General features: G+C 38.7%; 3 protein-coding genes and 1 long non-coding RNA gene across 7 annotated transcripts; 1 reads left to right on the forward strand and 3 right to left on the reverse strand.

The window, feature by feature from the left end:
• Window positions 1-8,365: 8,365 nt before the first annotated feature.
• On the reverse strand, window positions 8,366-11,142 carry LOC133718762 (uncharacterized). 4 transcript variants are annotated; one of them, XR_009850562.1, is made up of 3 exons: window positions 10,910-11,137; window positions 8,821-10,398; window positions 8,366-8,609 (listed from the first exon to the last, which is right to left on the reverse strand). It is a non-coding gene; the product is annotated as an uncharacterized LOC133718762 (long non-coding RNA). The 4 variants fall into 4 exon arrangements; XR_009850565.1 differs by lacking the exon at window positions 8,366-8,609 and having other exon boundaries at window positions 8,820-9,334; window positions 10,292-10,398; window positions 10,910-11,134; XR_009850560.1 differs by lacking the exon at window positions 8,366-8,609 and having other exon boundaries at window positions 8,820-10,398; window positions 10,910-11,142.
• An 835-nt stretch (window positions 11,143-11,977) lies between these two features.
• Window positions 11,978-14,510, forward strand: LOC133734347 (uncharacterized). Its single transcript, XM_062161980.1, has 8 exons — window positions 11,978-12,110; window positions 12,533-12,606; window positions 12,698-12,752; window positions 12,883-13,012; window positions 13,100-13,154; window positions 13,264-13,361; window positions 13,720-13,898; window positions 14,031-14,510. The coding sequence occupies exons 1-8, from the start codon at window positions 12,080-12,082 to the stop codon at window positions 14,369-14,371; spliced, it is 963 nt and encodes a 320-aa protein (XP_062017964.1). The 5' UTR covers window positions 11,978-12,079; the 3' UTR covers window positions 14,372-14,510.
• A 26,141-nt stretch (window positions 14,511-40,651) lies between these two features.
• On the reverse strand, window positions 40,652-42,489 carry LOC133727297 (anthocyanidin 3-O-glucosyltransferase 5-like). The gene is made up of 2 exons (XM_062154892.1): window positions 41,382-42,489; window positions 40,652-41,274 (listed from the first exon to the last, which is right to left on the reverse strand). The coding sequence occupies exons 1-2, from the start codon at window positions 42,349-42,351 to the stop codon at window positions 40,796-40,798; spliced, it is 1,449 nt and encodes a 482-aa protein (XP_062010876.1). The 5' UTR covers window positions 42,352-42,489; the 3' UTR covers window positions 40,652-40,795.
• Window positions 42,490-51,631: 9,142 nt separating this feature from the next.
• Window positions 51,632-52,477, reverse strand: LOC133746177 (uncharacterized). Its single transcript, XM_062174371.1, has one exon. The coding sequence runs from the start codon at window positions 52,475-52,477 to the stop codon at window positions 51,632-51,634; it is 846 nt and encodes a 281-aa protein (XP_062030355.1).
• Window positions 52,478-59,238: the final 6,761 nt, after the last annotated feature.

A 59,238-nucleotide genomic window follows, 5' to 3' on the forward strand; every position in this document is an offset into this window, starting at 1 on the left:
AGACTGAAAGATTACCCGATCGAGGTAGACGATTCGAGTTCTGCAATTCTTCGAATCCCTAAAATTTGGGGCTTTTCTGTGAAGTAGTTTTGCGTCGGCGCTGCTTCACCGTTGAGCAAAACAGTCGTCGGAGAATGTATGTGTCTCAGAATGTGGCCGCCGGAGATGAAGATGAGACGGAGTAGGTTTGAGCGGTTTTGGAACTTTGAAATTCGGAATTATAATTTGGAGAAGATAAACAGTTGGGAAATTTGCAGTTAACTGGTAATGAAACTGACGGTGGCAGGTTTTGTAATTAAGTTGAACTCTAGTGGTAGGTTGTGAACAGGTGACCTTAATTATCATGGGGACATTTGTGGTGTTTAAATTATAATAAGGCACTTCAAAATGACATTTTTTATCATTTCCCCAAGAATTAATAGCTGATATTTTTTTCGTCACCTAATTAAATTCATTAATGTAATTGATTCACCCTCTAACATCTAAAAGGATATGTAAAAGGGTAAAGTTGGTCTTGCAATAGTATGATGTGGCAAGATATATTATGTAGAATTAAAAATAAAATTTGTATTTACTTACATGGCATGACACTTAGGATTTGAGGCCACAAATCTTAGGCCTCATTGAGGCCCGATATCATTGCCCATTGAATTTGACCTACTACAACTCATAGTTTGACATTATAAGACGAGTAATTGTAAAGACGTCAGAAAAGGTGCATGTAAATCCGTTACAAAAAAAAAATAATAATAATAATAATAAATAAATAAATAAATAAAAGGGTAAGTCTAGAAGATTGACCCTACCATGAACCAATTATAATTAGGAATCATGCCTGAACCCTAGTCTACTAGAAAAGGGTTTCTTGGGAGATTTCCAATATACCTAGAAGGCTAGAAAACAAACCTCTATACATTTAGGCGCCCTGTCTCTCTGAAGAGGGTCAATTGTGTTGTAAATTACTGCTTTTTTAATTAGCATCACAAACTGAATTGGGAATGGGGAATTTATATGAGGAATTGTGGGCGGAGATTTTTAGTAGATTATCAACGGAGAAAGACTTGGTGACATGCATGAAGGTGTCGAAGTCATGGCACCGAATATCATCTGATGTTTGGGCGCGGAGATTTTGGGCGCAATCGGCTCCTTTGGGTCTATACTTCCGCACCGTCCAGACTCCGTTGAGTCCTGACATGCGTAGCCCCACGGACAAGGAGCCATCTTATTTGCCTCGCATGAATTATATCTCTCTATATAATTATCATGTCATGGAAGATAACCTTGAAAGCACACGCACTGATGTCTCTACTTTCTTTAATGATTCAACTGGCGCTTTTAGGAGATCAAAGAGGAAGTGGCAGATATATAGATATTATGAATGGGATGATGATGAAGATGATCTTGATGAGTATCTAGATTGTTGCAATGGATTACTTCTGTTATTGAAGTCGGGAACTTATCAGTTCTATGTGTGCAACCCCATCACCACACAACAAGTCCCCGTACCTAAAGCCTGTGTCCACCAAAACCATGAGCATTTTTGTGCTGCCTTGGCTTTTGACCCTTCGGAATCTCCTCATCACTATAGAGTTGTGAGGATTGATTACTCTGAATCCGTTTCATCAAACTCAAACTCAGCCCTGCTTGATATCTTTTGGTCTGAATACGGACAGTGGGTTAGACATAGGTTGCAACTTGACCCAGGTTTTACTGAGGGGTTTGAGAAGGTGAAGTTGTGCAGGCAATTTGTTTACATGCGGGGCAAGTTATACAGCATAGCCATGTCATGGAAGCTTTTATGCATTGACCTCAAAACTGTTGAAGCTTCGACCCTTGAACTTCCTCTTCATGATGCCGATAAGACCGGAGCAATGGGATGTCTCGGTGTGTCGATGGACCTTCTATGCTATATAAAGCGTATGCATGATACTTCTGATGATCTGCACGATCTGGTAGTTTGGTACTACGATGATCGTTGTGAATCTGGTGAATGGATTCTTAGATATAGTGTTTCTTGCTGCTTGTTGGGATGTGCAATTAAGTATCAAGGGTTTAAGTATGATGATACCGTGGAGCCTTATGCTATAAGTTCAAGTTCTGATGTCTTGTTCTTTGGCACTTCCAATTTGATTTGTTGCTACCATCTCAAAAGCGAAAAGATCAAATTCGTGTGTCATGCCGGTTGCTGTACAATAGATACACCTGGTAATTTCTGGATATTGCGTGCTTTCTTCGTACCTTTCTTCCAGTTCCGAAAGAGAAATAGCGGTTCTACTCTCTTGTAAGTTCAAATATCCCTCTCCCTTTCTGGCTCTTTTATTGTTAATTTTTCCATAAACCTGTTATATGTGTCAAGAGATGGTCAAAGTCAACAGAGATAATAGTCAAAGTTAGTATAAATAGGGACTCTTTTCCTCTACTGATTCTCATCCTTTACTGTAAGCAATTAGGGCCTTTCGTAAAAAGTAACTCTCAGATATTTCTTTGCTTCCTCTGTTTTCTCTTCATCTTCATAGTTTCACCATCTTCATCAAAAACTCAACAATATGGTCTTTGGTTCTTTTACTTTTCTACCAAAGCCTGCCTTGAGTTTTGCAACTTAATTAATTACCCCTCATTGGTTACAAGTTTTAAAAGATTAAACATACCAATCGATTAAGAAACTGGCCATTTAGATAAGGGACTCCCCAAATGACTAACATGTATATATAAGTTCTCTGGAATTAATTGAAAAACTGAAACTAACATGTTGTAATTTGCACTCTTGACCTTTGTTCATATTTTTCCTATTAAACAGACCAATGGTTTCAGAGGACACAGAGATTTTGACTGCGGGAACAGTATGTGAAGAAATGAATAAAGATGATGAATATGTTGAAGTGATAAACGTTAATTTATGTGATCGTCATGAAGAGCCATTGCCGCCGTTGATTTATCCTAGTGAAATTACTGAAATGCATGTGGAGTTTAGTCATCCGGAGACTTCAAGTTCCGATGAAGAATGAAATGCTTTATGATCGAGTACATGCATTAGTTGTGGAGGTGTTTCTAGTTGGCACAGTCCAAGTACTTGACATTCTGATCTACTTTCAAATTGACATTCTGATCGAATACTTGGACTGTGCCAACTAGCTATGTCCGCTCAGAATGTCAATTTGAAAGTTTGCAACAATATATATTCTTGTAGAATTGTTGGATTGATGAACAGAATTTTATTTGCACCTACGTACCTTGATGAAGACATCTTCATTCAGCTCGACCATGGAGATGGTATATATGCATTTCTGATCAATTGGCCGGCCTCTTATGATGCTATGAGATTCCAGGGGGTGATATATGTTATGTATTTCTTTCATCCCTTGTCAAATTCTGGTGGTCCGTTTAGGATTCGGGGGTGGAGCTCCCATTTCTTGCAATTTGGGGTTTTTGTTTGTTGACAAGATTATCCATCTGCTCCTTCTTAACCGTGCATGGCCGTGGACCTTACACTCGCAATTACTTTTTTCTTTTTCCTCCTAGTTTAGAAGTGAATGAAAAGATAAATTTTAAATACACACCCTCAATTACTCAATACACATCCCTTATATTTTTTGTCTCATTGTTTCATCAAACTTCCATCTATGCCCCTCCTCATTAAATAAGTAAATGAGAAAAAACTTTTTTAATTAGTGAATCTGTCATTAAACTTTTTTAATTAGTGAATTTGTCGAACCAGAACCTGTCATTGTTTCATCAAACTTCCATCTATGTCCCTCCTCATTAAAAGTGAATCTGTCGAACCGGAACCGTTCGTATTCATTGTTGTAAATTGCAGTTTTGAATGCCTTAAAGATCACCAATTTGGCTAAAATTTTGCAGAGATGATCTATACATTAGGACCTAAAAACTGAATGGTTAAGATGTAAATGTGTGATCAGAAAGTGGGGAAACAATGAAAATCCATACCTTTTGCTTAGGTACGGACGTCCGCACCCAAGAAGCTCTATATATATATATATATATATATATATATATATATATATATTGACTATCTAAATTGAAATTGGGCTAAATATTGGTTACTACCCTATAGTTTAGGTCTGAAATCAATTCAGTCCTGAACTTTCAATTTCATCAAAAACACCCCTACGTTATCAAATCTCATCTAATAGGTCATTCCGTCAATCATCCGTCACTTGCAGCTGTTAACTCGCTGACGAGGCATGCTATGTCAGATCATGTGGGCCCCACCTATCAGGCAAAATTTCAAAATTGCTCCTACCTCTATTCTAACCCAGAAACCCAATTACACCTCCCATTTAATGATGTTATCCTGTAACACAATCCCAAATTGAGAAAAATTGAAACCTAATCCTCTTGCTTTGAACAAGGGCAGAAAAGAATTAGATGTGACCGCTGGGCTACTCCTCAAGATGTTCGGCGGCCGCTAGTGATGAATCGGAGAATTCAAAATTTCTGAGCGGATGAAGATGACCCAGTTTCACTGGGAGTCAGCGAAGATGAGGGAGAGACACATATGGTTTTTGGACTGTCACCGGTTGTTGGAACTGAAAATCGCTTAGTGGTTCAGCAAGGGGAGAAGAATTAATTGCGTGCTATCCGACAGAAAAGAGTTGGATCCGCTGAGGAAGGAGGAGAGGTGTCCGCTCTGCTTCGAAGAAGAAGATCCCTGGTGCCCAGATCAAATTTTTGGGTGCCTGGAATTAATATATATATATATATATATATATATATATATATATATATATATAACTTTGCTCAGGTGCCGATATCCGCACCTAAGAAAAAATGTACGGATTTCCAGTTTTGACCCACTTTTCGATCATATTTTCACATCTTAACCGTTCAGTTTTTAGGTCCTAATGTGTAGATCATCTCTGCAAAATTTCAGCCAAATTTGTGATCGTTAAGGCATCCAAAACTGCAATTTACACGAACGAACCGAATCTGCCGAACCGGAACCGTTCGTGTACATTGTTGTAAATTGCAGTTTTGGATGCCTTAACGATCACCAATTTGGCTGAAATTTTGCAGAGGTGATCTATACATTAGGACCTAAAAACTGAACAGTTAAGATGTGAAAATATGATCGAAAAGTGGGTCAAAACCTAAAATCCGAACCTAAGAAAAACTGCGGACGTCCGCAGTGGAGAAACGCTTATATATATATATATATATAGCCGTTCAGAAGCAGACGTCCGCAACCCAGAAAAAGTGTGGACGTCGCTCCTCCGGGCTGCATCAAGCGCCGACAGGCAGCGCTGCTCGTGCCGGAAGGAACCGGGCCACGATGTCGACCCTCTTCTTGCTACTAGACTCGTCGATGAAGGGTTCGAAGTCTACCTTGATGGTGCCTCCATGGTTTCAGGCGAGCTTGCCGCGCATCACTGAGAATCCAATCGCCTTCGCCTTCTTGTTGATGACTATGTCGTTCGAGATGTCCAGAGCCTTCGTCCGGCAACAGAAACACCGCCATCAACGCCTGATCGAGGGTGGAGGAGCGACGTCAGCACTTTTTTTGGGTTGCGGACGTCCGCTTCTGATTGGTCCTATATGTGTGTGTGCTCACCTTCTAGTATTTATAGAATTAAAGGGATTCAAAGCTGGTTATGGTTTGAGTCGGGTTTTAGTATTTGTTTCTGGTTTAGGGATTCTAGCCTGGAATGATTGGAAGAAATACTTCGTCTTGAAGAAGAAGAATTCAAAGTAGGTTCTGGGTTTTGAGAATCCATGGCAGAACTAGTAGAGTAGGATTCAAAGCTTTGTTTTTAGAATTGTGTGTGGGCTTAAGCTAAACACTAAACTGGGTGGCTTTATTATCCAATTCAATTAGAAGGAGGATGTGATAATTAGCCAATTTTAAGTTATGTGGTGAAATTGAGTTGGAGGCTTGGTGATATGTTCTGAGGTGATTAGTGGCGAAGAGGAGTGATGGAGCTAAGCTGGATAATTGGACTGTTGTGATGGAATGATAATATGTTATTTTCTATCAAATCGATGACTAGTTATTGAATGACAGTTTCAATTTTTCTTGATTTGGGATTGTGTTACGGGATAATGTCGTGAAATGGGAAGTGTAATTGGGTTTATGGGTTAGAATAGGGGCATGCGCAATTTTAGAATTTTGCCTGATAGGTGGGGCCCACATGATCTGACGTGGCATGCCTCAACAACGAGTTAACGACTCCAATTGACGGATGGTTGACGGAATGATTTATTAGACAAGATTTGATAACACATGGGTGTTTTTGATGAAATTGAAAGTTCAGGGACTGAATTGATTTCAGACCTCAACTACAGGGTAGTAACCAGTATTTAACCCATTGAAATTTACGGTATAATTTGGAAATGTAATACTGAAATTCAAAGACACAGGGGGTTTACGTTGGAGGAGAAGGTTTTCTCCAAGTTGAAGACTACGTACTACTGTTCGTGAAGGTAAGAAGATTTTTGGGGGAACTTTTGTGTCCGTGTTAGTAAGACATGAGTTGACGAAGTCAACTATAACTTAAAAAAAAAATAATCTAAATGTCAATTTTAGAGGTATGAATGACCTTCCCTTTACAATTTGGATGACTAAGTAAAAAACCGAGCATCTGATTGTGTTACGTAACTATGTAAATGATTAGAGTAGTTTATTTTTCATTTAAAACTACAATGTAGTCATGAATATATTATGAATGCAATTTGCAATCCCATTTTGTTCGGATAAACACTGAGTTGAGGTTTTTCAAATTTTAAAGACGTCTGAAGTCCAAGATCATTTAATGCGTAAGAAATGTGATCTATGGTAAAGAAAACAATGGTAACTTTACCAAAATAAAACTACACGTGTGCCGACCCAATTTGGATGCGGACCCGGACCAAAAAAGTAACCCGACCCGATCGTGAGGCTTTATAAACCTCCCTCCTCATTTTCAAAATCGAGCCAAACAGTAAAGCCAGAGCCAAAACACTCCTCTCTCTCCCTCTCGCCGTGATTTGAAATTCGGTTTTTTTTTTTTCTCAGTGAGCTCAGTTCTAGAAGCAAGATTCACAATGGAAGTCGAAAATTCACAGATTTTAAGTATGTTTTCTCGATTTCGAAATTATGATTTGTGCCTCTGTTTTTGATTGTGGTGCATGTAGATCGTTCATTCAATCAAATTGTGAATTGAAACGTTTGAAACTTGGATCAATTTATGATTTCTTTATTTTTGTTCGATTTCGAGGAATTTACAGTTGAAGTGTGCTTTGGATCTCAATTTTGCTTCATAATCTATAGTGTGATTTCATGTTTAATTGGAATTTGTTGCTTTGAGATCTAGTAAATTCGTAGTGTTTCTGGATAGTTCTGGTTTATATTTACGGGCGGTTCACGAAATCCATAATTTGAGATCAATGATTTTCTATTTAGCTGAGAAGAAGCACTTGAATTTATCAGGTCTATGTTGGTGAATTGGTACATTTGTTCATAATTTGAATATTTCACACTTATTTGCTACTGCTTTGCGTAGATCTCCCTGCTGAAATCAAATGTCTAGAGTCTGATGTAGTAATTCACAGCTACCAAATGTCTACAGTGGATGAGGTAATTAACTCCTTAATCATCATATACTTGCTAATGACATCCATTGTTATTAAATGGTTTTATGGATTCTTTTGGTAATTTTGGATGCAGAATGTATACTCTAGGTTCAGTTCCGAGTTCCGACTACGATTTGGACACCGAAGAATATCTTGGTAATCAAATTACAATTTAGTTTGGTTTCGAAAACTTTGTTTGAAATTACTTCGTAAGATTAAACTGAGGCTTACTATTTCCACTTCTATTCATTTTAAGGAAGTGGAGCAAATGGAGTTGTAGTTTGCTGCAAAAACCGGTTGGATGAAAAAACGTATGCTATAAAGAAAATCTCAGTATTCGTTGATGAGGATTTCCCATTTGATGAACTCATGAGGTACTAAACTTAAGCCTAAGATTCGTTTGTAATATGAATATTTCTGATTTGTATTCAGTGATATTTACATAAATTGCTTAATTTTTTTAGGGAGGCTGTCATTTTATCCAAGTTCAATAACCCTGCAATTGTCCGATACCATTCGGTATGGATTGAGCCTACTTTTGTTGGCATAACTGGAGATCCTCAAAAACCAACGGAAGAGCATCCAGTTGAGACAGACCAACCATGCCTGTACATTCAGCAGGAGCTATGTGACTGGTAATTATCACTCCTCAGTTAAAGCAACAGATTCATATCTAACACTCATTTACTAATCTATTCTGCACATTTATCATTGATACATTTTTCATCTAAGCAACAAGTAACTTTGGTTTTATCAGAAAATGAATTCCACTGATAACTTTCAATCACCTTACAACGAATAGGATAGCAATGGGCCTTGTCAAAACATTGCTCGGTAATTCCGAGTTAGAGGCGAAAAGAGTACCCCATCGTAAAAACTTTGAAAATGAAACTACACTATCCTCCATTTTTCCCTACCACTCTAAGAGAAAGGAGGGAGAGAATGATATCATTTCAAGCAACTAATTCCTAAAACCTTTTTGCACCCAAGATAACTTACTACTTTAGTCTACAGACAAACGATTTTGACTTGGTCTTTTGTTCCTGCAAGCAAAATAATGCAGTTATTAGACAAATAAAAAAATTGCATGAGATTCACATTATTGTGAGTAATAGCATAGTTCAATTGAAGGTGCAATTGCCTGCACTGGTAACCTTTTATCTTGAAATTTACATAAATTTATGGAGTTAACACTCTGCTGTTGTTGTGCTAATGAAGCACGGTAGAGCAAAAGATGAAGGCTGGAGCACTTACGCTGGAAGAATGTGCACACATTTTCTTGGAAACCGCAAAAGGCCTGAAACACATTCATGGTCACAATATCATGCATGGAGACATTAAGAAGGCAAATATATTCTTCAGCAACGGCCTGCTGAAAATTGGAGATTTTGGCCTCGGTGAGTTCACTTTTGGTTTTACATTGAATAGAACCAAGACTTAACTAGAGATGCCAGGTATCATTGGGACCTAATTAACACTTCTACTACTTAATGTTCTGCAGCCCAGGAAATAGGCGATGGTACAAATGAGATTAAAACCAGACCTCCATACTCAGCACCTGATGAACTGGTTAATGCAAAAGCTGATGTGTTTAGTTTGGGTATTCTGCTGGTTGAGATGCTACTTAACAGTACTGGAGGACATAAAGCATCTGAGGTAATTCGTATGCTGACAAAACGAGGAAAAGCAGAGCTTCCTGACAGCTGGCCTGATGGCTTACTAAAGACATGGGTGATGAGGATGCTAAAAAAGGAACCATCACAGAGACCTTCATCATCAAGGATAAGGAAGAAGAAAGTAGAAATAGAGGATGCTATTCTCAAGTTTCATCTGAAAAAGAAGCAGAAGGTACATGCTACTGCCAAAAAGCAGATTGAAGGTATGCAGCGCAAACACAGGAAGCCTAAGAATGTCAAAGGTAAAGTTCAAAGACACAGAAGGCATAGTCTACTGTAATTGTCAGTTGCAGTCATTCTTCTTCAGCAAAAACATACGGTAAAAGTTCAAAGTACTTGATAGGGTAAACATCAAATGATTTAACAGTTTTCATGCACGAGGGTTTCTATGGACAAGATCTAAGTACTGGAGAACTTTAAATACAATCGATAATGAACACAAATGGAGGATGTACTGATGTAGGGGAATCAAGAAATTATGTTAGACAATATGTTGGTTTATTACAATGTAAGCTTTGAATTCTGACTGCCTTTATTCTAATTTTCAAATATTGGTATATATCCTATAGGTATATTCACTCTATTGACATAATGGTGTATGTGGAATCCGAAGTTTTACTGTTAAGACTCATTATATTCTTATTTTCCGAGTAACAATGATGACTACATATTAAGCTTTTCGCTCTCATGTTTTGTCTCCTCCTTTTCTTTCCCTAACAGTGGTTTAACCGTTTTAAGATACAATGTGAGCATCCTAATAGGTTGTGCTACCACAGATTTTATCAACTGATTATTCTGAACTCTGAAATGCTTTAAGCTAACATGACATATGGCATAATAACTTGAGCTAACAACAAAACATGCAATCTATTTCAGTTCTTTTAGTCAGGACAATGGAAATTAAATATAGAAAGTATGTGGTTACCTACTCTAGAGAGCCATACCATTGCTTAAATGTAAATTTTCAATTTGTTGACAAAATTTCTTTATCACTAAGTAGAGTGGAGGAGCTAATTTATCAATATAATGGGAAAGAAGAAATCACTTACCATCCGAAAGAGCTTCAACGACCTCATCTCTTGCTACATTCAGTGCTCTTAACAGTATACCTATGTTTGTGACTTCTTTGGGTTTGATCCATGAGCAGCAGAGTAAGCTGGCTTCATCCACAAAATAAGGCAGAGCAATCCGCTATGTTATCTACATGTTTCGGATAATATTTTCATCTAAGCTACGAGGCACAATTCTAATTTGCAGTTTGGAACTCAAAAGTACTCTGATTTGCAATTTAAAGAGATCTTGGGATATCTAGAAGCTTGTAGTCTTTCCCTACAAGCTAAAAAGTGTTGGAGGATTATACAAAGTTATTTGGCTCTTTTTGGGTCCAAGCTTCGACAGTATAGCTAAACAGCGTAACAAGATTGATTCATTTACAAAAAGGGATCAAATTTTCTTTGGAGATAACTGACTTATGATCTGCCCAGTTTGCTAAATTTATTTAAAAACAATTAACCCCATATGCAATGAATATGAAGAAACAGTAGAACACTTGCAGATTCTTTGTGCTTGGGTGGGTTATAAAGTTATAAAAAGAAAACATCACTGCAAATGAAAAGTGGGATTTACTGAGATTCCATTTATATAATGAATAAGGAGAAAATAGTTACCTCTATTAGACTGGTTATGGTTGGCTGCCGATCTGAAGCTGGAAAAGTGGAACCCATCATCTTGGAGAGTCAATCGTCAAGAGAGTTTTTGGTGCTCATCAAAGAATAGGGTCTTCAAGCGATGCCTCTTCTCTGAGCAAGGAGTTTACTGGGCCTTCCCTATGGGCTATCTAAACCGTATTATTTGTCCAATTCTTCATGTTTCACTGCAAAAATGAAGAATTGTTGTTCAATTTTTAAGTCAATTATGAAGGCATTAATTATGCACCATTCTAGTCCTCAATACCTTTATGTGATGTTAGGGAAGGACTAGATTAGTTACCAAAAAGGGGAAGTGCCAAATTTGGCAATTTTCTTAACATTATAAACACGACCACGATGATTAAGATGAGTATATACACAGTTGCAGTAGGTTATTTCTGCAATCGTTTAAAAATGACATTGTAAACAAGTTTGGGAGCAGACACAAGCCACAAATAACTTGATACTAGAGCTAAGGTAGAACAAATTATAATATGTACCACACCAACAATTAGTCCAAAAGTAGGATAATAAGGATAAGATACAGAAAGTCGCAAATAGTCTTAGAATTGTTATAGCAATTGACCCAATTTCGTCAAAATAAACAAGTCGTTTTATTGTACTTAGTTTGGCCACACATAAAGAGCGCAACGCCAACAAATTAGAGAGAGATTTGATCCATTAAAAAATTAGAGTTAATATAAAATTATTTTGGTTACAAATGATTCAGTCGGAGCTTCAGTTTATTAATGTGCAAAAATATAAGACCTATCATTAGTTTTGAATCTTTCGATTAAGGGAAAAAAAAAAAAAAAAGGAAGAGTAAAACGAAAAATGTTGTGTGGTAAAGAAAAAGGTAAGAAGAAGACAGTTTAATTATTGATGAAGTAGAAAAATGTTCAAATTTTAATAAACAAAACCAATTATAAATAAATAAATAAAACTAAAGACCCGTGCGGACCCGCACCGAGAAAGGAACCCGACCCGAGCGTCAGCCTTTATATACCTCCTCCGCATTTTCAAAACCAGAGCCAAAGAGCCAAACAGACTCAATCGCTCCCTCCCTCCTCTCTCTCTCTCTCTCTCTCTCTCTCTGGTTTGAATTAGGTTTTCTTCAGGAGCTCAGTGGAAGAATCGGAGCAAGCCACAATGGAAGTCGCGAATCCTATTCAAATTCCACGTATGTTCACCGATCTCAATTTCTCGTTTGCTTGCTTTACTTGTTGTTGCTCCCTTGTAAATCGATTCCTACGATCAAATTCTGCTTCAAAATGCTTTGATAATTTGATAAAATGATCTGATATTGCTTTCCTTTAGTTCGATTTTGAGGATTCCTGAGTTTCTCTGTGATTTGGATCCTAATTGAGCTGAAGACTATGCAGTGTGGTTTACTGCTTATTTGAATTTCGTTTGCTTGAGATGTAGTGAATTCGCTGTGCTTCTGGACACTTGTGTGTTAGATTTGGAGGTTTTTCATGAAATGCAACATTTGAGATTAGCGATTCAACTTGAAAAACAAATAATAAAAAAATCTCTAACGATTGGTTTGGCTCTAGAGGAAGTGATATAGTGTAGTAATTGTATTTGCTAATGCTTGTTTAGATGTGCCGCCGGGAATTATATGTCCTGACACTGGAGTCACTATCCAGACCTACCAGGTGTCTAATGTTGATAAGGTAAGAAAGTATTAAAATCATTTAGTTGCTATTTACATAATTTTGTTGTTGTTTTCTGTACTTATTTTGATTTTTGGTACTTTGGATGTAGAGAACCTACTCCAAGTTTCGCTCTGAGTATGATGTGGCAGCAGAAGAGTGTATTGGTAATAAATTGAAATTAAGTTTTTGTTTTCGGATTACCTCTTATAAAACTGAATTTATTCACACACTCTCACACTAAGTTTATTCATAGTTTCATACTATTTGCTTATTTATACTGTTATACATTTCAAGGGGCTGGCGCATTCGGCGTTGTCGTTCGATGCAAGAACCTGATAGACAACCAAACTTATGCCATAAAGAAAATATCAATTGGTAACAGGGGCAATACTGATGAATATGGCAACTATAGAGACCTATTAAGGTAGCAAGGTTAAGCTACAATTTTAGTTACTCTGTCATTCTGTGTGTTTTGTATATATAAATCATCTAAGTACATACTTGAGTGCAGGGAGTCTATCATTTTAGCCACATTTGATCATCCTGCTGTTGTTCGGTATCACTCGGTAATTTGCAACATCTGACCCTTCCGTATTTTGCCTATTGTATTTTGTCTTCTTGATTTATCAAGACTAACATCTATTATCTCTTATTCTTTTCCTTTTTCTGGGTTAGACCTGGATGGAGTGCACTTTTGTTGGCACTACTGGAGGTGAACCTGATATTGTGAAAACCAATCCATGTCTTTACATACAACAGCAACTATGTGAGAGGTAATCGTCACTCCTCATTAGAAGCAAGAGATTCATATATCCTTAAAATGCATACATGAGTTACTTATCTACTCTGCATGTTTATAACACTCTTCATTTAAAGCAACAAGTTCTTGTAACCTCTTTGCATACAAGATTCACTATTAGCATTCCATGATTCTTGTTCTAGTCTTTGTTTCCTGCAAGTAAAGTCACACACTCATTAGATTGAATGATTGATAAGGAAATGCATGGAATTCACTATAGAAACTAGTAATAGACGGTTCGATCTGAAGTTGCAATTGACTGCATTCGCAACATTTTATCTTGAAATTTAAATATTAATATTGAGTTAACACTACTGTTGTCTTTTTTACAGCACGTTGGAGCAAAAGATGAGGAGTGCCGAACTTTCAAAGGAAGAATGTGCAGATATTTTCTCACAGGTGGCACACGGCCTAGCACACATCCACAGTCACAACATAATGCATGGTGATCTTGGCAGAGGAAATATATTCTTGTGCAAGAACCAAGTAAAGATTGCAGACTTTGGACTTTGTAAGTCAACTTTTGGAATTGCAATCTAGAACTAAGAGTTACTGTAACGTGAACTAGTAGTTTAAAACTTGACTAGAGAATGCGAAGTCTGTTAAGAGTCCTGACTGGCGCTTCTCTTTTTATGGTCTGCAGCCCGGATCATAGGTGAAGGTGATGATGTAATTCATTTAGGAAATCCCCCACCTCAATACGCCCCACCTGATAAATGTGTCAATGCAACTGCGGACGTGTACAGTCTGGGGATTCTGCTGGTGCAGATGCTTCTCAACATCAGAACAGATTCAGAAGCATTAACGGTGTTTCGTGACCTGAAAAAAGAAGAACCAGTGTTTCCTGCCTCCTGGCCTAACGGCGTGCTGAAGACTTGGGTGACGAACATGCTAAAAAGAAATCCATCAGACAGACCTTCATCAGCAGATATCGTGGAGAATCTAGACAAGATAGGTGATGCTATTCGGGAGTTTGTTTTTTAAAGCAACAGCAGGTATTGGGCATCTGAGACATTCTAGGAGATATTTTTCAATGCTAAGAACAGATCATTTCAGCTATAATAACTGTAAATCTCAATTTCATTCCTATAACGCAACTAATCGGCTTTGTATGGTATGCCGTGGGCGGTGGGCATGTGATACATGGTATTCTGGTAGACATGAAATATTGATCAATAGAGAGCTATGATTGAACTCCGAAATGAAAGCAGTAGCAATTTCTGATGATCATTTGCAGTAGTTTGTAGTTTATAAGTAAGGTTTGTCAGTATCCTTGTGGTATCACTAGCATGTTTTCATCTCCTAAGTTCAACCAACTAGTTCTAGCTTTCTGTGCCCAATAAACTTCCAGTAAAATCAGAGAAGACGATGTTTTATAGAGTTATTTCAGCTAAATGTACATTTATGTCCTTCGGATTTTATTTGCAAAGAGCTTTGGGTTTGGACTATAATATCCTCGACTTCCTGAATGTGATTCATCTACGGGGGAAAAGGTTCAGTCTAACAAGTAATGAATGAATAGGTTGATCCAGATAAATTACAAGTCCCATGCAAAAGTGGGATGAATTTCCTTCTTTTTTTTTCTGAATTTTTATTTATATTTATATTTTACTATTTACCATAACACCTCTCATATATTAAAAAATATTTTAAATTAACTTATAGTCTAAATGATATTTACTTAAATTCACACCCACTTTGGCTAACAAAGTGAGTTCTCTTAATAATAACTAGACTCCAAACACACCCTATGGGTGTAGATAATTACGTGTGAAGTTATTCCACAGAATGTGGAGAAAATTACTGCACATATTTTATTTTTTATTTTTGTTTGTTAATTTTCTTTTGTTTTTCTTTTATTTGTGAATTAACCATTTTGTCTTTCTCAAATATTTCAGTTCAAATGTTTTTAATATTTAAGGGATATTGTGATAAAAAAAATTCTGTTTTGGCTGACAAACTCTCTTCTAATAATAATAATAATCATAATATCGGATTTTGTTTGGAGAATACTCATTAGTACTCTGCCCATTTTGCAAAGGGAGCTTCTATTCATACCTCCAAGATTGGTACTTGGACCTCTCTCTTTTTCTAATTAATAGTTGACTTCGTCAACTCATATCAAATTACCAACAAGGATACAAAAGATGGGAGGAAAAAAAAAAGTCTTCAACTTGGAGAAAACTTTCTCCTCCAACATTAACCCTAAAATCATTAGCGATAGTTATTCTCTATCTCTCAAATGTCAATCGTGGTGGTGAGATTCTACTCCCCGAGTCAGAGGTGAGACAGAATCTATCAAGCTTAATTTACTTATATGGACGCGTGGAGGCTTGGAATTTAGTGTTGTAAGCTAAGTACATGTGAACTTGAAACTATTGCAGTTGAAGAGCAAGGCTGAGTCTGGAGGTGGAAATAGTACATAGCAGCATCTTGAAACTAACCAAAGGAAACGCAATTCTATTTTTCAATCTCCATCCTAATGCATCTCCCAACAAGAGCAGTTTCCATACCATTGTATCATACTTATCCTACTTGCGTCGTGCATCATTGACAGGACCTGCCCCAAATTTCACCCTGAAATCTGAAGTGGCCCTGCGGGGCCCACCTTAGAAGAAATTCTACCAAAAAATTTGGCGGAACTTCCCCTAAAAATGGACTACCCAAAACCTGTAGAAAAAAAACATTTACACTTCTAAACCATCCATCCTTATTCTCCTGGAGCCACCCTGCTCCCCAAATCACAACATTCTCCGATTCACATTACACAATTCCCAACTTAACAACATTAATTCCACGGTTATCAGAGCAATTTTAAAATAAAAGGTATAACAGAATGAAAAGTAAAGAGGGTAAGGGATCAATAAATCCTACAATGCGGAAGCAGTGACAACTATGCCTCAACTCCATGTACGCCCGACCTCAACTAATCTAGCCTGCAAACTGGGCATTTGAAACCGAAGGGCCCAGAGGGAAAGCATTTAAAAACGCGTTCGAGTGAGTGGACAAAAAAAAAATAATCAAGATAATTTAAATGAAACAAACTTGAATACTTTCCCACGTATTTAAACGTATAAAACCTCGATGCATACAACGTTTATAAAACATAATTCTTTAAACTTTGAAATCTCATGAAAACATACCAGCCCCGCTGGTTAAGGGAAAACGGACTAGCCCCGCTAGTCAAAATAAATAATAGGATATGGGGAAGAAAAAATCACCATACGGGTAAAGGAGCCCCTTAGGCTCTACCTACCCTCGACTGCCACTCACACATAGATTATGTAAGGAGGAGAATTAATAATCTCGACTGCCACTCACAAACACAAAGTAAGTGAGGAGGAGACACAATCCGAACGACCTGAGTATGGTGAGGAAAACAATCGAAAACCGGTAAATCAATAAATCCATAAACTTTCCCCAATATCTCACGAGAAAACAATAAGTATATTCCAATGACGTGGCCCCGCACGCCAAAATATTCTCAAAATCATAACAAATAGGCTAGATCAAATTATAAATTGTAACTCAGAAAAAAAAACTAAATCCACAATCAACAATAAGACATTCCCAATGCCAAAACCGAAAGTCGATGTATAAATAAGAAAAATATCTCCATCGAAATCCCATTTCGAAAATCTTTTAAAAAATCTCAAATCGACGAATAGAAATATATTTAATTCCGGAAACCACCTCGGAAAATAATTCGTCGAAAATCATTACTAAAATCGTAAATCATACTTTATTTCGAAATTCGCAATATCCTTTTTAAGACGTAGAGCCAAAATCATTCTGAAATTATAACCGAGATAAATCATAATCAAATTCAAAATCCGAAACTAATTAATATGCTCAAAGAATAATATTATAAACAAGTAAAGCCTTAATTAGAGAAATGAATGCATGCATCATTATTTAAAACAAAAGTCCACTCACAATACTATATAGGCGACCACACATACGAGTTTCCTTCGTTGAGCAGTAACTTGGTATAGCGCCCAGTACACAATTATATTCCGTGAATAACAATTCGGTAATTAAATACGATTCCCAAAATCAATCCTCTTAAGCCAAAATCTCTATTTCCTTCTCCGATTCAACCCAAACTTTACCACCAACACCATTTCATTAATTTACAAGTTCTAGGGCAGATTCGAGAGAAATCCGACGGTCAGATTCTCATAAATCATTAACCGAAATTCTAAATTTCCAGGAATTTATAATCGATTCAAAACTTCCCCAATTTTCACTAAACTTCACATATAAGCTCTACAACATTTATAGGATTTAATAGGATAAAAATTGAATTTAAAAAGCTGCCCTACGCTCCTCCACGCGCGACATACAGTGGCGGCGCGTGGGGTTCACGCGCCACCTGAAACCACTTCCGATGGCCACCAAATTTCAGCCACAACATCTACTCAACAAGCCTAACACATTTCTCAACTACAACAAGTTCCAATTTTACCTTGAAGTGCTCGAATTTGGCCGGTGAAAAAATTCCAGAAATTTCAAAACCCTAGAATCGGGTTTTTGCTTGATTCTCCCTCCACACTGCAAATTGATGCATGAAAATTTAGGGGGAAAATAAATGGCCCGAGGCGCTCCTATTGGACTTGGTTTGGTGGCCGAAGATGGCCGGAAATGCCGAACTGCTACAGTAATCTTCTTGGCTTGAATTCGAGCTTCTCCGGCCAAATCGCGACGACCCACAACCACAGGGGTATAGGAGAGGAGGAGAGGAGTCGACCGCCACCTGGGGCTCGCCGATTGGTGGCCGGACGGCGGCAAAACGAAGGGAAGAAGGAGAGAGGCCGACGCGGGGGAAAGAGGGAGAGGAAGAGAGAGAAAGTCGGGGTAGGTTTCCAGAAAACCTACCACAGTAACTTTCTATATATAGAGAAAGTTACCGTGAACAGTAACTTCCACATTTTAGGCCATAACTTTCGCATACGAACTTCGATTTTTACATACCATATATGCACGGGTTCGATTTAACGTCCTCTACGACTTCCATGAAGGAAACTTTCTGAAATTTTGACCCGAACAAAAAGTCAACTTTTAGGGCCACTAAAAGTATCGAAACAGAGTAAAAAGTGAAAGTAATTGTCGTTTACCGTCCAAATGACTAGTAAACCGATAAATTTAGGTTCGAGACGTAACAATCATATTTTCTAGCATAAAGGATTATCTTGATCATGAAAGAAACAATCAAGGAAGAGAGTCCTATCAAGGAATTATAGAGAGAAAAAGACTTGCAAATGCACAAGGAGGTAAATTATTGAAATTATCAACTCTGAAATTTATCATTCTATATATTTTGCATTTATTCTCTTCCGGACCTTATTAACAAGGTCTCTCTGTTTCTTCTTTTTCTGTCAGTTTTCCACTTAGAAATTTATACACCTAGTTATCTAGTAGAAATTTGAGTATTTATGTTTGACCTTTGAACAATCATAAGATGATTATGCACATTCATTTGTTCTACAGTAACTAGCTAGCTTTTGATTGAACTCCCAACGTCGCATGCACAAGTTCATGGAAGAAAGACTAAAAGTACGTATGGAATGAAAGAAACAAAATAGGAGGGACAAAATTACTTGAGAGAGAGAGAGAGAGAGATTACCACCTGGAGATTTTTTTTTTCTTAAGGTAAAAAAGGATTGTGAATTATTCAAAAATTGAAGTAGGTTAATATATTAATTTTGGAGGTATGAATAGAATCTCAAAAAAAAAAAAAACTTTTATTGAATTTATTGGGCAATGGGCATTTTGGGAAAATTAGGGAGATGTAGATACCATATTGGTGATTTGTAAAAATAAATTGGAGATCTATTTTAAGTGGAGAGATCCAAATACTAATTTTGAATGTATGAATAGAAACTCTTTTTTACAAAATCTATTCAGCAAAAATAAACTAGCAAATCAGCCGTGTGGAACACTAATTACATTTTTGTTCTTGGGTGAAAGGTGTATTGGTGAGTGGTTTGGATCATCATCACGGGGTTAGAAAGTTGGAACACAAAACATTAATAGAATCGAAAAATGGGATTTACTGAGATTTCATATATGATAATAAGGAAAAAAGATGGGATCATCACCTCCATTTGATTGGTTGGCTGCGGATCTGAAGCTGGAATCAGTCCATCATCATCATCTGAGCTTATCAAAGGAAGGAGGGATTGCCTGCATCATCGTCGTCGAAAAATAGGGTCATGAATGATCCCTTGTATTGGTTAACAACCTCGATTATGTACTGAACAAAAGTTCCAAGATGTAGAAAGAGTAACTTTACTCTCTTGTTTCTTCTTCTGGGCCCTTTTATTGGGCTTCCCATTGGGTTAGTTTGCCATCGAGTTGTAACATCTAAACCGTATGTTGAATTTTTCCTAGTCCTACTAGAAAAGGGATTCTATGGGAACTTCCTACATATCCACCCCTTTTTAACCTAGCTATACAATCAGCCTCTCTCTCTCTCTCTCTGGCGCGCGCGCGCGTTCTTTTTGTACGTTATTGCTTTTCTAATATCGCACTTGAATTGCGAATGGGGAATTTTTGCGAGGATTTGTGGGTTGAGATCTTGGGTAGACTGTCATCTGAGAAAGACTTGGTGCCATGCATGAGTGTGTCCAAGTTATGGCACAGAATAGCATCAGATCTTTGGGTGAGGAGATTTTGGGCGCAGTCGCCTCCTTTGGGTGTTTACTTTCGCACCATCCAGAATCCTTCGAGTCCTTGCATGCTCACCATGGCGGACAAGGTGCCATCTTATTTGCCTAGCATTAATTATATCTCTCTATATAATTATCATAACATGGATGATAATCTCGAAAGCACTAGCGGTTATCATCTCTGTACGTTATTTAATGGCTTAAGTTACCTGTTTGAGTGCTATAAGCGAGGTTGGCAATTTTATCGACATTATAAACACGATCACGATGATCATGATGATCAGTATCTACACGGCTGCAATGGATTACTTCTGTTATTGAAATCGGGAACTTATCAGTTTTATGTGTGCAATCCCATTACCACACAACAAGTCCCCATACCTAAAGCTTGTGTCCACCAAAACCATGAGCATTTTTGTGCTGCCTTGGCTTTTGACCCTTCTGAATCTCCTCATCACTACAGAGTTGTGAGGATTGATTTCACTGAATCCGTTTCATCTACCTCAAACTCTGTCATGTTTGACATATTTTCATCTATATACGGACAGTGGGTTCGACATAGGTTGCAACTTGACCCAGGTTTTACTGAGGGGTTCGAAAAGGTAAAGCTGTGCAGGCAATTTTTTTACTTGCGGGGCAAGTTATATAGCTTAGCCATGTCATGGAAGATTTTATGCATTGACCTCAAAACTGTTGAAGCTTCAGCCCTTGAACTCCCTGTCCCGGAGGCCAATAAGAACGGAGCGATGGGATGTCTTGGGGTGTCGATGGACCTTCTCTGCTATATAAAGCGTATGCCTTCCAGTAAGTTTCACGATCTGGTAGTTTGGTACTATGATGATCGTTGTGAATGTAGTGAATGGACTCGCAGATATAATGTTAGTTGCGGCTTGTTGGGATATGGAATAGAGTATCAAGGGTATGATTATGATGATACTGTGGAACCCTATGCAATAAGTCCTAGTTCTGATGTCTTGTTCTTTGGCACTCCCAACGTGATTAGTTGCTACCACCTCAAAAGCAAAAAGTACAAGCCCGTGTGTCACCTATCTCCCTCTAAAATTGTACCTGATTACTTCTGGGTATTGCGTGCTTGCTTCGTACCTTTCTACCAGTTGGGAAACAAAGCAGTGGTTCCTGAGGCGAAGGGCATAGAAATCTTGACTGCAGAAGCACAATGTGAAGAAGAGAAAGATGTTGACAAAGTTGAAGTGATAAACGTCAAATTATGTGATCGTCATAAAAAGCCGTTGCCACCGTTGATTTATCCTAGCGAAATTACTGAAATGTATTTGGAATTTGAGTGTCCCAATTACGGCTCTTATTTGTTATGAAGAATGAAATGCTTTTAGTTATATATGAAATCAAAAGTTGTTTGAAATTTTGCAGGTTTTCAAACATTTGCTTCAATGGATAACTTCAAAGACACTCGGTAATGGTCAAAGAATGAAGAAATTATGTAAGAAAATTTGCTGGTTTGTTACAAGGTTTTAAATATCGGTATTTTCATATCTATTGGTACTTTGAAAAAGGGAGATATTGGAAATATCGGGGATACATGATAACAAAATGGAGACAAAGCTAGTGTACTGGTGGGTATGAGATACCCTCATTTACAATTATTTGAACAAAAATTTACAAGTATTTGAACCAAAATTACAACATTGAGAACAAAAGTTACCATATTCATTTACACTATTTACATATAGTTAAACAAAAATTACAACATTGACAACGAATTTGTTCAAAAGCTTGTAAAAATGTCGTAAGAGGTGTAATTACCATTATTAGAACTAAGATTACAACATGGACAACGAATTTGTTCAAAAACTTGTAAAATGTCGTAAGAGGTGTAATTACCATTATTAGAACTAAAATTACACAAAGTAGGACTCAAATTACAACTTTGACAACAAAATTTGTTCTCACTTTTGTAAATGTGGGTATGAGATACCCACCAATACACTAGAATTTCCCAACAAAATGTCGTTTTTAAAAAAAGTCAATTTATTAGAAATTTAGAATTACATATAAATACATATGAATGTCAACTTCATCTACATCCAAAAAGAGACTCTAAGCGGTTGAAAAACCGCTCGCTAGTCTACGAAAATGCAATAATCAGACCAAGACATATGACCCATATAATGCGAATTGTAGTGATAAACATGATAGTTATAGATCTCTGTAGAGCTGCCGACTGTTTCCCTTATAAGGGGATAATAAGGATGAACCCAACTGGATGACTGATCATATACTTCTCCATATTGATTATATCCATAAGCATCATAACCAAATTGATTGTTGCCTTCATGAGATTCATTTGAGATCCCACTGCGCTCTGTGCCTAAACTCATAGAGTCAAAACTTAAGGCAATTGAAGAAACATCAAATGGGGTACTTTGATCATCAGTTGCACCTCTAGTCCTCCTCCCATATCGGGTCTTCTCTTGAGCACCATGACCATCTGTTCTCACTCCGTGGTCTTCATCTTGGGTGGTACGATCAAAATTACCGTCACAAGTAAATTGGAATCCTCTATCCACAGAAGATTGTCCATGCATATTCATATCTTTCACCTTCACCACATGTTCCGCTTCCACCCTCTCCACCATCATCAGAACTATCTGGAGTTGTTGTACCACTCCACGCATCATCACTATCTGAATTATCTTCTGGGTTTTTAACAACTTCTTCATATAAGACTCTCTCTACGTTGATTCCAGCATTAGTTGCAGTTTCTACAACTTGTGGAAGATGTCTTCTAGCTTCATCATCGAGGTGTGCAGGCATAATCCAATCATGAAGTGGATCAATGCCATTATCAAGCGGCTCGCTTGCAACATGAAGTAGATCTATATAGTTGTTTTCATTTACCACATTATTCTTTGCCTGTTTATCTCGCAGCCGCAGCTTCATGTTGTAGTAGCAGTATACAAGCTTTTCCAACTTCTGATATGCCAAATGGTTCCTTTGCTTGGTACGTATGAATAATAGCAAATGTACTCCAATTTCTCTCACACGCAGAAGAAGAAGCCGTTTGTGCCAAAATACGCATTGCAATTTTCTGCATGTTTGGTGCAGAATACCCACATTGTGCCCACCAATCAGCTGTAAATGAACTACAAGGATTTTTTTTCCTCTCCTAGATTCACCTTGAGGGGATTTTCTACTCACCTAGATTCACATTGAGGGGATTTCTCCTCACTCAGATTTGCCTTTAGGAGATCTCTCTTCATACAGATTTTCATTTAGAGAATTACTGAGTTTTTTTTTTTTTTACCTCAAATTTTACAGATATTTCTTCACTTTATCGGGGATATATCGCAAATATCTAATATATCGGGGATATTTGACGATGTCGGAGAAATTTCGTAGAAACGGTAGAAGATAAGATATTTACCCCCCCAGATATAAAAGTCCGTCGAAAAAAAGAGATATCGGAGGATATATCGGAAATATCGTAGATAATTAAAACCTTGGTTTGTTACAGTGTCAACTTTGAAGATGACAAAAAGAATAAAAAGCACGCACCAAGCCTAGAATGACTCGTGTAGCCCTTATTTTGTTTTTCAAGTATTTGTCATATCTCATCCTTTATATTCACTCTTTTGAGAGAGTTTTGCTTTAATTTCTTTACTGCTTGTAATTCAAAACAAACCGCGTGACATAATGGATATCTTTCGAATCATACTGTTAGACTGTTTTATTTTCTTATTTTCCAATAACAATGATGACTTCTTATTAATCTTTTATTATACTCCTCATTTTGCCCAAAGAGAGGTTTAAGATAAAATGTGAGCCTCCTAACAGGTTGTGCTACTAGAAAATTTATTAGATCAGAATTCTAAAATATGCTTTGATATATCACGGTGTAGGCTAATACATAGTATGCCCAGAACAAGATAAACAATGATTTCAGTAAAAGCAAGGTTTTACCCTCTGTCACTCTGATTCTCAACAAGCTGAGAAGGGCCATAGGGCTTCTTGGTGTCTGCTACAGGTTAGATATTACCAAATTCGGCTGCAAATGGCAAGTTTGCAATGGGAAGATGATTGGGCCCTATGATTGGAGAAGCAAATAGGAAGTTGAAGGATTGATCATATCATCATATTATGCCTTTCATCAATAATTATATGTGGCATCGATCCGTAGTGGTTCTACTGACGGGGAAGATGACTGCAGTACTGTTGGATCAGGGTACTATAACGCGCGTGGAGTTTTGGTCATAGGCTCATAGCTATATTGACATGGAAGATTGACCAACACAAGCAAACGTCTGATCAGATTTTTTTTTTGGAGATTACTAACTAATGCAAAATCTATTCAGGGAAAATTAAGCTATCTATATGCAGTATGAGAGAGCACGCGCGTTTTGCTAGCCTGTTTGTGCTTGGGTGAATGGTGAGTGGTTTAGATCATCACCACTACATTGGATTATAAAGTTGGAAAAGAAAACGTTACCACAATCGTAAATGGCTTGGGGTTTCACCACTGTAACGCGCTAGCTACTACTCAATTAATACGCAGCTGCTATTGAATAATTCGCTGGGAATTAATACGCAACTGCTATTGAATGATTCGCTTGGAATGAAGACTTTACGTTATTTCGAAGAACACTTTTGATATCTGTTATATAAAGTAAATTGTTGAGAATGATAGTTAAATTTTTGAAACTCTTGCTATGCCCTTTATTAAATAAATTGTTAAAAAATAAAAATGATATTATAAGGCTAAAATAGTAAATAAACAAAATCATTTTTTTTTCAAGAAATTACAAAAGATAAGAAAAAAAAAACCCATGTTAGTAACTGTCAATAGTATTTTGCTGCCTTCAAATTTTTTTATTTTTTTGTTTAATTTCCTTACAATTTTTATTTTTTAAATCTTTTTTATAAGAGAGTTTCTATTGGGACCTCCAAATCTGCTCACTTGACCTCACTCTATTATGAATTATTAAATGACATATATAACCTACTATAAAATGACTATTAAGGACAATAATTATACCAAACAAATTGTTATATTTATTTTCTCTAGACTTTCCAATTTAATAATATTAGATTGCATTCTTTATTATTTTTCCTATTTATTTTCATTTTCCAATTTCACTACATACTCATTAAAGCATTCATATATATTTAATAAGAAATAAAACTATGATTAAGATAAAAATGTATGATATGCATATTGAACGCATATTGATCAGGGAGAACAAAATAAATTGTATTATGACCTAAATCTAAATCTATCCATTATATTTGCAGAAAGAAGAAGAAAAAAAAAACAGAGCTAGCAAATAAAAATAAATAAATAAATATTTAAATAATTAATCATGAGGTACAGAAAATAGAGAAACATTAAGAAAAAATGATTAATCTTTTTTTTTTCACAGCTAAAAAAGAAAAAGTAAATAAAAAAAATCACATAATATTTCATGTTATTTTATTTTTATTAATTTTTAAAACTCAATACTTTGTGTTTGATTTTTTTTTATTGGATAAGAGATCTGATTAAGGAATGAAGATGTAATTAAGATTTATAGAGTAATTAAATCATTGAAATGACTAAAGTTTTTTATTATAAAGATCTTAGTTTGTTTGTAAATTATATGAGTGAGGTTATTTGAGGAACTTTAGTGAGGTTTAATGAGTAAATTTAGTATTTGAAAATTTGATAGGAGGTGTAAAAAGCATAGAGGTCAAGTGAGTAAATTTGGAGGTTCCAATAGAAAAACTCTTTTTATAAAAGTGAATTGGCAAGCAAGCACCGAGTGCATGCCAAGAGGCTAGTATGAAACAAAGCGAAAAGAAAAACAAAATTATATACATATGTGATACAAGCAATTTCATTTTGAAGGCTACTTTGTGCAGCTTCACCTCTATCTCATGTCAAAAGTCCAAGTCAGTTTGTAAGAGCAACTCCAACAGCTTCCCCATAATTTGATTTTTCTCTATTTTAGAGAAAAATGAGCCTCTTTTGCTCCAACAGATTCCCTATAATTATCTCTATTTTAGAGAAAGTGAGGAAAGAGAAAACCAAATTCCCTATATTTACAGCAAATCTCTAAAATTTAAGGAAGAATATGGAGATTTTAGAGATTGCTGTAAAATAGAGAATCTGTTGGAGTTGGAGAAGAAAAAGATGCTAAAGCTTTGACTTTTGCTTCCCTATTATACAGAAATTATAGGGAAACTGTTGGAGTTGCTCTAAGAACTTAGAAGCTAGAGAACAATAACTTGGGCTCCTGTGTGTCAGAGATAAGTGAAATTTTTTAAGTTGCAAAATGAGAAACTTAATTGGTTTTATTTTTTATTTTTTTTTATTTATCAAATGAGTGCATTCATATGGAAGATATTACAAGCGGTATGAATGATACAAACAGAAGCCACTAATGGGTCACTTATAACAAGAGTCAAACCAAAATGCCTGAACATAACTTCCTAATGGATAGCTCCATTTTCTCCGGCACACCATGAAACAAGAAAATGGTCATACCGACCAAGGAGACTCGTAATCCGACAAACTGCCAAATAAAGTTGGTAAGAAGATGTCGGCATCCCAACTGGGTAGCAACTCTAAGCCCATGAAGGATTGGCAAGTGCTTGAGTCAACTTCGCCTCCTGAGAACTGAATACATGTGATAGTTGCGGGTGTAAAGCGTCATCACTCGATCAGCGGTGTATTCTAATCGGCCACAAACACAACCACAGAGGATCAAAGTTATTCAAAACACAGAAAACAAACAACAAAACATAAACAAAGCAACGAAAAACAAAAGGAGATGCAGCACTCCTCCTGGGCCAACACAACCAGGCCCAAAATTGGGTGGGCTCGAGGGACAAGTCCAGGGCCCAATCCAGATCAGCCCAGCCCGAACCCAGGAGCTCTCCAGCCTCTGCTACCGTCGGAACCACCTTATGCCGCCCCTTAGAACCACCACACCGTACATCAACCAACCCCTGGAACAGCTCACCGAAAACCCGAATTGAGGATCCGATCTGACATCAGATCACCAGAGATCCTCAATATATACAATCAGCTACGCGCCCAGACAAGTCCGATCTGAAACAGGAGGACACCAGATCGGGACACAGAACCACCCAACATATAATTGGTTCTTCTATGTTGAGTAATGTAAATGATCTTTGGTTTCTTCACTTAAATCGGCAGTTTCACTGTTCTTCTCCACAGACAGCTTCGTCAAACCATCGATTGCAAGCTACTGTCTTAAAGAGTCTTATCAAATGATATAAAGAGGTATGAGAAGGTCATCTTTATGCATGCCACACTAGCTAGCTGCCTCTGATGTTGGGCTGAACTCTGTTTTCTCTATGTTACGATGCATTAACAACCAGCTCAAAATAAATAGCTTGACCAATATTCACTTTTGAATGTTGTTCAGGGTAACTGCACAACATCGATCAACGCATATAGATAGATTCAGAATGCTCGATCATCTTCTCACGCTGAAATCTCACAAGATCGAATGAGGTTTATCATAGTATCATCCTGCCATTTTAATTATGTGAGTAATCTTAATTTTACAAGCATATATAATACGAGGATGCAAAATATATACTACGAGTCTGCTGAATATTGATTCAGGAACGCTCACCAACACAGTTTCTTCAGCAAATAGCTAGGTAACTCTTTCACTGCCTCAAAAGTACGTTGATGCCAAGTCCAATAATCCATGATTGATCGTTTATGACATTTAGGTAGAGATACTTCTCATTAAAGAAACGTTTCTGATGGAATATGGACGCCGTAATTCTAGTTTTATGACAAAGTTCAGTTCAGTTCACTTAAATGATTAAAGTTTGTTCTCAAGTGGATGACTTTTTGCATCAATGTGTTTTTAGGAAACCTGGACTACTAAAGGGTTCAAAATAGACTGAACACTACTAAGTCGGCCCAAATTTAAATAATTAAGGTGGGCTAGCCTGAACACTACTAAGCGCTGAAGTCAAACATAAGGATGAAGATTCAATGCTTAATTAATTAGTTTGATTTCATGGATTTCTAATCTTAGCGTCAAAGTTTTGTTGCTGATGCAGTGTATCATTAATGTCACATTATGCTAACCTTACGACAATGGACGCTCTCGTGCTTTTTTGTAACCATACTCCAGACTAGCTATGTGACGTTCTAGACTTCCATGTTGATTTCTTATAAAAATGTTAATACTAATAAAGAGGCACATATGAAAGAACAACATGCTACAATACTCTACGCTTCTGCACTGTTTTTACTCTGACCTACTTTTGAAATCTTGATAAAAATGGTATGGTAGAAACTGAGTTTTGTATGGAGCTCGAGGCATTTGCCAAATTATATTTTTCTAGCGACAGGTTTAAAATTCTTACTATGGTCTGACGTTGGACATTTTCTAGAAAACTGTTGGTTATGGGAGTGTACAACCTAGAGAGGCGAGGCAAGAATTTGACGGTAATAGTCTTAATTAAGTGGGTTATATATGAACCTCCATTGTACAGATGTGTTGCACCCCCTAAGTATTTCCTAGGAAGTCAAGTGATAGTCAAACTGATTTCGAAGGCTTTGTAAAGCAGCATCATTGGACTCATTTATTGAAAAAGATAGACAGCAAGATAGAGGTATCAAGTGATGGTGCCTCTCCTCCTTTGGGTCCTGCCTTTTTTTTTTTTTTTAATTATTGTAAAAGAGTGCCCAAATCCCTTTTCATGTTCATATTAGATAGTATTTAATCATGTCTCAAAAGAAAATGACAGATTAGTGAGGAAAATGTTTTTTACTTCAACAGTGTCTGAACTCTTCGAGGATTTTTAAAAGAGAAAATTAGATAAAAACCCAAAAAACAAAGCTCCTATTAAGAAAAACTCATCCCTATATTTTCTTTTAATCTACACCCAATTCACATAATTGAACCTTCCTTATAGGTTTTAAATCTATAATTAACATTTTTCACATTTTTTTGTTTGACTTTTTTGCCCTTCTGATTGAATAAATAAAATATTCCTCAAATATAGCTGTTGACTATTTTTTGAATTTAAATATTTAGAATTTAATACAATCAATTTAATCCTTGATTTTTCTCTTATTTGAAACGATTAATTGCCTTAATTATCCTATATTTCTTCCTTTCCGATGTGATCTATATATTTGCTATTGTGTATCATCAGATTCTGTTATATTCCTATTATATAAATATTTCTGTTTCTCGACATGATTAAACATCCTCTCATTAAGATATGTTATTTTGCTTATCCGTTCTAATAGGTGTAGTTATACAATCATTCCATATTCATTAATTTTCTAAAATGGTCGAGTTAATGTAATTAGCCCATGTAAAATGTACTTGATGTAGATTGATTGCTTTAAGATTTTTTTTTTTCCGCCCCTACATTTTTCTCCACATAGGTGCCTGATTCTATGAGGTGGTCAAGGACCACATAATAGTTATGTGTAACTGTAGAGTTTGCTTAATATATAATTATCCCTTAATTTTGGCACATTAAATAATTTTGAATGTGCAAGAGTTTTTGCACTATAATTTAGCAAACTCATTATTATCATTCATTGTTTTACAATTGAAATTGAACTTTACAATATTAAGAAGTTTATTTCTAATATCAAGATAATTTAAATACACATTCTTTTTGAAGGAATAAACCTAAAAATTTATTGAAATAGGGACAATGAGTACAACCATAAATGATGTTCATCCAGTATTGAAATAAACAATTTTAAATTTGTTTTTACAATTGAAATATAAACTTTACATTTTCGAACCTAATATAAAGAACATTATAACACTTCATCCGTCATCTCGACTAGCACTTTGCAATGTAGTCTTCATAAATCTCCCAACTACTAGTGCCCTGCATGTTGTGATTCCTTATACAATTGCAAATTACCTTCATAGATATATTTCAAAGGTAAAACTCTATTAGGATTTAAATACATATATCCAAAATATAGATATATTAATTGTCAATACTATAGGTTATGGAATAAACAACCTATGATATAGAGTCACACAAATAATTTAAAACTACAAAAACAAACATCTAAATCATAGGTATTACATAGTAAAGCAATCTAAGTATCAGGTAATTAGAAACAACGATTCTATTTTGAAGGAATGAAACTAAGTTTTGTACCAGATTCATAAATTGAAATTTCTAATTACTAAAAATCCATCCAATTCAAGCTTTACACAAAATCAAAAGATTAACAAAGATATTATACTAAATAAATCTGATAAATAGGTAATTTGAATTACGAATATGATATATGTACCTATTTGAAAGAAAGTCTCTTACCCATAAGAAAATGATGAAATAAACCTCATGAATAGGTCGTTTGAAATCATATGCAACTTTGTGAAAGGTCTCCACCCAAAGAAAAAATGACGAATGAATTCACTAGCTTCTATATATAGGAACAAACATACCAAAAATTCATCATTGTATGATAATAATGACATTAATGTAAACACCTAAAATTAAGTACTGATAAAAACCTAACGTGAAGGTAATACCAACAATAACGTCAATCAAACTCCAGAATATTTGCTAGATGATTTTGACTATTAATCCTATTTAATAGGTGAATGGGGAATTTGATAATGGCAGCTTCAGTAATTCTTAACAACATTGGGTTTTAATATTTACCCTATTTAATAGGTTTTTTTTATTTTGAATAAACCTAATTAATTGGTTTGGGTGTATATTAAAACACTCTTATGGATGAGTTTATTCTAAAAGGGGTGTGTGAATTTGGGTGTAGAATCAAATTCCCCTTTTTAAAATAATACCTGAACTTTCAAAGTTATCAATGTGATACCTGGACTCATTTTTTCGTATCAACGTCGTACATACGGTCAATTTCCGTCATGGAACCGTTAACTATGACCACGTGTCCGGCACGTGAGGCACAAAATAAGGGTAAAAATGACTTTTTCTCAAGCCTTCAGAAAAAACTTGATTTGTACAATTATCAGTTCATAGAATCAATGATCCTAAAAAAGAAAAAAGTTCAGAGAATCAAAGTTCATACAACAACCACATCGAACTCAGCTAGATCAATATGGCTACCTTGCAAAAATTCAAGCTCCTCGCCACTCAATGTGCCGTCATCGCCGAAATCCCCACACGCAGCCCATCCGCCAACCCCGTCATCCACCTCCGCCGCCGTAAAACACTCAGAATGTTCGTCACCCGCCCCGACCGCGCTGATTGCCTTGCCGTAGTACCTCATCCGATGCTCCCACTAAATACTGATATTATAGCCGCAAATAACCAAAGGCCGGTTTTTGTTTTTTTTGTTGGACAAATCGATTAGAACCTGGAATCAGGGAAATGATCATTGCCCCATTGATCAATAAATCTAGCTGCACAAGAAGGTCTGGATAGCCGCCGGCGATACTCTTTCTCTCTCTCTCTCTCTCTCTGTGAAATCTCAGGTAAATTCCAAGTCTCAGATCTCGATCTTTGTTCTCTTTTGCGCTTCCACAATTCTCGGATCAATTTCTCTGTTCGATCTCAATAATTGTTCGTTCGGTTTAGACTCAATTTTTCTCTGTTCGGTTTAGTACAATTGGAGAATTAACTTCTGCAAATACAAACAAGTTTGGATCTTTAAAGATGACTGCTCCGAGTATGAATAACTCTGAATTTAGGGATGAATTACTACAGGAATGAATTGGTAAATGTATGAACTTTGATTCTCTGAATGTTTTTCTTTTTTAGAATCATTGATTCTATGAACTGATAATTGTACAAATCAAGTTTTTTCTGAAGGCTTGTGAAAAAGTCATTTTTACCCTTATTTTGTGCCTCACGTGCCGGAGACGTGGTCATAATTAACGGTTCCGTGATGGAAATTGACCGTACGTACGACGTTGATACGAAAAAATGAGTCCAGGTATCACATTGATAACTTTGAAAGTTCAGTTATCATTTTAAAAGGAGAAAAATTCAGTCACTGTCTCCAAACTATGCTGCCAAGGCCAATTTGATACCCGAACTCTCAAAAGTACCAATGTGATACCCAAACACGTATTTTGACATCAAGGTGATACTTCCGTCAAAAATTCCTAACGGGGCCGTATGTTTGCTGACGTTGAAAGTAGGGGTGGGCGCGGTGCGGTTTGGTTCGGTTTGAGGCCCAAACCGCAACTAAACCGCTTTTTTCGATTGGCCTATATATCAAACCGCAACCGCATTACAAAAGGGCTGAACCGATTATTTCGGTTACACCATTTTTCAGTGCAGTGCGGGTCGGTTTCGGTTTGGAGCGATTTATTAATTTCAACTAGAAAGAGAGAGCCAAAATCAGGCTTATTTTTACCTAACAATTTCAATAAGACATAAATATATTTTGAATGCATTTAGAGTCCACACAAATCGGCAAATGTCACCCAAATATCAAGCAACTTGCAGAAAGACCATAGCAACTTGTTACACACACACAGACATATATATATATATATATATACAGCAACGTTCCAAAGAGGACGTCTGCGAATTTGAAAACTACGGATCAAACACGTGTCATCCATTGGTTGGTCGTTGAAATTTCAACGGAGTCAACTTGATTTTCAAAGCTTATATGTGGGTCCCACCCATATCATCTTCTTTGTCTCTCTTCCTCTTCCTCTTGAAGGATCCAGAACAAGGGGACTCGTGCATGGTGCCCGGTTCGATCTCGGTCTTTTTCTTGAGGCAAAGCGGCTACAAAGCTAACAAAGGTCGCACTGCTGCAGTTAGTGAAGTTAACAAAGGCTACAAAGCATCCTTACAAATCATCATGAACTATCCAATTTCTATTCCAATTTGTCTCTGTTTTATCAAATCTATGATAAGAAAAATACTGCACCAGAACTTCCAATTTCCCGGTCTTTTTCATCTTTTTTTATCATCCACTAATCTAACTCAAATCATATAAGAACCCATAAGGCCATAAGCTGCCAAAATTTCCAAGCAACCCATCGCAATCCATCAGAGAATCATGACCATATTAAGCATCAATCTCCCTATCTAAAAATCTCAGTTCTTTTTTCTTTCATTTTGAGTAAAGAATGAACGTTGGGTTTGAATCAATGATTTTTGGCAGCTCCTGATTAATTGAAATTTCAACTCCGACCACCGTCGATTCCAGAAGCGGCTTCTGCAAATTCAACTCCATCTTTTAGAGCAACCTCAAACCAACCAATGTGTCTCCAATTCTCCCATGTCAGCATTCGCGCCTCCAAAATGATGAAATCGAACTGTTAGTTACTTTCAGACTCTTCAATTTGAATCATAGCCTATATTCAAATTGTTCAGAGACCATGAACTCTAAGATTTTATAGATCCAGATCCCCACCAATGACACATACCACCAGGAAAAAAAAAACTCCTATTCTTCCTCCAATTCTGCTTCTCCCATTTTGCGATGCAATCCATATCAAAACAGCTCCAAAGAAAATGATGATTTCAGCGACCCAATCTCATTCTCAACCTTCCTATGCTCCATCAGAACCAGAAACGAAATCACCCAGTGACCAATTTTCACTTCCCGAAAGAAACCAAGTCAGACCCACACCTTTACTGAGTTCACTCAGATGATTTTGTTGGGCATGATGTTTTTGCTGGCAACAATGATGATTAGAAAGGATGAGAGTCGAAGGGGATGGGATTGTGAGATCAGTGGTGGAGGGGAGGAGAGAATGTGAAGTTAGAGCGGAGCTTGAGGCGGCAGTGGCGGTGGTGGTGGTTGGCGGGTTTCTTTAGGGAATGGGAGATGAGCAGCAACACTAGAAAGTGCTGCCCATTTCAAGATTAACACTTTCTATTCAATCTGCTTTTGTTTTGGGATTTGGAGATTGGAGAGACGGAGAAGGATCGGGATTAAGAGAAGATTCAGTCTTAGAAAACCATATTAGAGTTGGAGACGGAGGAGGAGATGTGGGTAGAACCCATGGAAATGAAGTTGATTGACTGGCTGACACGTGTTTGTCCGCATTTTTCATTCTTCACGGACGTCCTCTTCTGATCCCTGCTGTATATATATATATATATATATATATATATATATATATATATATATATATATATATATATATATATATATAAAGCAAACATAGCAACTTATTACAAACTGCAAACCTAATCAAAAATGGATTTCTTATATATTGAAAACCAACATTTCCATCAATAGAGAAATAATAAATAAATAAAATGTAATTAAAATAAATTCGGTGTGGGTCGGTTTAAATCGGGCGGTTTATGACTCGAAACCGCAACTGAACCGCTTTTATACGGTTCGGTGCGGTGTGATCATAAAACGACACCGTTTTAGTTCGGTGCGGTTCGGGTCGGTAACCGCATTTTCGGTACAAAATGCCCACCCCTAGTTGCAAGCACGTGGGGTCCTATGTGATATTTTTATCAAGGGAAGAATAGTCTTTTACTACTAACTAATTTAAAAAAAAAAAAAAAAAAAACGAAGCACAAAGCTCCATCTCTCCCCCCCCCCCCCCCCCCGCACTCGGTTCTGGTTTTCGGGTTTCTGGGTTTTTATGGCTTTGGAGGCTATCAGTCTCTCGCTCCCTCACCTTCTCTCGACCCCCGTCTCCTCTCTCTCACCAACTTCATCCTTGATTTCTTCACTATCCACCATGCCTCCATATCCATAGTACCTATTGGTACTCCTCGACCAGCCGATCCGGACACCAACATCGACGACGACGATGCCGCCGCAGCCGTCGATTTAGAAGATGACAAGGATCACCATCCCCAAAACGACGCCGTTGTTTTCCCACTCGCAGCTGCTCCCCAATGGCGAATTGTGAACCAGGGGCAGAGGGGAGTGTCGTCACTCAGATTAAACGACGACGTCGAGGGTTATGAGCGGCTGCTGGCGGAGGTGGCGACAGAGTCGCGGTGGCGGAAGTGGTCGAGCGGCCTTGATGGTGGCGGTGCCGTGCGTTCATCAACGGCTTGGGTAAAGATTAGATTTTTTTTTTTTTTTTTTCTGTGGTAAATTCTGGGTGTGTGATATTGAGGATGGTTGATGTTATGGTTATTGGGTTTGTGATTGTGATTGGGTGTGTTCACATTGAAGATAAGCATAACGGCTAGCTTGTGGAGGGAGGACCAGCCGCCGGAAGGCTCGGAGAAGGCGGCGAAGACAAGATCGGAGACGACGAAGCAATGTTCTAAACGATCTGTCTGAGCTTTTACTTTCTGGGTTTTCAATCAATCTCTCTCATGAACATCTCCATTACTTTCTGGGTTTTCAATCGAATAACCTCAAACTCTTGGTTGCTCTCTTCCTCAAGCAGCAAAACAGAAACTCTTGGTTATTTTCTGGTTCGATTTCTGATTCTTCAAGATTAAAGTCTCTCTCTGAAACTCTTGGTGAGTTACTTTGTTGAAATTGGAAGTATGTAGCTTCGTACTATGCCTCAATTTATATTTAGGGATCAGATTTTAAAATGGCTTTGCTTTCGATTCGAGTCATGCAAAAATCATGTATGTAATCTAGCCGAAATTATTTTTGTTTATGTTGTTTGTCTGGAAATTGAATTGCAAAGGTTATGGGGTGAGGCAAGAGGTTGCGGTGGCATACGGTGCTCTTTGTGTTGTGGTTTGTTCAATTCCTATAACTTCAAATGGAAGACAGAACCATGTTATGCTTGGGAGCTTGGTTGACCAGTTCGTTGGTTGGGCGCTGCCGTTGCTTAGCAATTTCACCGTGATTAGATTGATCGAGCTATCAAATTGTATTGGCTTGTATTGTACTATTGTATGATTAAAATCATTAAATTGGGGTGGGTGGCTGGTGGCTGATGACGTTGTCAGGTAAGTAAGGAAATGTGGTGGCGGAGCTTGCAGCGGAAGTTGCGGCGGTTTGGCTAGAGGAAAATCCCAGAAGAAGAAGAGAAAGAAGAAAAAGAAATGAAAAGAAGAAGAAGAAGAAGAAAAAAAATGAATTAAAAAAGGGTAAATTGATCATTTTACTTTTTTTTGGGGCCCACGTGCTTGCCACATCAGCAAACAGACGGCCCTGTTAGGAATTTTTTACGGAAGTCTGAGACGTGACCCTTTTTTTTTTTTCTTTAATAATGAGTAATGACAGAGACGTGAGCTCTCCCTCTGCATTTTAAAAGCCATTTAATTTCTTAATGATAATTTGGGCGGTGAAATGAAGTTGGAAATTTTCATATTCTATTCCACTAGCAACCATCCTATTTAGATTGCTTGCAGGTTACAAAGGAAGACTCATTCTCACCTAACTAAAATACTGTGTTTAATTAATCATATGTTCATACATGCATTCTTTTGTTGGGCATGATGTTTAATTAATTAACTAAAACCCAGTGACCAATTTTCACTTCCCGAAAGAAACCAAGTCAGACCCACACCTTTACTGAGTTCACTCAGATGATTTTGTTGGGCATGATGTTTTTGCTGGCAACAATGATGATTAGAAAGGATGAGAGTCGAAGGGGATGGGATTGTGAGATCAGTGGTGGAGGGGAGGAGAGAATGTGAAGTTAGAGCGGAGCTTGAGGCGGCAGTGGCGGTGGTGGTGGTTGGCGGGTTTCTTTAGGGAATGGGAGATGAGCAGCAACACTAGAAAGTGCTGCCCATTTCAAGATTAACACTTTCTATTCAATCTGCTTTTGTTTTGGGATTTGGAGATTGGAGAGACGGAGAAGGATCGGGATTAAGAGAAGATTCAGTCTTAGAAAACCATATTAGAGTTGGAGACGGAGGAGGAGATGTGGGTAGAACCCATGGAAATGAAGTTGATTGACTGGCTGACACGTGTTTGTCCGCATTTTTCATTCTTCACGGACGTCCTCTTCTGATCCCTGCTGTATATATATATATATATATATATATATATATATATATATATATATATATATATATATATATATATATAAAGCAAACATAGCAACTTATTACAAACTGCAAACCTAATCAAAAATGGATTTCTTATATATTGAAAACCAACATTTCCATCAATAGAGAAATAATAAATAAATAAAATGTAATTAAAATAAATTCGGTGTGGGTCGGTTTAAATCGGGCGGTTTATGACTCGAAACCGCAACTGAACCGCTTTTATACGGTTCGGTGCGGTGTGATCATAAAACGACACCGTTTTAGTTCGGTGCGGTTCGGGTCGGTAACGGCATTTTCGGTACAAAATGCCCACCCCTAGTTGCAAGCACGTGGGGTCCTATGTGATATTTTTATCAAGGGCAGAATAGTCTTTTACTACTAACTAATTTAAAAAAAAAAAAAAAAAAAACGAAGCACAGAGCTCCATCTCTCCCCCCCCCCCCCCCCCCCCCCGCACTCGGTTCTGGTTTTCGGGTTTCTGGGTTTTTATGGCTTTGGAGGCTATCAGTCTCTCGCTCCCTCACCTTCTCTCGACCCCCGTCTCCTCTCTCTCACCAACTTCATCCTTGATTTCTTCACTATCCACCATGCCTCCATATCCATAGTACCTATTGGTACTCCTCGACCAGCCGATCCGGACACCAACATCGACGACGACGATGCCGCCGCAGCCGTCGATTTAGAAGATGACAAGGATCACCATCCCCAAAACGACGCCGTTGTTTTCCCACTCGCAGCTGCTCCCCAATGGCGAATTGTGAACCAGGGGCAGAGGGGAGTGTCGTCACTCAGATTAAACGACGACGTCGAGGGTTATGAGCGGCTGCTGGCGGAGGTGGCGTCAGAGTCGCGGTGGCGGAAGTGGTCGAGCGGCCTTGATGGTGGCGGTGCCGTGCGTTCATCAACGGCTTGGGTAAAGATTAGATTTTTTTTTTTTTTTTTCTGTGGTAAATTCTGGGTGTGTGATATTGAGGATGGTTGATGTTATGGTTATTGGGTTTGTGATTGTGATTGGGTGTGTTCACATTGAAGATAAGCATAACGGCTAGCTTGTGGAGGGAGGACCAGCCGCCGGAAGGCTCGGAGAAGGCGGCGAAGACAAGATCGGAGACGACGAAGCAATGTTCTAAACGATCTGTCTGAGCTTTTACTTTCTGGGTTTTCAATCAATCTCTCTCATGAACATCTCCATTACTTTCTGGGTTTTCAATCGAATAACCTCAAACTCTTGGTTGCTCTCTTCCTCAAGCAGCAAAACAGAAACTCTTGGTTATTTTCTGGTTCGATTTCTGATTCTTCAAGGTTAAAGTCTCTCTCTGAAACTCTTGGTGAGTTACTTTGTTGAAATTGGAAGTATGTAGCTTCGTACTATGCCTCAATTTATATTTAGGGATCAGATTTTAAAATGGCTTTGCTTTCGATTCGAGTCATGCAAAAATCATGTATGTAATCTAGCCGAAATTATTTTTGTTTATGTTGTTTGTCTGGAAATTGAATTGCAAAGGTTATGGGGTGAGGCAAGAGGTTGCGGTGGCATACGGTGCTCTTTGTGTTGTGGTTTGTTCAATTCCTATAACTTCAAATGGAAGACAGAACCATGTTATGCTTGGGAGCTTGGTTGACCAGTTCGTTGGTTGGGCGCTGTCGTTGCTTAGCAATTTCACCGTGATTAGATTGATCGAGCTATCAAATTGTATTGGCTTGTATTGTACTATTGTATGATTAAAATCATTAAATTGGGGTGGGTGGCTGGTGGCTGATGACGTTGTCAGGTAAGTAAGGAAATGTGGTGGCGGAGCTTGCAGCGGAAGTTGCGGCGGTTTGGCTAGAGGAAAATCCCAGAAGAAGAAGAGAAAGAAGAAAAAGAAATGAAAAGAAGAAGAAGAAGAAGAAAAAAAATGAATTAAAAAAGGGTAAATTGATCATTTTACTTTTTTTTGGGGCCCACGTGCTTGCCACATCAGCAAACAGACGGCCCTGTTAGGAATTTTTTACGGAAGTCTGAGACGTGACCCTTTTTTTTTTTTCTTTAATAATGAGTAATGACAGAGACGTGAGCTCTCCCTCTGCATTTTAAAAGCCATTTAATTTCTTAATGATAATTTGGGCGGTGAAATGAAGTTGGAAATTTTCATATTCTATTCCACTAGCAACCATCCTATTTAGATTGCTTGCAGGTTACAAAGGAAGACTCATTCTCACCTAACTAAAATACTGTGTTTAATTAATCATATGTTCATACATGCATTCTTTTGAAGGAAGAAAGGTCAATGAGGGCTGTTGCAAATGGACCTAGTCGTATTTTAGCAATAAAACTATATGTCTATTGCGGTATTAGCTGCACTTTAAAAATACGTGTTTATGGATAGAAAGTGTATTTAGATGAATCGACTCAAAAGAATCGGATTGACATTCGAATAGCTAATATATGTAATGGTGAGCTAATTCATCAAATCCGTAATGTGCAAAAATAGGGCTGTCAACACCTTGATGTCAAAATACGTGTTTGGGTATCACATTGGTACTTTTGAGAGTTCGGGTATCAAATTGGCATTGGCAACATAGTTTGGGGACGGTGACTGAATTTTTCTCTTTTAAAAGTCCTCGAAGAGTTCAGACACTGTTGAAGTAAAAAACCCATGAGAAAATGACGATTTTTTGGGAAGGAATGAGATTCTGGGCTTCTATGTGGGATTGGTGACTGCAACGCTTAGAAGAATTCCATTTTATTCTTCATCTAGAATGGGGAGCTTCAGTGGGCTGATTATTTTGTAGCTTTACTATTCATGAAGTCTGTTCAAGCGTGGCAGATATTGAAAAATTAGACGACTGGATTAATTAAATGACTGCCTGGAACTGTCCTTCCTCTTTTGTATATGAGGATGAATAGTTGTATACAGTGTGCTTCTTATTTTTATTTCATAAAGCTAATATTAGGATCCTTTTACCTGGTTTTGCACTGAGATCAGCTTAATCAGTTTGTGATTGGTAAGGCTGACTTTTATAGAAGTATGTATTTCCTATTGGATCTTGGAGATTGAGTTGCTTAAATCAGACTGGATGTGAAACTATGAATCAGTTCAAGTCATCCTCAACCATTATGTCATTGTTTAGAAAATTGGTGTCATTTTGCATGTAAATAATGGGGACCAGATAACACTTTAAGAAACAATTTATTGGCTAATGGCTATTTATAATATATTGAAGAAAGTCATGGATGAAGTTTCCTGTGCAGCTTCTAAAAAAAATTAAAAAAATTAGTGTACACGCTTTGCATATTCTACTGGTTAGCGGAAGCGTCGCAAGATTGACAAAGAGCATGACTTGGCTGCGTGCACAGGGCGTTTCGTTGGCACAAGACGAGCAAGACCAAGGCTATAAAAAGATCATGGTCCTGTATAAAAGTTCAAACAAAGGGTCCAAAAAAAAATTTAAAGAGTTAAAAGTTATAGATAGAAATATTTTTATTCTTCGATCAAGTGTTTGTAATTACTATTTTATTAAGCTCAGCCATATCATTCATAAAATTTAGGTAGATAACACACTCGCAGTAAAGCGCGGTCCTAAATAGTGTATCACATATGTAATTTGTTTCTCTGTTGTTATTTATTTATTTAGTACAATTCTTTGTTGTTGTTATTTACTACACACTAGGCCACTTTTTTAGGGAAAATAAATGAAATCAAGCATTACTTTGAACGAGTAATTCAGAACCACGAACTAGTACAAGCAACATATATATGTGATTGACAAAGAGCATAGTTCACAAATACATACAAGTCATGAGGCTGTATAGTGGCACGAGCTTTATTTCATCACACACATCGGTTTTATATTTTCATTTGCATTATCATTGAGCCATCATTTTCTTCAGATCTTGCATTGCTTTATTTACCACCTGAAACAGGGCATTGTACGACGAACCACCTTCCCTCAAAGCCTTTTCTCCACTTTGTTTTAGCTCTTTCACCCTACCTCTTATTTCAAACCCATCTTTCTCCACCATGATCTTCCTCACCATCCTCTCTATCTCCTCCCTACCAACCACTTTCTTCCACGGTGGCACCTCTGACCGGACCGCCACCCCAAGCTCCTCAGTCAACAACGTGGCATTCATCCTCTGTTCCGCGTAGAGTGGCCAAGCAATCATTGGGACCCCATTTGTCACACTCTCTAGCGTTGAATTCCACCCACAATGCGAGAAAAACCCTCCGACCGACGGATGGCTCAAGATGTCCGCTTGGGGGGCCCAAAGAGGCACAACCAAACCCACACCGCGAGTCCGGGTCATAAACCCTTCAGGCATAAAAGTTGATAGGTCACAATCACCTGAAGCAAAGGCATTAATAATTTAATATGATTAAAGATGCCTCAAAGCAGATAGATCGATGTATGTAAAAACTACTACAAGAAAAAATGCTAATAATGAAATGTACCATTTCCTGAAGTGAAAAAGGCAGCATCTGATTTTGTTGTGGGTGGCCGTACAACCCAGATGAATCGTTGTTGGCTCAACTCCAAACCCCAAGCCATCTCTGTCATTTGGTCATAAGACAGTGTTCCTCCACTCCCTAAAGACACAAATATCACCGACTCACTGGGTTGTTTGTCAAGCCAATCAAACAAGTCCTCATTAACCCTCGGACAACCCGATTGGACCGATCTAGTTAACGGTCCAATTGGATAAACAGGCACCATTTTAGTCACTCCACCCAATAGTTTTTCATCTCTAAACGCAGCTAGTGTTGTAGGCTGCAACTCCTCCCAAATATTCAGCAAAATCCCATCACCGAGTGGAATCTCAGCACAAAATCGTATGTATTCAGAATATTGCTGATTGGTCCGGTCCAGCATCGGGTCAACCACGTCTTCAGGCCGAAGTGCCCTACAACCAGGAAGTTTGAGCGGTTCGGTTCGGTCCACGTATTCTCCTTCCACTTCCTTGTCTAGGGTTGGAGAGTACATCATGAGAGCGAGACACCATGCATTGGAAGCAACATAAACGTACTTGGGAATCCCTAGCTCGTCGCCGATAGGCAACGATTCGGTGCTGAAGAGGTCCACGATGAGCATGGTAGGAGGAGAAGCCATGTCGCGCAGAGCCGACCGGAACGCAGGTCGTACCTCTCTCATCATGACGGAAAGGCACGTGACTACGGCGGCTTTTGGGTCGACGAGGCCAGAGATGTCGACCGGAGGGAGCTCTACGACGTTGAGTTTCGGGGTAGAGGCTGCTTTGATGGTTTGGGATTCGGCTTGTGACGTGGGAGACATGGCGAAAATTGTTACGGCGATGTTTTGGTCGGCGGCGACGAGACGTTTTCCGAGCTCGAGGACCGGAATGATGTGGCCCAATCCTGGACTGCTGAGTATCGCTGCATGTAGCTTTGAGTTTGAACTACTCATCGTGCTCAACAAGTGTGTCTTAGACTTGTAGTTGAGCTCAGTTATATAGCACTTATAAATACGCGAACTACTTAAATTCCCGTTATTCTAGAACTTGCCTAAATAATATTATCTGGCAGGATATAAAACTGCACGTAACTTAGCTCTTTGTCAATGCATGTTCTGATAACAAAATCCCTGAAATGGTAATCAGCTAGGTTTAAATTCGTGTCATGATGATCTACAAGAATATATTTGGTGGCACTCACCATCTAATTAAATCATTGTGTTCTTCTTTATTTAAATGATCATATTGTGAAGCACAATAGTATTTTTTTTTTTTGAAATAAAGCATATATAGATATAAAGTTAATGTGGAGGGCAGTCTGACCCCAGCTTCTTACAATCATGCTCTAGTACTTCCAGAATATAGTCTGGAGGATGATCAAACCATGATTCACCCATACTGGCCTCATAGGCAACATTGGCTAGACGGTGAGCTACTTGGTTACACAATCTGGGGGCATGCTGCACAATGACATTGGACAGCAGGGCAAGGTTACCTCGAATATCATCAATGAGACCTTCTGCATTAATATGAGTGCAGTGTCTATCTGCAATATCAGAGACAGCTTCGAGGCAGTCCGTTTCAATCACCACATTACTAATCTGTAGGGCCTTCACCATTTCAAGGCCTTTCATGATGGCACAAAGTTCGACCTGCTTTGCTGAGGCAACTGATTGAATAGGGAATGCGAAAGCAGCTTTGAACTTCCCTGTATCATCTCTCAGTATGCCACCAACACCTCCATGAGGTATTTGGGGTACGAAGCTTCCATCAACATTAAGTTTCCATTGACCTCGAGCCGCCGGTTTCCAGATAGGCCTACTCTTTGGTTGCTTTGAGTTTTCTGTTAAATTTCCTTTAGCAAACTCTGCGAGCCATGCAAGAGAGCTAAACACCAAATTACTTGCAGGTTGGCTAGTATTACGCCAAAACATGTCATTTCTGTTCTTCCATATGGCATGAAGTACCATCAGGAGCTTAGCAAAAACTTCATTCTTAAGATGCAAGGCATGATCAAGCATCCATTCCTTGAAATCTATGCTAGGCAACAGACTTCTGTCCAAGTTAAAAGGTGGTGCAGCTAAAATGGAAATGGCAATGGGGCACTTACAGAAGATGTGTGCAGCGTCTTCATATGGATGTGGACATAAGAGACAGTGTAGGTCACCAGTATACCCTTTAGTGCTTAGGGTTGCCCGAGTTGGTAACAGATTTGAGCAAGCCCTCCATATGCATATTTTAACTTTGCCTGGCACCTTTGCACGCCAAATCCTTTTCCATAACTCCTGAAAAGGATTACCCTGGGAAGTGGAAGCAAGCACATTTTCTAGCACTTTGGTTCTGGCAATCCAATAAGCGGTTTTGACAGAGTAGAAACCCTTCTTTTCCGGGCTCCAACACAATTTATCTTCCATATGTCTACTACTAAGAGGAATACATAGTACCTGTTGAGCAATTACAGGTGGGAAGATGGCATATATGGCAGCGGGTATCCATTGTCTTGTGCTGGAGTCAATTAAATCAGACACAAGTTCAAAAACACAATCCGGTGGTTTATGAACAAGGAATTGTTGGCAGTTTGGGATCCACTTATCTTTCCAGATGTTGACTTGAGAACCATTACCAATGCTCCATTGTACTCCCGCTTTTAAGACTGGCCTTCCATTAAGGATGCTTTTCCAAGAGAAAGATGGAGAGTCTCCAAGTTCTGCTTCCCAAAAAGAGCTATTGGGGTGGTACCAGGCTTTAAACAGCTTGGCAATCAATGAGTGTGGGTTGGACACCAATCTCCATCCCTGTTTAGCAAGCATAGCAAGATTATAGGCATATATATTTTTAAAACCCATGCCACCTTCAGGCTTGGTCAAACAGAGCTTTTCCCAGCTTCTCCAATGGATTTTCTTTTTCTCATCGGTATCTCCCCAAAAGAATGAGGCACACAGTTGATGGATATCATCACAAAGGCTTTTAGGTAACAAGTAACAGTTCATGGCATATAAGGGCATGGTTTGCGCAATTGCTTTTATGAGGATCTCCTTACCTGCTGCACTTAGAATTTTCGCTTTCTAACTCACAAGTTTCTTAGTGAGCTTCTCCTTGATGTATTCAAAAATAGCAGTCTTGGATTTCCCTACTCTCATAGGTAAACCCAGGTATCTATCATGCTCTGTGACACACTTGACTTCTAGTAGAGCAGCCATTTCTCTTTGTCTGTCAACATTTACATTATTACTGAAGACAACACTACTCTTCTGGAAATTTACTTTCTGACCAGAGGCCTTCTCATAAGTATTCAAAATTTTTCTGTATTGCAAGCACTCCTCATTTGTAGCTGAGCCAAAGAGTAAACTGTCATCTGCAAAGAAAAGATGGTGCAATGTGGGAGCTTGAGGGCACATGGTAAGACCCTGAATATTATGTTGATGCACTGCCTTTGAGATTAAAGCTGACAAGCCTTCACTACATAAAATGAATAGATAGGGTGATAGTGGATCTCCCTGTCTAATGCCCCGAGTAGGGGTAATCAGAGGAGAAGGTTCCCCATGAAGCAAAATAGAATAGCCCACGGATGTTACACACTTCATAATGATTTGTACCCATTGGGATGCAACACCTAGTTTCGTCAGCATAGCATGAATAAAGGTCCAATCAAGTCTATCATAGGCTTTACTTATATCAAGTTTTAGAGAGAAGAAACCTGATTCCTGGTGTCTCAGTTTGTGCATGAAGTGTGCTGCTTCAGTTGCCACTAAAGTGTTGTCCGAAATCAATCTACCTGGAACATAAGCACTTTGCAAAGGAGATACTATCTCAGGAAGCCACACCTTAAGTCGATTTGCCACAACTTTAGAACTGATTCTGCAAATAACATTGCAGAGAGCTATAGGCCGAAAGTGCATGGCCTCTTTCGGGTCTTGAAGTTTTGGTATTAAGCACAGATATGTGTAGTTTGACTGGAGCCACATTTCGCCTTTTTCAAGCAAGCCTCTAACTGCTACACACACATCCTGACTGACAATATGCCAATACTTTTGGTAGAAAAATGGGGACATCCCATCTGGCCCCGGGCTCTTTGACGGGTGCATCTGGAAAAGGGCTGCCTTAATTTCTTCATCTGTGTATGGGAGTAGTAAAGCCTCATTCATCTGTTGTGTCACTTTGCATGGAGTAGAGTCAATTACTGCCTCAATAGCCTCTTCATCAACCTGTTCCGCTGAGAAAATATTCTGAAAATAAAGCATTAAAAGCCTTTGCACTTCACTTGGTTCAGTCTGCCAAACCCCATGTTCATCCAAAAGACCCTTAATAGTGTTTCGAGATTTTCTATTACTTGCCTTTCTGTGGAAGTAGGCAGTGTTTCTGTCACCTTCTTTCAACCATAAGGCACGAGATCTTTGCCTCCAATACGTTTCCTGGATGGTGAGTAACTGACTAAAACGAGCATGGAGCTGTCTTTGTTCTTCATAAAGTTGCGGAGAATGAGGTTGTCTCATGAGGTCATTTAGCTTCTCCTGAATTTGCCCCATCTCAGTGTGGTGTTTGTTGTACTCAGTACGGTGCCAGGTCATTAATTTGTCACCAAGAGCCTTTGTCTTGCTTCCTAGTTGCTGTAACGCATTTCCAGTAGTAGGCACTGCCCATTCTTGCTTAATAATGTTCACACAGTCTTCCCTGCCAAACCAACACTCTTCAAAACGAAACAGTTTCTTGACTTTCCTGCGGAGTTGCTTTTCTCTATAGGCTTCAATAAGCAATGGACAATGATCCGAATCTGAAGGACTCAGAGTGATAACCCTACTATATGGAAATTTGTTGCGCCATTGGATTGTTTGAAAGCCGCGATCTAACCTTTCTTTCGTATGTCTATTGGACCATGTGAATCTGCCGCCTACAAAACCCATGTCAATGAGACCACAGGCCGTCATCGTTCTTCTGAACTTAGTCATTGCTGCCAGAACTCGAGGAGGTCCGCCTGACTTGTCTTTGCGTGACATCACCTCGTTAAAATCTCCAGCCATCAACCATGGCAAGGGACATCTTTGTGCAGCTAGGGTTTTGATTAATTGCCATGTATGATCCCGTCCACCTCTGTTAGCGACCCCATAGAGACCTGTAAATCGCCATAAATCGGTACCAGGTTTACCAATAGCAGTATCAATGTGGTTTGGAGAATGGCTACGCACATCGACATGAGTATCCTCACTCCATAAGATGGCAAGTCCCTGCGATTCTTCTTCATGAGGCACACAGAAACTCCCCTTGAATCCCAGTCTATGCGTTAATGAGTCAATGGTAGTCTTCTGTGCAAGGGTTTCAGAAAGAAAGATTAGGGTGGGTTTCTTGGCAAGTACGATATCCACAAGAGCTCGCTGGGTTTCATTGTTTACGATACCTCTGCAATTCCAGACAAGGATGCAGCCTTGATGCATTGCTTGGTACTTTTGTCGCCGGCAAATGACGGCGTTTTGGGTGGCAGCGCACAGGTTGGAGGCGGTGCCTTAGGGTTTTATGTATATTGGCACATGTTTAGGGTTTAGGCCAAAAAAAAAAAAAAAAAAAAAAAAAAGTATATAGTATATGATATGTATTAGGTAAATTAATATAATTTGTTTAATAAGGCGGAAGAATTAGAGGCGTAACAATCAAGTAAAGAGGATTTGATAGGGGTATTAATAAATAAATTAATCTCATAAGAAGAAATCAACGAGTCTTTGAATGGCAAGTGAGACCAAAAGAATAAGCTATGCTATTGGAACATATCACTACTTCAGTAAGGTTGTCAATGGGTCGTGTCGGGTCAAAGTATTTGTCGTGTCGCAAGATACAAACCCAAACTCAACCCATTTAATAATCATGTCAAAAATTTAAACTCAAACCCAACCTATTTATTAAATGGGTTACCCATTTCCAACTCACTTAACCCATTTAATAAATAGGTTGTGTCGTGTTTGACAAAATGACTCATTTAAAGGTTAACAATGCAACCCATTTAACTGAAAAATGCATAAATTGATTAAATTCACTAAAAACTCCACAAGACGAAGAATATAAATAATTATATATAATTCATAAATAATTAAATCCAATAATTATAAAGCAAAATATTTCAAATTGTCTAATTCTATGATCAAATACTCCCAACGTCTAAAATTTCAGGATGAAGTATAGCATAATCGGGTTATACGGGTTCACTTCGTGTTGGCGGGTTGACCCGTGGCCGACCCATTTATTAAATGGGTCATGGCGGGTTGACTCATGGCTGACCCACTTTATTTTGTGCGGGTTTCAAGTCGTCTTATCAGGTCGTGTCGGAATTGACAGCCTTAATATGAAGGAATTGGAGAAGAGAATTACAAGAAGAAGACAACATGCCAAATTAAAACCAGTGATATGCAAGCTATTAATTAAAACCAGTGTAAAACTCTTGTTTGTATTTTGTTTTGCTTTTGCCAAATGAATCATTCTGCTTTATACTTTTGTATAAGGTTAGTGATCGAAATAGGGTTTCCAGTTCTATACATTTGGAATTTTTGTCCATCCAAATACAGTGATATTTGTTAAGCTTTGTTTAGAATTATCGACTGTCGGCATGGATAACGAATTAGTCATTCTTTTTTCTTTTTATATATTAATGGCACGTTTACTTACTTGGAATGGGAGAGAATGATTACGGGGTAAAACTATTCCTACGTTTACTAACATATAAACATATAAAGGAATCAGAATGATTCCAGGTAAAACTATTCATGCGTTTACTAACACATGAAAAAATCGGAATGAGTGTAGGTCCCACCTCCTTATAAGGAATCGATTCCTGAATACTCAGGAATTTGATTACGAAGGGGGGAGATGGGTTTAGGAATCAACTCCTCCGGAATCAATACCGATTCCTTTCTTCTCCCATTTAAGTTGTCTCCGATTCATGATTATTTTCCATTCCAAGTAAGTAAACATGCCATAAGTGTTCACCAACATTTAGGAGCAGTCAGTGGCCCGATCTGACTATTCCATTAATGTTGAGTTAAAACGTTCATTTACTTTCCAAAGGTTTCTGTGAACCAATATTCTTTTTCAGATTATTAGCTGTACGTTAGCATTATTAATAATATTCAAGGTTGGTGCAGTTATCTTAGAGAATGGTGCTGGTATTAAAGCATGGTGTGGATCGGATGTGAAACCAGAGCAATTCTAATCTGATGTAAAACGAGATCTGACGGTGAAATTTTGAAGAGATACTTGAGACTAGAAAATTTAGGTTTTGCGACTATTTAAATTACACTAACTGACTAAAATGTGGAAAACAAAACAAAACAAAAAAGAAGAGAAAACCATGTCTTCTTTTTTCTGAGATAAAAAGACTGGGATTCTATAGACTAAGGAGGAGGAATCTCCTTTAGTACAATGTCTCGGATGCAATCCGGAGTGGTCTGAAGCCAGCATAAAGTCTGTTCAGATTCAAAAGCTAAACTAGCTAATCTATTAGCTATTTTATTACAAGTGCGAGGGGTATAAGATAGCTGGACTTGCTGCAGATGTCGTATCATGAACTGGATTTCCTCAATCAAGGTACCATACTCTGAAAGATTGGTAGAACTGCTGTTAATGTCTTGGCCGGACAGCCAACAAACAATCAGAAGTGATACACACCGACTGGTAGTTATACAAACTAATGAGTTGTTGGCCTGCTTTGATAGCCAGGAGTTCAGCATGCATAGCCGAGCGGACAAAATGAACTGCAATTTGGTATGCAGCCTAGAATTCACCTCGAGCGTTCCAGAGAACTCCCCCCAAACCACTTTTAGTTAGTTGGGGAAGAAAAGCTCCATCTACATTTAAAGTGAGATTAGCAGTACTTTTTGGGTTCCAAACCTTGTTTACCCGTGTGGAGGGTACATCCTCCTTAGCTCTAGCTCGCTGAAATTCTTCTAACCAGGTAATACAACTGAAGAAGATTTCTGAGGCAGAGCTAGATTTGTTCTCCCATAGTTTAGTGTTCCTGTTCTTCCATAGCCCCCATATAATCATTAGAAGTTTTTCAAACCCCTCCATTTTGAGATGTAGAGCTTGCTCCAACATCCATTCTTGAAAGTTGAGATTAGGAAGCAACGTCTCCTGCAGATGAAAGGGAGCTTGGGACAGTAGTGAAGTAGCTATAGGACACTTACAGAAGAGATGAGCTCATGAGTCTTCCACTACATAGTGGCATACCGGGCAGGAAAGCTCACCCTAATACCCTTTTGTAGTAAGCCTTTCCCGGGTGGGTAGGAGATTGCAGCACGCTCTCCATACACGTATATGAACTTTGCCTAGTACTTGTGCCTTCCAGAGCTTTTTCCACAGCGCTTGGAATGGATCACCTTGAGATGACGAGGTCAGTGCATTATCTAGGACATGTGTCCTAGCTATCCAGTAGGCACTTTTCACTGTATACCAGCCCTTCCTATTTGGATGCCAATAATACTTGTCACATGTACTATGTCGTCCCAATGGGATACTAAGAACCTTGGCCGCAACTGATGGCTGAAAGATATCATAAATAATGGCAGGAATCCATTACCTAGTTGACGCATCAATGAAATCAGAGACAAGCTCTACCGTTGTGTTGGGAGGTCTGTGAACAAGGAATTGTGAGCAGTTCGGTATCCATTGGTCACTCCAAATGTTAACTTTTGTACCATCACCAATCTGCCATTTAATACCAGCCCTAAGTATAGGTCTGCCTGCAAGAATGCTTCTCCAAGAAAACGATGGAGCGTCACCCAACTCTGCATGCCAAAAATCACAATTTGGAAAGTACTTGGCTTTGTACAATCTGGCAATGAGTGAAGATGGATTTGTAACAAGTCTCCACCCTTGCTTGGCCAACATAGCTAGGTTATATATAAGCATATATATTCTTAAAACTCATACCTCCTTCATGCTTTGTCAGACATAAACGTTCCCAGCTTCTCTAATGAATCTTCTTTTTGTCATCTGTATCTCCCCAAAAGAAAGAAGCACACAACTTATGAATATCATCACAGAAACCCTTTGGCAACAAATAACAATTCATTGCATATAGAGGCATAGTTTGAGCAACAATTTTTATCAGGATCTCCTTTCCTGCACAACTGAGTATCTTGACTTTCCAATTGATGAGCTTCTTTGACAATTTTTCTTTAATGTACTGGAAAATTTGAGTTTTAGATTTTCCAACTCGCGATGGGAGACCCAAGTACCTGTCATGCTCCTTTTCACACTTGACTTCTAAAACCGCAGCAAGTTGAGCTTGAGTATGTGCTGGCACATTCCTGCTAAAAACAACACTACTCTTCTGGAAATTTACTTTCTGACCAGAAGCTCTCTCATAAGTATTCAAAATTTGTCTAACAGTGTGACATTCCTCCAAAGTAGCTGCCCCAAATAAGAGACTATTATCAGCAAAGAAAAGATGGTGCAATGTTGGGGCTTGCAGACACATCTTAAGGCCCTTTATAACTCCTGATTCAACAGCCTGAGATATTAAGGATGATAAGCCTTCAGCACATAAGATAAACAAGTAGGGAGAGAGAGGGTCTCCCTGTCTGATACCCCTAGTAGGGTAGATAGTCTCGGATGGCTCACCCTGCACAAGAATGGCATAGCTAACAGAAGTCACACAACTCATAACCATAGAGATCCATTGAGCTGAAAAACCCAGTTTCACCAACATAGCATGCAGAAAAGGCCATTCTAGTCGGTCATAGGCCTTACTAATATCCAACTTGAGAGAGAAAAACCATTCTTCTTAGGTTTGAGCTTGTGCATAAAATGAGCTGCTTCAGTTGCAACAAGTGTATTGTCTGAGATTAGTCTGCCAGGTACATAGGCACTTTGGAGTAGAGAGATGATGTCAGGAAGCCATTTCTTCAGTCGGTTTGCAATGACCTTTGAACTGATTCTGTAGATGACATTGCACAATGCTATAGGGCGAAAATGTGAAGCCACAGTAGGGTTCTTGATTTTCGCAATTAAGCATATATATGTGAAATTGGATTCCTCCCAAATCTCTCCAAACTGCAGGAAATTACGTATAGCAATACAAACATCGAGGCCAACTATATGCCAATATTTTTGGAAGAAGAAGGGAGACATACCATCCAAACCCGGGCTTTTAGATGGATGCATTTGGAATAAGGCAGCTTTGATTTCTTCATCCGAGTATGGAGCATTTAGGTCCTCATTCATGGTCGAAGTGACCTTCATAGGTGTAGCTCAGAAGACTTTAGAAATGGCAGACTCATTTACACCCTCAGATGTGAAAGTCATATTATAAAAGTTGAGGAGAAGCTGCTTTATCTCTTGCGGATCAGTAGTCCACACCCCATCATTATTCATTAAACCCCTGATGGTATTCCTGCTCTTTCTGTTAGAGGCTTTACGGTGAAAGTATGCCGAATTCCTATCCCCATCCTTTAACCATATAGCCCGTGATCTTTGTCTCCAATACTTTTCTTCTTGAGAGAGCAATTGACTCTGCTTAACATGTAGCCTTCGTTGTTCCTCGTATTGTTCGACTGAATATGGTTGCCTCATGATATCCAACAATTTGCTTTGAACCTCACGAAGCTCAAGTTTTTGTCGTTGGAAATCTGTAGCATGCCATTGCAAAAGTTGCTGGCCGGTAGAGTGTATATTGGACCCTAACTGTTTCATCATGTTTCCAGTAAGTGGGGTGGACCAATTTTTTTGAATAATATTCAAACACTGTGAGTTTCCATGCCATATCTCCTCAAAGTGAAACGTACGAGGATGCCTATGTATAGGATCTCTCTCAGCCCTAGCTTCAATCAATAGGTGGTTATGGTCAGAATCATAGGGGGGCAGCGTGATTGTTCTGCTTAATGGGAATATAGCCTTCCAAGATGCAGACATGAAGCTCCGATCTAAACGCTCCTTTGTGAATTTGTTAAACCATGTAAAATGGCAGCCATAGAATCCCATGTCACTAAGACTTGCTGCCTCCATAGTTTGTCGAAAAAGAGCCATTGGGGCAAAAGCACGAGGAGTACCACCTGACTTATCAACCCTGACCATGAGCTCATTGAAATCCCCCGCCATTAGCCAGGGTAGGGCACACATTTCAGCAGCTAGGGCATCAATCAGGGACCATGTTCTATGTCAATCTTCCCTTGCAGCATAGCCATACAGACATGTAAATCGCCAGACCTCATCTGTATCATTCTCTCTGACTTCGACATCAATATGATGCGGAGATTTTGTACTCAGATAAACATGGAGTTCATGACTCCACATCATTGCAAGCCCCTGGGAGTTTGGCCCCTTTTGGACACAAATATTATCAGCAAAACACAGGCGATTTGTAATGGAGTCAATCAATTGTTGTGTAGCTAGGGTTTCGGCCAAGAAGATGAGGAATGGTCGCTTAGCTTGAACCAAATCAATCAAAGCTCTTTGCGTCTCGGTATTTACTACCCCTCGACAATTCCATACAAAGATATTACCTTGCAACATAGTGACCGATGCGGTGGTCGTTTAGGGCAGCACTTAAGGTTTTTAGAGTTCTCTATATAATTAAAGTCCTTGGTTTATGCCCTAGTTAGTTAATTCGCGAATTAACGAATTTTTTTAAAAAAAACACCCGTTTTCCGAATCATTCTCAAAGATTTGAAAAAATTAGCCTTTTTTTTAAGTCAGCCGAATTATTCGCGAATACGTATTATTCCCGAATTTTTCAATTGAAAAAAAAAAAAAAAAAAAAAAACCAAACTTTAAAAAAATATATATATATTGTTTTATTTTTTTCAATTAAAAAAATCAAGTTTAAGATTAATTTTGAATTTTAAACTTTTATAATTAAAAAATTATACAATTAATAATATTATTTATTAAATAACTTAGATTTGTTGAAGTTTTGTATATCCAAGTGATAATATTTGAGAAAAGCTTTGATTCACCTTGATTTTTCTTCAAAATTTATGTTTAAGAAGTCATATAACTACGTATAAGTACTAGAAATGACAAATATCAATCCATATTTTTACATACGTATTTTTTATTACATTTCGTTTTAAACACGTACGTATCGAATTTTTCTAACTAGGGTTTATAACCGAATTTTTCTAAGTATTTTTCACTAAAACTTATAGAATTATTCACGTACGTATTTTTGACGTTTAACTCCCCTCCCGAATATTACTAACTAGGGTTTATGCATTCACTTTGATAAAATCTGGATCAATGTTTGGATTCCACTATCTATAACATACTATATTTTAGTCGAAAGTGAAAAATACGTCCACTTGGAAAGAAAGAAAAAATCTGATTAGCCAAAGCTAACCATAGTCACTACCAAACAAGTATACTGTGTAGAAAAATATGTCCACTACCAAACAAGTATACCGTGTAGAAAATATGTCCACTACCGTGTAGAAAAAATATGTCTAGAAAAATATGTCCACTACCAAACAAGTATACCATGTAGAAAAATATGTTGTCCACTACCAAACAAGTATACCATGTAGAAAAATATGTATACCATGTAGAAAAATATGTTGTCCACTACCAAACAAGTATACCGTGTAGAAAAATATGTCCACTACCAAACAAGTATACCATCTAGAAAAATATTTCATTTCCACTACCAAACAAGACCGCGTACACTTTCTTTACAGAGACTAAGCTTAGGCATCAAGTAGACTTGGCCTCCAAGGCTGGAATCATTTAGAGGATTCTGATGTGTTCTTCAAGGCACAACGATTCTGTTCATCACCTCCATCTTTCTTGTTGGGTTCTTTTCAGTTTCTGTTTTCGTTCCTATCGTTCGCTTCTTGCCTTTGTTTTCTCTTTCGGTCGTTTTCAATGGCATCAAGCTCTAAAACAGCCTCTGCATCATCATCAGCTCATCAGTGGAAGTATGATGTGTTTTTGAGTTTCAGGGGTCCTAACACTCGCAGGAGTATCACATCCGAAATATACGATGGATTGCAGAACAAGAGAGGAATTAGAACATTCATGGATGATCCGGATCTGAGAGTAGGGGATGTTATTGCTCCCAGTCTCCTCACAGCAACTGAAGAATCAAGGTTTGCAATTGTCATTCTCTCACCAAACTAAGCATTTTCTACTTGGTGATGGAGGAACTTACAAAGATTTGTCAATGCATGGAAGACAACAACAGAATTCTTCCACTTTTTTATAATGTCAATCCTACTGATGTGAGATATCAGAAGACGCCCTTTAAAGATGCTTTCGCTAAGCATGAAAGCTCTGGCAGACACGAACCAGAGAAGGTGTAGCAATGGATAGCTGCTTTAGACAAGGTCGGGTCTTTTTCTGGCATACACAGAATTTTAAGTAAGCATATCATGAGGCTATCTTAATTACCAATAGTTACAGTTTTATCTTTTGGATTATATTATATTTACCTAATAGGTTGTTTGACCCTTAATTCTTCCTTGTAGGACTGAAAGAGAACTTATTGATGCCATTTTGGACTCTGTCTGAACCATGTCTTCTTCATTTGTCCATACTTGTTATATTTTTTTTTTGAGAAAAGAAATAATCCATTAATAACCAAAAAAATTACAAAGCATTGGAATAACCGGTTGTGGTATCAACACCACGACACATATTCCTACCAAGATCCATAGTTATGGGTCCGTCACTAATAGTAACATCCATGAACCGAAAGGGTCCAACCCCTAACCAATTTTTCCGCCTATCACCCCAGGCTACAAAGAACGATAACCAATCCCGAGTGTCACGATACGACCTCGTCACCAACATCCAGACAAACCACTCCACCCTCTTCCACACCGTGTCCATAAACCGCCAGACCACGTGCAAGGGAAATCCACCTTTCCGTTGATAACCAAACAGCATCGAAATTGTAACACATTGTTCCCAGGAGTAACACCATATTGATGGCTCCACAACACGACCAAAACCTCCAAACCCTAGCTCAAATGAGTAGGGACGATTTATTTGACCTAACCAAAAACCTGAAACTAAAGCCCTAATAAAAAACTGAAAGAAACTACCATGATTGACCAACCCTTTACGAACCAGACCAAAGCTATGACAAACAACTTCCCTTTTTCCAATTTGCCCGCCGGCAGACCACCACCACAAATCTTGCCCTTCGAGCTCACCACCCCAGAGATACCCAAGCAATACCGCAAGCCACACGGATCCAACTGCCTGTCGTCGGCCGGATTCAGATCTGGAAACAAATCCACTCCAATCCCAACCACCGAGAACCAGATCTGGAAACACTGTGCCCTTCCACCTGGGAACGAAATCGCTCCACCCATTTGTGTCCATCCGCTCGGGAGCCCGAACCCACCACTGCAAACATCGCCGATCGACCAACCTCTGAACAGGGATCAGCGCCATACGATCCATGGCATGCCGCCGCCACGATCTGGCCTCTGGCCCCTTGCTCCAAGCCTGCGCCGCCGTCGAAATCCCCCTCCCCGCCTGCGCCTCTGCCTGAGAGTAGAGAAAAAGGATGCAAAGCCCCGACCAACGCAAAGAAGACAAAATCGAAAGTCCCGAGACCCCCATCTCCCGTCCGGCAACACCTGCCAGTCGTCGCTGAGGCGGTAAGCCACGATCGACGAGGAGGCGCCGCCGGACGAGTAGCAACCGCTCCTTCACTCTTTCCAAAACCTAGTTTTCTCTCCTGTTTTCTCGGTCTCCTACAGAGTCTTTTTTACAAGGGAAAGAAATCATACTTGTTATATTTTTAAACCTGTATCCCATATTTTCACTTTCCTTTTCAACTATTTTTTTCACCTTCTTCTCAAAAAAACAATTTTTTTCACCTTAATGTTAATATGAGGCATTCACCAAGCTTGAGGCCCAATATGAGGACAAGGGACGAATGAAACCACATTGATTAGGGTCTAATGCGCCGAAAACATTATTTGTGATAGGGTTCTTGACTCAAAGCACAAAAATTGACTAAAATTATCTCACTTACCCCAGTAACAAATTTTTATTCCTACTTACCCAATTTAAAATAAAATAACAATTTTACCCTTGACTTAATTAGTTAATTACATGTGCCCCACTCTCTGTCTCTCACTCTCTCAACCTCCATTCTCCGATCTTCTCTCTCTCTCTCTCTCTCTCTCTCTCTCTGCCATTGTTAATTCCCTCATACCTCAATCTCTCTGCATTTCACCCCCCAATCTAGATTTCCATTAGATCTGAACAACCAAGAACTGCAGAAAGTATCGCTTGGTGGTAGGCGATGTCGAAGCCGGCGGAGACGACGAGTTCCAAGGCGGGAGGGGTCGCAAGCATCTCCCGGTGGTCGACGACGATGATTTTGGGTCATGCACCAACTCTCTCCGGCCATTGCCATCAAGAAATTCAAACAGTCCTTCCTCTCCGGCAACCCCGATGCCGCAATGAAAGTCGAGGCTTGTCGGAGAAGCCTGCGAAAAGCATGGCTTTTTTCTCGTCGTGAATCACGGCATTAAAGACAATCTCCTAGCGACGGCGTCTTTGGTTTGCCCTTCTCTGAAAAACAGAGGGCACAGTGGAAAGCCGGCGAGCACCAAAACTACAAGTCCCACACTCCCACTCATAGCGATGGCGTCTCCCCCAAGTATTGCTCAAGTTAGGACGATCATTATCCATAAATATATAATATATATTGAAAACTTGAAGTTACAACAAAAGCTCCGCACTTGTAGGAAAGGAAGTTTCGTTTTCGAAGAGAGTAAACCGTTCTGTTCAAATGTTCCGTCTGGCGGCACGTCTTCGAGACATCGTCGTCGGACGGGTAGTCCTGGAGTCTGAGTCCACCGGTGACAGTCCGAGGCAGGGTAGAGGCTGGGAAGGTGAGGAACGATGGAGGACTTCTGGTATTATGTGGGGCAAGCTACAACCGCTGACTCGGGCTTTTGACGATTGGATCCTCCTGTGGTCCCTGTCGTGGAAGCCTCGTGGAGGGCAAGGGCGACTCTGGTTGCACTCCTGATCAGACTGGTATTTTCGGGTGACGAAGATCTGGCCACTGTTGCTGGGCTTCTACCCACGGTGGCTTCTTCTGCCGGACTTGGCTCGACGTTTCTGTGGTTTGGTGGCGGCCGGTTCCAACGCTGGCGTGGTCTGGCTACTGGTGCGAGCCGTGGATCGCTGGCAGAGTTTCCCGACACTGATGGTGGTACGCGTCCGACAGCACGCGAGGGAGGATGCAAGGGAAGTTAAGTCGTGGGCCTCTGCTCTGTTGATGGGCTTTTCCTGGTGGGCTCGTGATCTTTTATTAGGTATTATAAGTATTGTTGCTATTTTCAGTCCTAGTAGGTTTGTTTTTCAAATAAATTTATGCCATTCCCCGGTAGAATTAGGTGGGCTTTGTCCCGGCTTGCACGTTAGGTGTGCCTTGTCTGGTCTAGTGAGGAGGCGTGTCGTTGTTGACTGGATGCCACCTCATAGTGACAGAATGAAACAGAGTGCCATCGGTCTTAGTTCCGATTGACAACATAGTGAGACAGCTGTTTTTATTTGTTAACTAATGATCCTCTTCGTGAGAGTGATCCTGCCGGTCTGTCACCATCAAGCAAATGCAGTTGCCAGAGGTGCAACCATTGCTATTGGGTGCATATTATGATACATTATTTTTGTAGAGGTTCTTCCTATTATTGTGGGATATTCTCATAACGTTAATTGTAAGTTGGGGTTAAGGAACCATGTCCCCCCCCCCCCCTCCCCCCATGTATCCTTCTGTTTCATTAATAAAGGCTTAAGGGCAGCCGCACCGGTCATTCTTCAAAAAAACATATATATATATATATATATATATATATATATATATTATATTCAACTTTTTCATGCTTGTTAAATCACGTGGCGTCAACTGTTTATTGCTTGCTTCTTCTTTGGTAAGGTGGTAGTTATGATTCCATGATTAATCTCATTTTTTTAATCATAATAATGGAGGTGTGCATGTATGTTAGTTTGATCGGTAAATCATATGCGGTTGTTATTGGGTATGTTGGACGCTTGGGTGCCCATATCAAATTCTTTTTTTTTTTTTTGGGTAAAATGGGGGAGAAGACCCAGAAAGAAAGAAAAATGAAGAAAAAAAAGTTCTATTGGGGGGCAATAGACGTTTTGAATTGATGTAATCTCCTCGTTTTTTTTTTCTCTAATCAAAGTTTTATTTATGGCTGAATACTGTTTAGTCCTTGAGCTTTTGACCAAAAACACTTCAGTCTCTGGCCTTCTAATTTCACACGTTTAGTCCTTGTACTTCAAAATTTCGGACCAATAGGTCATTTCCGTTACTCTCCGTCCAAAACCTCAGTTAAGTAATTAACGTGGCAATCATTTCCCTGCTAAAATGTCTATTCTACCCTCACTTCATTTTTTTTAATATATATATATTTATTTATTATTATTATTATTTTTCTCTGTTTATCTCTTTCCTCTTCCTCATCTCTTTCCTCCTTCACCTACTCGCTGCTCCTAAGCCATTTAGCTCGTGCCCTCTTCTTCCTCCTCTCTCTTCTTGTTGTCCACTACGCCCAGATCGAAACCGTCCCTCTGCCTCACACACCTCTATCCAATCCCAATCTTCTCTCTACCACACCTTCCAAGCCATCCCCAAAGAGTTCACCGAAAACCAAATCTCGGCCAAAGACAGAGCCCAGGTCGAATCTCCGTCGTCGTCTTCGCTCAGCCGCCACCGGAAAACAGCCCCAAGCCCACCAGTCGAATCCTCGCCGTCGTCTTCACTTCCATACTATTGTTCATCTCTTTGAGGCTTTGCTTGAGTCCAACAACCAAAATCGAAAATGGGTTTCTCCAACTTTGCTTTCAGAGCACTGTTTTCTCTTCCATAA

Source organism: Rosa rugosa, chromosome 1 (genome assembly GCF_958449725.1).
Source record: "Rosa rugosa chromosome 1, drRosRugo1.1, whole genome shotgun sequence".
Taxonomy (NCBI): domain Eukaryota; kingdom Viridiplantae; phylum Streptophyta; class Magnoliopsida; order Rosales; family Rosaceae; genus Rosa; species Rosa rugosa.

Bases quoted from the DNA above. Each gene is read 5' to 3' on its own strand.
- LOC133734347 (XM_062161980.1), top strand. From the start codon at position 12,080: ATGGAAGTCGCGAATCCTATTCAAATTCCAC. The intron at 12,753-12,882 runs GTAATAAATTGA...ATACATTTCAAG, and splicing joins GGCAGCAGAAGAGTGTATTG to GGGCTGGCGCATTCGGCGTT. The intron at 13,899-14,030 runs GTAAGTCAACTT...TATGGTCTGCAG, and splicing joins GATTGCAGACTTTGGACTTT to CCCGGATCATAGGTGAAGGT.
- LOC133727297 (XM_062154892.1), bottom strand. From the start codon at position 42,351: ATGAGTAGTTCAAACTCAAAGCTACATGCAGCGATACTCAGCAGTCCA. The intron at 41,275-41,381 runs GTACATTTCATT...CCTTTGCTTCAG, and splicing joins CTTTTTCACTTCAGGAAATG to GTGATTGTGACCTATCAACT.
- LOC133746177 (XM_062174371.1), bottom strand. From the start codon at position 52,477: ATGGCGGGGGATTTCAATGAGCTCATGGTCAGGGTTGATAAGTCAGGT.